General features: G+C 40.7%; 1 protein-coding gene across 2 annotated transcripts; it reads left to right on the top strand.

Annotated features, from left to right (window-relative positions):
• Positions 1–12,591: 12,591 nt before the first annotated feature.
• On the top strand, positions 12,592–39,808 carry adss2 (adenylosuccinate synthase 2). Of its 2 annotated transcripts, none has more exons than XR_004557723.1 (13): positions 12,592–12,866; positions 22,570–22,672; positions 25,577–25,645; positions 25,732–25,782; positions 25,911–25,977; positions 29,384–29,491; positions 30,534–30,615; positions 30,697–30,823; positions 34,048–34,202; positions 35,132–35,256; positions 35,559–35,656; positions 36,286–36,427; positions 38,681–39,808. XR_004557723.1 is itself a non-coding variant. In XM_034152355.1 (13 exons), exons 1-13 carry the CDS (start codon positions 12,684–12,686, stop codon positions 38,731–38,733), a joined length of 1,371 nt encoding a protein of 456 aa, XP_034008246.1. In that variant the 5' UTR covers positions 12,594–12,683; the 3' UTR covers positions 38,734–39,808. The 2 variants fall into 2 exon arrangements, 1 of the variants encoding a protein (XP_034008246.1); XM_034152355.1 differs by having other exon boundaries at positions 12,594–12,866; positions 36,278–36,427.
• The last annotated feature ends 25,856 nt before the right edge of the window (positions 39,809–65,664 follow it).

The following is a 65,664-nucleotide window of genomic DNA, read 5'->3' as shown; positions in this document are numbered from 1 at the left end:
ACTCTGAAATAGGTACACCCAGCGCCATATAGATAGAATTATCTATTATATGGCTCTGCTCTGGGTACACCGATACACTAAATCAAGAATATTGAACTGAATCATGACTTCAAGAATCAAATCTGAATCTGACTCATGACTACTATAAGCTTTTAAAGGTCCCCTATTATACTGTTTTCATCAATATATTATAGGTCTCAGATATATACAAAACATGTCTCTGAAGAGTTTGGCTCCAAACACCAAACAGATCATTGCAGCATCCCATAATCCCCTCTGTTTCAGCCCTGTTTCAAAAGTGCTGATTCTGTGTCTGTTAATTTAGATGAAAATAAGGAGCCACTCCCCACGCCCCTCTGATACCCCTTTCACACCAACGCGGTTCCAGGGCCGGTTCGGAGCTGGAGCTTGAAAAGCACCGGTTTTTCCTGTTCACACCGCAGCGGAGCCGCCTCTAAGCTCCGGAATCCGGTTCGTTTCGAGCACCAAAAAGTTGTCCGTCTAGAAGCAAGAACTGCATACGTCACGCTTACGTCGGAGGGGGGCGAGATTAACCTGAGCTAACAGTTAAGGCGAGTACGGCAAATAAAAGTTGTAACAAGTAGTAGTGCTGAGCAAAGTGACTAGAAAGCAACCACACACTTGTAAAAAAAAAACACGCTTTATAAAGTCAGGCAACACTAACCAGGTTTCTTGTGATTCTGTTTATTTGTACCTTACTTTGACCATCCGTTCGCTGTTATTGATCATTGTGGAGAGCAGGCAGACGTTTTGTTTGTATTATAGCATGCTATCGGATGGAATCAATACATGGGCTGCACAGGTTGTCATGTCCGACTATCACAAGTAGAATCATAATGAAAAATACGCCGGTAAAATGTGCCTGTAGAAAACGGCTTATGCCACAATAGGATAGCAACAAGTAGTCAAGTTATAGTCAGTTTAGCTTCGGTTACTATGCTAACATCACCCATTTTATATCAGAGACACTTTCATAACAGCGTTGTGATGCCAAACAGCGTCAATTCAGACTGACACACATTCACTTATGGGGAATTGGGGATATGTATCAGCTGCTTGTGTGACAGTCAGACAGTGAATACTTTAGAGCCGTGTGAGCTAACCCGGAGCTAACGGGAGAATAAACTCCCGTGGAAGAGCAGCCAGCACTGCAGCGGTCGGTACATCAGGGTTGCCAACTCTCACGCATCTGGCGTGTGACACCAAGCGGCAAACTCTGGGGAAGAGCCGGGACGCCAATACGGAAGTGCCACAAACTGCAGTTCATATATTGGCCGATAGGCGCTGACTGCAGAAAGGAGCAATTTCCATAGACCCCCATGTTAAAATGCCCAATTTTACAGCCTAAAAAAACATGTTTCTACCCATGGATCTAATAAATATTATTATAGATATAGTTAGATTCCACCTTCATGATTATGGATCTGTGAGTGAATTGTTTTCTAACATGACCCTTTTATTTATATTAGGTCTTAAAGTTTTTGCATAAATTAGGGCGTGGTCACATTGAGTGACAGCTCTGTCAAGTGACTGCTGCTGTTAGCTTCTTGTCTCTCTGCTAGCTGCTCCGTCTCCGTGAAGCTACAGGGACTCAGCCTGCTCAGTTCATCTAGGGAACACAACTTGACCCCGGCCGTGTTTGTTTGTTCTTCATGCTTATATATCGGACTATTGTGACTCGCTCTGCGGTTAAAACAGACGGTGCATGAATGCCGTTTTGCGGTACTGTAAGTGAAATTCGAGTACTTTATTTATGTGTTTATGATTTTAATCAGCTACGTAATGAATGTTAAGGCTTGGGTTAGCGTGTAAGCGAGTGGTAGCTACATCGGTGCTAACGATGCTAATCGTATCCTCCAAGTTAACTTAAAACCATAGACTGTATATATAAAGGTTAAAATGAAATAGACAAGTGTTAAGCGTTAAGTGAGATAGTACTGTAGAACAAAAGGCTTCTGTTTGAGGTTGATAAAATAAGGTCATCCTTGTAACTTAGAGAGATATTTTATTATGTAGGTAGGAACTGTATGCATCGCTAAGGTTAATTTAAATTGGCTATGCTCAAGTATGTAGACAAGCTAACGTCGAAGTAGTGTATGTGAAATCAACCTCACAATAAGATGTGTGTATATTACAATTATTAATGTCATATTTCAAGATGATTACTTAGATATTACAATATGGTTGGTTGAGCTGGAGTTCATTATTGAGCTTACACGTTAACGTCACAGTCATCTGAAGAACGAACCCAAACCTTGTTGTTTTTATTAATTGCATTACCAAATTGGTATCAAATAAACAGTAAGCATTGGTAACACAACTTCCAAAGTTACAGTAAAATAAAAAGGACCCTGACTCGGACAATACACAATCCAACATGTTCAACAGAAGAGAATAAGTTATATTGTTTGTACACATGGTTCTTTACATATATATCTGTTTGTTTAAAGTTTCCAGGTGATGCAGACAGGCTGGACCAGAGAGTGAGAGACAGAACTGGACTCCTCACAGCAGTGAACTTCAGCACAGGTACAAATACTCTTTTTTCATACTGTACAAAGAATCAAGAAAGATATTGGTTTAAATAAATGAAGTATTGACTTTAATACACTGATATACATTCCATTAAACAATACTAAATACTAGATCACCTACACATCAGTGAAGTTGAGGGTTTTTTCCATGCAAAGCGTTACATGTTAACAAGCAATATTACTTTGTCAGCTTTCTAATTTAAGGTATTGAAGGCAAAGCTATTAGTGAGAACTGCTACTATTTATCTCTCAATATTGTCTGTAAAAAACGTGGTAAAAGTTATGATTTCAGTGAGAGAACAGAGCAAGCTTCTACAGTTGCACTACGTTTTGATAACAGTTAAATATTATTTTGATAATAAAATATATTTCAATGTTGATGAATGTCATACTGTTCATTCATAATCTGATTGTCTTTGTAGCTCACTGTTGAAATGAAATAAAACATTACAATTACAAAATAATTATATCTACAGCCCCTAAACACAAGCACACCTCTTTCATAAATAACACACTTGTTCTGCAATAATATGTTTTATGTTTCCTGTAATTTTTGTTAGGAAAGGACATGCCTGAAAGACACGACTCAACATTTTCTCCTTCTCTGAGGGTCAAGAAGAACATCCAAGAGGAAAATTAAAAGCTGATGTTATGAGATTTTAAGACCAGTACAGGACATTCACTAAGAAACTACTTTTATTGTGAAGTCAGCTGATCGAATGCACCTGTTTCCACATCTACACTCCATCAGCTGATTAATTCTATTTGCCTCACTTTATGAGCTTCACAACACCTGTACCTTGTACCGCAGAGTTTGCAACGCAAATAAATGGGGCCAATCTTCAGTCGGATGTGAATGTGTAATCTAACATTTTCAGTAAGAATAATGGACAAAAGGAGTGCAAATACAAATTCAATTTATTGAAATGTGAACCAAAAGTTAATCAAACATGTTTTAAATAAAAAAGCACATATGGACAGAAGGTGTAAACCTATTAAATGTATAAGTAAACACATTTAGTCAAATAAAGTGACAGACAAGGCCTGTGCAGTTGGTATCAGCTATGCATGGGCTCCTCCATCAGGCCTGGTCCTCCTCGCAGAGGAAAGACCCTCAGTCCTCTCCAAACCAACAGACTGGACGTCCATCACACGGAGGTTTCTCCCTGAAGTCTCTGCAGCTCTCTGGACACCACGCTGTCTCAATCCGTCCACACTGAATATGAGGGGAAAAATGAAAATAATAAATGCTTTAGACAATAAGAAATATAAAGTTGACTGTTGAGTTGCTCAGTTTTTTTTAGATTGTCAATACTATTACTGTATAACTAATATCTCAGGTTAAGAGGCACCTTCAAATAAAGATTGGTCTTTAAATACATTTTGTCTTTTGAATTGTTTGTCTAAAGTCAAGGATCTAGAACTGGTACTTATAGTTTTAATGATACAGTCTGGTTATAATGCTGTTTGGTGAGGCCTCACAGGTAAGAGCACTAACTAGCTACCATCACATGTACTGTACCTTAGCTTGACTTAAATGTATTAAACGTATAATTAAGTGATAGCAAAATATAAATAACTAATGTCATGCAAACATATTAATTTGCTTGATTCCAGTGTTGCATTTAGCACATTGCATACAAACGTTAAGGGATTTTAAGATTCTGAAGTATTATGCTAAAAACTCAATAACTTAGATTATTATTTATAGTTTTGCTGAATAGTTTCATGTCCGCTTACCTTAGAAACGTAAAATGTGACGGCAGTGTGCAGATGAGCTCGGCAGAATCTGCACCTGGCTCGCCGATAATAAATTATCATTACACCTGGGTAAAACAGAGTCCATTCTCTTCGGCAGAATCTGCACCTGGCTCGCCGATAATAAATTATCATTACACCTGGGTAAAACAGAGTCCATTCTCTTCGGTTCGAAACATAATCTCAGCAAATCCGACGACTTCTCAGTTGCAGTGGGTGACATTATTGTCACAAGTAAGAAGGAAATTACATACCTAGGATCTATTCTTGAGGCAAACCTCTCCTGTGACAAAATGGCATCCAATGTAATAAAAAAAGTCAATCAAAGAACTAGATTCCTATACCGGATCTCCTCTCTGGTAAACAAAAACACCCTGAAAACTCTGGCAGGAGCACTCATTCAAGGGTACTATGACTATGCTTGCACGTCATGGTACCATAGCACCTCCAAGGCGCTAAAAATAAAACTTCAAACATCGCAAAATAAACTGGTCAGACTACTGCTTGACCTTTCATCTCGAACCCACCTCACCTCTGCCCACTTTGACAACCTAGGATGGCTTAGAGTAGACGACAGAGTACAGCTACTTGCAATGGGCCTGGTCTACAAGATCCACTACACCTCTATGGTACCCATGTACATGTCAAAATTCTTCCCAAAGGTCAAGGAATACCATGATCATAACACCAGAGGGAGCTCCACAAATCATGTAAAACCCAGATTTGGCACAAAAAAAGGGGAATACACGTTTCGCAATTATGCCACATCAAGGTGGAACGCTCTTCCCACAACTGTAAAGGAAAGTAAAACTATACTTACCTTCAAAACCTCTCTTAAAGAGCACCTTCGGGGGAAAGCATTGCAAAACTGGCCCCGGTAATGGTACAAATCTCAACCTGTCGTACAATGGACAGCTTCCCCCCCCCATCTATGTATATACTCGCATTTTAGACTCTGTTACTAACTGTATATCTGTAGACTTGGTATGTCTTAAATGTCCGGTTAGGATGTATTAGAACGAAATCTAAAATGAAAATTGTAAATAAGCCATCTGTATGTAAAAAACCACCTGTATGTAAATTGTAAATAAGCCATCTGTATGTCAAATATGTCTTATATGTCTTAAATGATATGATGAATTGGAAATGGGGGACCCTGATGTAAACAAGACGAAAGTCTTTCTCTGGTCTGCATCCCCTTAACAATTGTATGTTTTGAGCTGTACTGTACTGTACCCAATATACAAGCTGTTAATAAACTTTTCAATCAATCAATCAATCAATGGGGACCATGTTAGCTTAGCTTCTTAGCTTGAGCTAGCTCTGTTACTTCCCAGCTGGAGGCAGCAGGTCCCGCCTCGGCTCCGCCTCTTTGCCCTTATTTGGAGCAGGCGGGAGTTACGGGCCGTCTCCACGGCAGCGTTAAAAAATCTTGAAACGCTTCTGCCCATTCACTTTGAATGGGGTGACGTCACTTTTTTTCGCTTTCGCCGAAATGCATTGTGGGCAGGCGAGCGGAGATTCTCAGGATTTTCAAGATCCAAAGTTGAACAATGTTCAACTTTTGAGGCTGAGGTGGAAGCGTCAGCCAATCAAATCCCGTGTACGCAAATCTGACAGTTCAAGCTCTAGCCAATCAAACGGCGTGTATACTGGGAGAGAAATACCGCAGGTCATTTCCTCATATTCCAAAAAATGGAGGAGAAATTAGCGGTAGCGAATCAATCACCCGGTGCTTTATGACCAGACCTACCGGGATATAAACCGGAGGAGCCAGGCATGGAGGGAGGTGGCAGAGACAGTGGTAGGTTTTCGCCTGTTTTGGGGAGTTTATATCCAGTTTACTTCGGGCTTTTTTGCTTCGTATGTCGCGGGCGGGAGATTCATGTGATTGGTTGCTCGCAAAAAATCCTCAAGCTTCAGATACGCCCACCTCCAAGATTTTTTTAACGCTGCCGTGGAGACGGCCCGTTAGACTCTGACGTCACTGTCGAGCAGTGGCCGACTCCGCCTACTAAGGGCTTCTCGGCAACTCTGCAGAATCCTATGGGTGACGTCACGGACCCTACGTCCATTTATATATGTGACACACGCTTTCACTCTCAATCTCACGCTCTCACGCTGCCCAAACTATTCTCACGCCAAAAACAAGAATACCGAAGACTAGAAACGGTTTTGAAAACTTTTGTCACGTAGTGATCGTCTTCTCAATAGAACATCTTTGATAATGTCTTCTGGCCAATCAGAATCACGATAACGGCGTGGTGTTGTTGCAGGAAGTCCCGACGGAGAATACTTTTGCTGTAGTACATCTCTATATACATCGATACAACATTACGTGTTGATAGAAATCAACACGTAATGAAATAAGACCCCACGGTTTGATGATTGATAGGTGTGTGGGCTGTCTTTCATTTTGACACTGTTGGAGCAGAACACTTATTGTGGTGGCTGATAGCCACCCCCTCTGCTACGCGCCGTTCGTTGGATGAGGCTGAAATCTCTATTAAATAAGAAAGGAATTGAAAACACCGGAATCAAAAGTTATAACAATTTTCTGAGTTTACTTCTGGTAGGAAACCAAACACATATACAAGTTATACAGAGTACTCCGGACTTCAGGTCTGTGATGCGATGCGGACACAGATGTCGGGACCAGCCACTCACATACATAGTTATACAGAGTACTCCGGACTTCAGGTTTGTGATGCGATGCGGACACAGATGTCGGGACCTGCCACTCACCAAACCAAAAAGCATTTTTACATACACAACCAACAGTATTCATATCCTTATTTTGGGGCGGAGATGTGTTGACTTCTCCCCTCCCCTTTTATTCCAAGGCAAGGCAAGGCAAGGCAAGGCAAGTTTATTTATATAGCACCTTTCAACACAAGGTAATTCAAAGTGCTTTACAAAAATGGAAGACATTTTAAAAATGGCATTTAAAATCAGTCATTAAAAAGAAAAGATAATAAAATAAACATTAAAAGAAAAAATACATGGATAAAAGTTAAAAGTTACAGTGCAGTTTAAGATTTGAATAGTTCAATTAAAAGCAGCGGCAAAAAGAAAAGTCTTCAGCCTGGATTTAAAAGTAGTAAGAGTTGCAGCGGACCTGCAGGTTTCTGGGAGTTTGTTCCAGATATTTGGAGCATAATAACTGAATGCTGCTTTACCATGTTTAGTTCTGACTCTGGGGACAGAAAGCTGACCAGTCCCTGAAGACCTGAGAGTTCTGGATGGTTCATAATTTAGCAGTAGGTCAGACATGTATTTTGGGCCTAAACCATTCAAAGCTTTATAAACCAGCAACAATATTTTGAAATCTATTCTTTGACACACAGGAAGCCAGTGTAAGGACTTCAGAACAGGAGTGATGTGATCCACTTTCTTAGTGTTAGTGAGGACTCGAGCAGCGGCGTTCTGAATTAGCTGCAGCTTTCTAATAGATTTTTTAGTGAGACCTGTAAAGACACCATTACAGTAGTCCAGTCTACTGGAGATAAAAGCATGGACAAGTTTTTCCAAATCCTGCTGTGACATCCAAAGCGAATGAGAGAGTCTGTGAGGAGGAGCTGTGTGAGCTGGTCACATCCCCCAAGTGTTTTTACTGGTTGGATTCACTCCTGGTCGGGTTCAATACAGCGAATCAGAGTTCCGACCAGAACGTCAAATTCCTAAGTTTCACAAGGTCAAAAGTCAACCCTTATCTTCGTGGGGATCTTCACTCCCATACCTTCCCATGAGAGCTCTTCACATAAACCATCCCCCCTCAGACATCCAAACCCCTCTGCATACATTTAATGAGGTCTTTAACGACTTTAAAACCAACATCTGTGTGTGGAGGTGAAGGGGACAGTGTGTGTGTATGACACAGGATCTCTGGGTCAGTGAGTTTAAAAGTGAGAATAACATTCCTATTATAAAGTGATTACCCAAACCCGTTGTGATTACCTAAAACAGTTCAAACAATACATGTTCACTAAAATACAATTCAAAATAATACATGTTTACTTCAATACAGTGTAGAATCATATCTTTTTACTTCAACACACAGAACAATGGGGGCTATCCACCCTTATCCACAATGTAAAGTAATTCACACAGCCTCTTCCCTCTTCTCTCTGTGAGGAGCAGCAGGTTCAGCTTTCAGAACAAAGTAACAAAAAACTAAAATGGCATTCATTTTTTTTAAATATGTCGTGTAGTAATAGATTTATTTATTTTTCTTCTCAAGAGAGTACCAGAATGTGTATTTTATGTTAGTATTTAAAATCCCCCCAGACCCCCCTGCAGGGGTTGGGTTTTCAGCATGTCAACTCTTTCACCTGTGGGGAAATTGCAGAATTGGCTCCAGGTCGCCTTTTTTATTTACTACAAGACAAATGTGCCTTTTTATTTCATACAGTTCAATTTGGATTGAGACAGGGAAATAATCTAAACCTCACGCGTGGCGTTTCACTGTCGGGGGGAGCGTGTATGTAATTACATTGCAAATACTGACTTGAGCCCCACCACTGTATGGGTTAGCCCTACCATAGATTACCCAACAAAAATACTCTGGAGCGCATGCGCAGATCTAAGATCCAGTAGAAATTATAAAAAAGTAAAAGTCTGCTGCTTATTGTTCTACTAGGCCAAAATAGAGTCAAAGAGTATATGAGAGTGAGAGTGTGTTAATTAATAATTGTTTGTGTGCGTGTTTCATGTATAGGCCTCTCACGATAATTAATTTTGTTGGATACAGTTTCCCGGAAATGATTGCGATAAACGATAATATTGTCGGCACCGTTGTATGACCATTTTAGACCACTGACATAATGATAATATATAATAATAATTCAAGTACATCCTTTCAAACTGCTAGTCACATCCTCATGTAAATGGCAATTTATCGAGGTCAGAAAAGTTATCGAGTTCATTTTTATTTATCGTACGATAAGTCAATGAATTGCTTATCGCGACAGGCACACAATAAAACAGTGGAAACAAACATGTTTGACTTTCATTAGTGAATGAAACTTTGTGCCCTTTATAGTCTGTGTCCATTATTGTGTATTTGTATATATTGTATATATATATATCCTATATATATGCTAAGGTCCCGCTGCTGACACGATAGCAGTCATTTCGTGCGCATATGTGTAATTAAACCGAATTAAACCCATGATATCAAAATCTCACTCCAGCCAGGTACCCAAAGTTGGCAACCCTGCGGTACATGCTGCTGAAACACATTAATAAACAATGAACCACGGCACTCTGGAGAAAAGTATAAGGTTGGAGAAGTCGTTATTTAATTTAATCTGGCTTCGTATGATTAAAAGCAACACGATCATCGACCCGACGCAGTCCCCCCCCGTTGTTGTTGTGAGCTCCGTTGGGGAGAAAATCAGCGATGTAAACGGTGACGTCATGACGCAGCAGCGGCAGCTGGGCGGTGTGAACAGAGCGGGAGCTGAAAAGGGAAACCGGAGCTGAACCAGAAAAGCTCTAGCTAGGAGCTAGAAAGGGAAAAGCGCTGGTGTGAAAGCCGCATCAGAGGGGCGTGGGGAGGGGCTCCTTATTTTCATCTAAAGTAACAGACAGAGAATCAGCACTTTTGAAACAGGGCTGAAACAGAGGGGATTATGGGATGCTGCTATGATCTGTTTGGTGTTTGGAGCCAAACACTTCAGAGACATGTTTTGTATATATCTGAGACCTATATGTTTTATAATGCCTTATCACTGTAATGATAACACAACGAAGGTACACAGACTATGGTTTTATAACTAACTCCTGATGTAAATGGATTAGCCGGGTAACTAACCCCAAAGAAAGCACAAGTATGAACATTTAAACACGTTTTATAAATTGTGGATATTGACGTCACTACCAAATCTGCAACATTATAATCTTGAGGGTGCGTTTTGCTTTCTGTTGTAATGTGATGCATCTGCTAGGAAATACAGAATGACCTGCTAGACGGGTAGAGACTTACAATGACATCCATTTGTTGATAAAGAAGGCTTTTTAAAGAGGACCCTGAGTCGTGACCTGCTCCCACTGCTCTCTGTTGTTCCCGCTCTTCACCATCTGTCCCACGCTGAGCTCAAAGGAGATGAAAGGAAGTTGGTGATATGAGCTCAACCTGACACCTTACAGCTCCATCTGCAGTAAACAGGCACCAACAAAAACAAGAATGAAGTTTGACTGAAATTAATGCATTTTTAGCTTTTACTTTTAATCATTTTGACAAACAAACAAATTGTATTTTCACACTTTGTTTTCACATGTTTTACAAAATATATTGTATTATTTGTTGCATTTTTGTTTCATCTGAAACCTACTTCTCAATAAAAGCCACTACTCGTGAGAATAATTTGACAAAATGTGCGAAATTGGACACTTGTGTTAATTTCTGATCACCGCCAGAGGGAGCCAAATGATTCAATATATGCTGTGATGAATAAAATATGCTTTTTGAAATTACAATTTAGTCGGATTTAGAAAGTGTGTTTTAACCACGTTATTGCTGCTCATTGAGAAGAATTGAGAGCTTATGTTAGTGTTAGTAAATATTGTTACTAACCAGTACAACCTGTTATTTTTAAGACTTTACTGTAAACTTTGGTTCATGTTGTTGTTGCATGTAAGTGTTTGAAAATGTCAACTGTGATCATTTCAAATAAAATAAAGTTACTTATTCAGTTACTTATTTATAAATGGCTTGTTTTGGCATTTCACAAAGATTTTAGGATGTTTTTAATTGTTGTCTTTTGTGAACCAAGAACACTGGTGACCATATTAGGCAAGCATTTAAGGATAGGCCTATACTACGTTATACGATGTGTGTGTATATTCTTTTACAGTATTAAAGTGTTCAGGGTTACATGTGAAAAACGAGATATGCTTTTCCCTATGAAAGTTGACAATTAATAAATAAAAGAATAACAGGCAGTTCAGGTAAAGGAAGATATCATAACAACAGAGAGGTAATCATAACATTACATTACATGTCACTTGTTAAACGCTTTTATCCAAAGCGACTTACATACTCAATACAGTGGACAATCCTCAGAGGAGCAATTTGGGGTGAAGTGTCTCAGGGACACAACGACATGCTGACTGCAGTGGGGTTTGAACCCTGATCCCAACACCAAGGCTCTATCCACTGCGCCACACGCCTGGATAACATGGTGAAATTGTGGGCATGCAGGTATTCAATCCAGGCTATACTTAATTTGGAAAAGTGCACAGCAATAAATATAATTCAGAGAGTGAGAAAAAATAATAATAATGAGACAAATCACTATTGAGCACATGACAGAAGTCAAAAGGTAAATATCAGCGGACACATTAGCTGTGGTGAAGAGGAGGACACTACACTGGATAACAACTAATATACTATTCCTTGCACACTTAATGTAAATAATATCCTAAATTTACATTTAGTTTTATGTCTATATTTGTTTATTTTCTACTCCTTTTCCATTTTCACATAATGTGCAATACCTTTTTTTTTAACATGCTGCTGTGACGAGAAAATGCCCCAAATTTGGATCAGTAAAGTAAATCTTATCTTATCTTATCTTACAGGTAGGAGTAGGAATTTACTTTTTAATTTATTCAGTAAACTAAATTAGATTAAGAAATAAATATATACAATTAAATACATAATACAAAATTAAAAACACTTTCATTATTTGTACTATTATACTATATTTATATATTCAGTTTAATATTTAATATTCCATCCCTCACATACTTATGTATATATAATAACTTGCTTTATATTTTGTCTTTGTTATTGTTAATTTGTAAATTCAACATGTATATTTTCTACTTTTATGTTTATTTCTAGTCTTTTTAATTTGTATTGTACAATGCCATGTCTTTTATGCTGCTGCAACACAAACATTTCCCAAATTGTGATCAATAAAGTATTATCTTATCTTATCATTTTTCTTAACATTGCACACAATGTACACCAATATTTTGTATTACTGCCGATTTAATCCATATGTTATTCCTTCTTATTCCATTCCATTGCAATGTAAATACTGTTATATTTTACTATATTTTTTATTATTTTTTATATTTTTCTAGTTCTCTACCTGTGTTTTTAATTCTTGTTGTATGTATGCACCACGACACCAAGTCAAATTCCTCGTACGTGTAAACCTACCTGGTAATAAACCTGTTTCTGATTCTGATTCTGATTCTGATCTTATTTCCCTCCTCCGATACAGTAGGTGTCAGTATGCACCTTGGCAGTAGTACACAATCTTCCAATAGACCCGTAGAAGAAGGAGGAGGGGTATCTTTGGTGCAGCAAGACGGTGCGAAACGGCGCACAAGTGGAGTCAGGCAGCGAGCAGCAGTATGTCGGAGAGTCAGGAAACCTCCGGGGCCAAAAACGGTGGCGACAGCATGACAGACCGGGAACTGAGGCCGGCCGTGGGCAACAGGGTCAGCGTGGTGCTCGGAGCTCAGTGGGGCGACGAGGGGAAAGGGAAAGTTGTGGATCTTCTGGCACAAGACGCGGATATGGTGTGCAGATGTCAGGTTGGTCCCCATTCATACTACTACCTCCATGATGCATTCACTTGTCATGCATTAATCTGGTTACCCCTCTCTTAATTTTGAGATCATGCTCATAGTAAATAGCGAGCATCTCATTCACTGTCTTCTTCTCAATGTTTTGCTAATGTCACCTTGAATCCCTGCTAGCAGCTTTTAGCTCCTCTGACACATTTTAATGTCTGTGAGGATGACTCCTGTCGCGTGCACATGACTAAATCCTGCAGGCACCTTTGGCCAACTAAAGTGACCAGGTGCATCCCTTCAGACCGGGCTGTGGTGCTCTCCATTGGTGCGTCAGAGAGCTAGCAAAGGGTCTCCAATACTGTTGGCTGCAGGCTTTTATTCACTCTGCATGGGAGCTGATGTTTCATATTATACTGTGTCATCTGTGGTGTTAGTCAAAGCATTATCCTGGTTTTTACCTTGAGCTGAATGCTGCTTTATCTACATAAAAGTTGTGCGAATTAATCAGATATTATGGTTTTAGTCAGATGACAAATTCGGTTTTTGACTGGTCAGGGAAAAAGCTAAATCACAAAATGTTTTGTCAAAATGTTCAGTGTCAATTCTGCCGATTATTGCTCTCTCTCTCTCTCTGCTTTGTTTTGTGTAGTCTTGGTTCAGTGTCAGCATCATTTTAGAGGGTAAAGGGCAAAATTGCCCCGTAATTCAGGCTATTTGCACCATTAATCACAATCTAGGGGTGGACATGTTGTCATTGTTATAACAATGCCTTTAAATCTCAAACATCGGGGGTCAAAATAGCCCTAAATTGCCCTGTGAATTCCTCTGAAATGTTCCTCCCTGCAGGCGTCACTTCCTCGGTAAACACTACACACTGTGGTTTTTAGACCTGTCCATACATGCACCACCTTATCATTTTGGACATGCTGGGAGGGGACATGGTGCAAAACCAGACAACGTACATAATCTGTTGACAACATATTCTCAACTTTGTCAAGGTGAACGAACCAATTATTATCAGGATATAAGGGGTGTTTTAAAACGTGCGTAGTTGTGACCGAGAGGCTCCCTTTTTAACAGATGTAAGTGTAAAGAGATGTGATTGTGCAACAAGTTGTTATTCACCTTCACTTCTTCTTCTTACTTAATCTACACTTTACTCTTGCTGTTGTAATACCGTACATTTCCCAGTTGTGAGACAAGTAAAGGAATTCTGATTCTGGCTATTTCAGCACAATGACTGTGTTGTTGTTGTTGTTTTATCTTATCAAGCTGTGTGTTTTAATGACATCCATGTGACCCCTCCACTTGTCTTTATCTCTGGCACGTTGGCTCAGTGTGGTTTGACTCCTGGCACTTTGTGATGTTGAATTTGCATGCACTCTAGTTTTCTCATGCAAAACTGGTGGTTTAGAGAGGCTGAAATGATGTCATGGGCCGGGCTAACTCAACCCTTTGCCCACTGTTGACTGGGAAGATTAAGTCTCTGGTAGACAGTCAGGAAAAGCGGTTGATGAAGGACTGGTCCCTTGTTTTGTGATGGTCTTGAACAACATACTAAAAGGATAATTCAGGACATGGTTAAACCATACAGCCCAGCACGTGCACTCCGCTCTGCATCAGCCAAACGGCTCGCTGCACCCGCTGTCAGACAGCCCGCTCCAATGGGAAGCTTAAAGAGGACTTAATATGTTTTGGGGGGTTTTCCCTTTCCTGTAGAAGAATAGAATAGGGAGGGATGAAACCCTCTTTAATGGTCACACATGCAGAGCACACAGCACACACAGTGAAATTTGGCCTCTGCTTTTAACCCATCCTAGTACAAGGAGTCTAGTACTAGGAGCAGTGGGCAGCTATTGTACAGCGCCCGGGGAGCAATGGGAGTGGGGGGGGAAGGGGGGTGTCCGGTGCCTTGCTCAAGGGCACCACGGCAGGGCAGGAGGTGAACTGGGACCTCTCCAAGTAGAAGTCCACACTCCATATTTAGGTCTGGTCGGGGACTTGAACCAGCGACCCTACGGCTCCCAGTCCAAGCCCCTACTGACTGTGCATTTTGAAATGGTCTGCTGAGGCTAAAATCCCAAAGTTCCCTTCAGAGGGAGTTTCTCTATGCTCTCTTTAAAACTACCAGACTCCGTTGACAAAAACATGAATTCTACCTTGCAGAACCAGAGTTGCTAGTCTACTGTTGCCTCGAGCGCTTTATTTGTCTGTGTTGTAACTTAGGTGACAGTTTTTAAACCACCTCTCTTTTAAGAAAGCTGAAGTCCAGCCAGCCTGTAGAAGAGTGTGGAGGTCGTATTTGAGTCTACGATGTGCTGATGTGTGTCACTGCATTCAGTCAACCTGGCTCAACTTTAATGAATAACTCTTTTTGTGTTGGTAGTAACAAGCGTCTTGGCAACAAAACGTGTGAAACATGACTGCTGTGTTTTAGCACAACAATGCAGAGTACTTTTTGTTGAATAAACTTCAAACCCTCTCAGTTGTTTTTGTTGACACTTTGCCTGCTCTAAAGTCTGTGTTTATACTGAAATGAGAGACTTGGCAAACTGAGAATAAAATCTGAATATAAAAGCTTGCTCACTTTTGCCTTTTTATTGGCTAGTGAAGAGGCAATTTTTCATGTCGTCAGTGCTCTTTGACAGAGAAACTATGTAAAAGAGACCATTTTTGAAGTTATCTTTAGCATTTTTTACTACAATTTTATTTTAGCTATACTTGGAATACACTGATACCGAATTATCTACGAGAAAAGCTCATATCTTACCACAACTTATCACCATCTCCATATCTTTCTTATCTTGTGATTGCTCGTAAATCTGTGTTCTATTAGTATCTGTTGATAACGAGTTGACATAACAAAGATTCTCCGAAGCCTCACAGCTTCTTGTTCCAGCAGTCCTGTCGAGCAAGAGACGTGTAAAAATAAACCGCTTTCTGGCACTCCCCCATATGTTATGGTGCGTGCGTGTTTATGGCTGTTGGGCTGCTGGAGCAGTTGATCTTTTTTTTAAATAAGCTTTGCCAGCAGGGTTGCTCGGTGTTTCTTACAGTCGAGACCTCTGAGTTCCTAGAAGTTACAGTTGAGGTTACAAGAAAGGAAAGAGCGGGTTAAACTGAGGGGGTGTGCTACCAGAAAAACAAATCCCCGGAGACGCACGGCAGGAATATTGAATATACATATCATGCTTCAACAAGTACATGGTGCTAAATCTTGCTAATTAGCCTCCAAGCTCCAACATACTCAATTCAAAGTCAAATGTGGCTAAAATGGTCTCACAATCCCAAACATTAATGCAAGCTGTGGCTTCATTCACAGCTAATCATTTGAAATAAAACATTCAAAGCAGAAAACCCATTAGAAAAGTGTTGTTTTTCTAGCTACAGATTTCTATTGACAAATGAGAATTATAAATGTGTGGAAACTAGTGACCCTTTCATCCTTTCAATATCTATCATATGTGTAAAGACCTATTCATTGCATTGAAAAAGGAGCCTAATAAAGGACCACAATAATTCACCTTGTCTCATTTATTACCTCACAGTTAGTTTACTGTCCACACAGCACTGAGGCCTGTACAGTTAAATCAATACGATATTAATACAAATATTTTAGATCGAGTCGATTACATTAACCAGCAACGTTACATTTTCTGGCGGTAGTTTGTCAAATGTGAAGATTATTTCTGCTTTTCTTTGTCTCTTATCAAATCAAAATCAAATCAAGTTTTATTTATATAGCACATTTTTAAACGATTTTTGGTCGAGCCAAAGTGCTGTACATATAATAAAAATACCCTACAGTAAAGACACTTTACAGCAAATACAACAGCACAGTTTGTTCAGAATATCAGTATGAGAAAAACGACACCCTCTGTCCTTAGACCCTCACATCGTACAAGGAAAAACTTCCAGAGAAAAACCCACAGTTTAAGGGGAAAAATGGGAGAAACCTCAGGGAGAGCAACAGAGGAGGGATCCCTCTCCCAGGACGGACAGACGTGCAATAGATGCCGTGTGTAAGAGATAATACATTTTACAGCGTAGGTAGACCGAATGTTTGGAAATACATGGGTCTTATGTTTGTACATTGATTTTGTTTGTAGCTGGGAAAAACAAAGTAAATTGAAAATGTCGCCTTGGGCTCTGGGAAAGATTTATGACCACTTTTCACCATCAACCTGACTTTGGAGTCAAAAACATTGAATTGATTGGTAGAGAAAAGAATCGGCATCTTGAGACTGAAGCCAAGTTGGTTCATTTGTCAGGCCTGGTCTGTAAAATCAACCCAATTCATTTTAGAAGGGTAGGGGTGACGGACAGAAGATGGCGGTAGATAAAAGGTCAACATTATTTGCCACATAGAAATGATCAGCTAAATCTGATCCTGAAGTTTAATTTTAAACTCTGCTACCAAGTTACAGTCTGTCATAAATAACAATTAATGAATACATTAACATAAAAGCAGAAGTGTTTCATGGCTAAGAAATGATGATAGTACAATATTATGGCTATATTATATGCTATATTATCTATTAGGTCTGATTGAAGACACTTGTCAGGCAGACGTATTTCTTGCTACATTTAACCACTTTTTACCACTTAAGAATGTATATAAATGGTGAAAAATCCCAATACAATACAACATTTAGACACCAAGACGTTGAGGAACACCCTTTTGTTTTGCCAGGACAGGACACACTGACTTGTATCAAAAATGATTTGACACAAATTCGATGCACTCCCTGCGGTTGCTACAGAGCTGTGTACTGAAACCAAGGTGTGGCTGTCAAACAGAGATGATTGTCTGTTCACCCTTTCACTGAATAGTGTTGTGTACACGAGATCTTCCAACAGTTAACATGGTTAATGGAAGGATTCACATGCACAGAAGTCAAACCTGTCTAACAGAAATCCTGCATACCTCCAGGAGAACAGCGAGTCCTCGGACGGGAACAGTCTGCTCTGCTCCGCTCCGAAAGTAGTTTCTCGTCATGTTAAAACTAGGGCTGTCAGTCGATTAAAATATTTAATCGCGATTAATCGCATGATTGTCCATAGCTAATCGCGATTAATCGCAAATTAATCGCACATTTTTTATCTGTTCTAAATGTACCTTAGAGGGATATTTTTCAAGTTTTTAATACTCTTATCAACATATGAGTGCACAAATATGCTTTATATGTTTGTTTATTATCATTTGAACAATGACAAATATTCTCATGAATATTAAACACAACAACCTCTGAACATTACAAATATTCGATTCAACCTGGAACCTCGGTGTGTGTGTGTGGTGTGTGTGTGTGTGTGTGTGTGTGTGTGTGTGTGTGTGTGTGTGTGTGTGTGTGTGTGTGTGTGTGTGTGTGTGTGTGTGTGTGTGTGTGTGTGTGTGTGTGTGTGTGTGTGTGTGTGTGTGTGTGTGTGTGGTGTGTGTGTGTGTGTGTGTGTTGTGTGTGTGTGTGTGTGTGTGTGTGTGTGTGTGTGTGTGTGTGTGTGTGTGTGTGTGTGTGTGTGTGTGGACACTGTGATGGATCGTTAGAGCTATGTGCAGCTCAAGGCATATCTGCTCGAACGGGAGCTGCCTGGACGCTGCAATCATGTTGCGCGCACTATCCGTGCTGAGTGTGCTGACTTTTCGTACAATGTCCCACTGTCTGGCTACCTGCATAAAGTCAAGTGCTCGGCGCAGTTGTCGGCGAAATGTCATTGAAACAGCTCCTTATATCCGTTAGCGCAGCTAGCTAGCACCAGATGCTAACAACAACAACACGTAAGGTGTGCCTCGCTCGCGCGAGTCGCGCCACACACATACACACCCTCCCGGTCCTCCCGATGGCCAGTCCGGGCCTGCCGGTGAGCGTGGAAGTGTGGTCTGCCACAAGCGGGCGGCAGGAGCGGGGCTGTAAGCATCAGCTTGTAGATGGTATTTTAAACTCGATGCGCTCTGAAACTACGGGGCGGCCGAGGACAAAAAATACACATGCGTTAATCGCGTTAAAATAATTAGTGGCGTTAATTTTTTTTTGCGTTAACGCGTTAACTTGACAGCCCTAGTTAAAACCAACATTTAAATAGTGCAGGCGGTTGCAAACAATCAGGGTTTGACATTGAGACCTTAAACGTATCCAGGAGGTGTTTTCTGTTCTCTCCATGGCTCCCTGCTGCTCAGAACTTTATACACAACATGTGTTTACTAATAAACAAACATTCAACCAATGTCTGATTGTGATCTTTGACACAAGTAAGGTCTGTAGAGAAATGAAGCTGCATCAGACTGCATCTTACTCTTACTCTTACTCAATAGACAGACATTTTATCAGCAACTATATGAATTATCAAACGATTCTTTGTTTTTTTTATACAAAATTGTAAACACATTTCTGGTTCTAGCAGTGTAAATTACTTGATTGTAAATTAAAATATTTAATTAAAGTTTTAAATAAAGTGTTGTGCTGTTAGTCGGACTAAACAACACATTGTGCTGTGGGAAATGGACATGTTTCAATATGTTCTTACATTTCATCGACAAAACCAAATGTGCAGATTTCACAATTATGAGGGAAATAAAGTCACACAGTTTTGTTAACATTTAAGGTCTGTTTATTTAAACTGTTCCTGAATGTGAGAGCTTAAACCTTTATAATAAAACTATATTTACTAAAATAATGAGCAGAGTTTCTGGCTGAATCTTAAAAATACTCGTCAATATAAAAAGCCAATAAACATTTTATTTAGTTGTAACCCATGTCTGCCCTTTCATACCGAAGCAGGAGGGTGTGAGATCCGTTTCCCCGGGGTCAAAGGTCCAGATCAGATAACATGAACCTTTAACACCAACCCGGAAACTCAGCCTGTCATTCAGATGTCATGCTAAGCCCCTCCTTTATTTGTCCATACTTTTTCGTCCACTCATAGCCATTCTACTTGTATTATGGGGGTCACAATTCCCCACATCCAAGCACGATTGAAAGTAAAATCTTTGGTTTTATGCTCAAACTTCTTTTATTTACATTTAAACAGATAGGTTACATGGTTTTAGTCTGAAGGTCTCTGCCAGTTATCTGTAACACACATTTAGGAAGAGTAACAGAGGAGGAATCAAAGAAACCATAATAGTAAAGTTATAATATGGACAATGAGCATGTTATTATGTCTCCTTAAAGTATATTGTGCTTGGAAATGACTGAGGTCAGGAGGAATCTTCCCTGACTCCACTCAAGTCTTTATGACCTCTTGTTGTAATCTCAGAGTGTATACTCAGTGATAATACGGCAGCACACAGACCTCAGCACAGTAGCAGGAGTGTAATAAAAGTAGAGTTTCTCATGATGGAAATAAGAGGCCGATCACGGGACACAAGGAGAACCAGGGTTAGGTTCTGTGGGGGGATGGGATGGATCATAAAAGTATCTAAAAAGGAGATGCATCTGTTCCCCCTCTCCACCTTCAGGGTGCTGCGGTGGCCAGGAATAACTCTGTGTGCTCGGAGCACATGCTGGGCTTGATTTACATCCACAGGTCACAGGACGCACTGAGATCAATTGGCACCCAGGGGAGCGAGCGCATGAATGCATCTGCACAGCGGAAAATATTACAATACTTTCCTTCATGCATAAGTCCTTTTTGCTTCAGCTTGGCTTGTGTTCTTGTCATCTTCTCTTTCTTTTTCATCTGTAAGTCCATGAGCTGCGGAGTATCTCACTGTGAAACACAAAGCAGAGCGGAGCAGAGCAGACTGTTCCCGTCCGAGGACTCGCTGTTCTCCTTCTTGGCTCCACATTGCTCTTTATCTACTTTGTCAGCTGTGCTAAATCATCTACTGGCAAATATGTAGCAATCAGATTAACACCCACCGAGCCCATATCGTCTCTGTTACATACCAGTTCAGTTCCCTCCGTCAGCCATCGTGACCCACCATGTCGTTTTTATGATTTTAGATTTTGGTAAAAATGTTAAATAAACAACATTGCTTTAGGTATTAAGTGCATTATATTAAAGAGACCCTACGCTTCTCTTTTCTGTAGTGTGTTTTTGTGCATGTAAATGTCTGCAAAGGCATCAATCCCAAAGTTTCCTCCAAAGGGAGTTTCTCTCCCACACACTCCCCCCTCCTGCTGGAAACGCCTCAATTGGACTCCTTTGTATACGACCTTATCATAATAGGCGCTTTCACACCGGAGTACTTTTCCCCGTACTTTTCCCGTTTAGTTCCGATAGTTCCTGGGATTTTGCGTTCACACCAAAAAGAGAACTTAGTTCAGAGAACTTTTACCCCATTTTTAGTCCCTGCTAGAGAGGTGCTACTTTCCTGGGGAGAAAAAAGTTCCAATTTCTGATTGGCTGGGTGAATTGTAAACCACGCCCCGTAAAACTCGGAAAAGTTTTTTGAAGCCGCCATTGTATTTGCTGGCATTAGCATTATTATCATTAGCATTAGCCCCGCGCACCAACAGAGAGAGAGTAACTTATGGCAACACAAAAAAAAACATGGGAGCGGTGGAGATGAGGAGGTGTCGGCGTTCTGGCGATTTACTTGGAAGGCTTCAGTAGAAGCTGCTGGGAGTCCCAGCAGCTTCTACTGAAGCCAGTCCCCAACTCCGGGGACTTCCGGCCGGGGACTTCGGGCGGCAGTATACGCCGTGAAGTTGTTTGCGGCCTGCCAGTAAACCCAAAGCAGAAGAAGTGACGTCAGCGGCTTCATTTGCGTAATCTTCCCTCAGGGAACTTATTCCGGTGTGAACGCGATCGGCTCTTAGTTCCATGGGTGTGCTGGGAACTAAGTACGGCAAAGTACTTGGTGTGAAAGCGGCTAGTGACGTCACTATGTAACACTCTTGGTTCTATTGGCTAGCGCTCCAACACATTTTATGTGATAGGCTAAGGGCCGGCCAGCTAACCAATCAGAGCAGACAGAAGGTGAAAAGAGGTGCGGCATCACAGGCATTATGAGAAAAATAATGTCACAAAATACAATTATGAACCTGAAAAAGAACATAATATGTTCTCTTAATAACTTTAAGAGGAAACTAGCCAAGAAATGTGGAACTCATGACCAGCTATTTGGCGGAAAAAGGCTAATTACAATATGTTTACATCGTTAAAAGCGTATAATTTAACATGCAGTACTACTAGAAAAAGGATTAGGTTAAGAATAGAGAAATTATCTTGCATGTGGCCTATTAACTGTCAGGGCCGTGGTTTATGTTTGGCCTTGGTTTTATGATTGGACTTGATTTGTGCCAAAAAAAGGCTGGATAGTTTGTCAGAGGGTTGCCAAACAGCACATGATCATGTTCGTTCGACTTTGATAGCGACTGGTGGCTTTAAAGGGTTTAAAGGGTGAAGTTTAAGAGTGAACTGCAGTTTGTTTCTGATGTAAGAGCAGCAAGTCTTTACAGGATCTTGATGTTGGTCTCAAAACATTATTACATAACACTTCATCCACAATAACAACAGTCCATTTTACTGACATGCAAGTTTACACTTTAGTGAGAATGTCACTCGAGATCTGAATGCATCGTGAGCAGAAGTCTCCAAGCAACCGCACAGAGCATCACACACACTAACAAACAGAGGCGAGTGTGTGTATGTGATGCTTGTTGCTACTCGCCAAACTATTCGGCCTGCCTTTCAGCCCAGCTAAACAAAGTTTCAGAGCGTCCATTAGGTGTCTCTGAGTTTCTGTTTGTCTCATCGCTCTCTGTCTCGTCTGCAGGGCGGCAACAACGCAGGACACACAGTGGTGGTGGACTCGGTGGAGTACGACTTCCACCTCCTGCCCAGCGGCATCATCAACCCCAAGGTCACCGCCTTCATTGGTGTGTAACTTCAATTCACTCTCAGCGTTGGTTCGATCTACACACACTTACTGACGTGCACACACCCTTCAATCAGAATCAGAATACCTTTATTCGTCCCACAGAGGGGAAATGTACATTTGTTACAGCAGAAAAGAGCCAAAGACAGCTTAATGTTACCTAAGAAGCATGCATAAAGAAAATATTAAAGAAGCATCTGTAACAGTTCTGAAGATTTAGCAGCCAGGTATATATTGCACAGTAATTAACAGCATTTATATATATATATATATATATATATATATATATATATATATATATTGCACATATTGCACATAGTTGGTATTTAACAACAAGGGGTGTTATAGTCTGTGTTGTTGTGTGTGTGGGGGTCTACTAGGGGCTGTGGTGGTTATATAGTCTGACCGCTACAGAAAGGAAGGACTTGCGGTTTCAAAGATTCAAAGGCTTTATTGTCATGTGCACAGTTTAGTTATGGCAATACAAATCTTCCCATGCTCCTCCAACAATGCAACATCAATATAAAGAAGACGTAAACAATAAAAAAAACACTGCAAGAAGAAGATAACATACATTATATAAAATAGCAGAGGATGTTGCAAGTGACAAATATGCAAATAATGGAAAGGAGAAGTGAACTATATATTAGGGCTGTGCGATTATGGCAAAAATCATAATCACGATTATTTTGGTCAATAATTGATACCACGATTATTAAATACGATTATTCATTGACTTTGAAAACATCCATTTATTGAACTTTAAAACAAATACAAATAATAATTTGAACAGTATCTTTTTAACTGTTGATTACCCTGAACGTATAATTCAACTGAAAAACCAATACAAAAATAAATAAAATAAATGATACATTTATATTTAAAATAATAAATACCAATAAAAGAGACCAGCAAATATTTTGGAGTGCACTTCAACAAGCTACTAAACATATGTAAATATGATAAATACAAATAAATTAGACTAAAATAAATTTGATCAAATATGTTGCACTGTCACAACCAAGCAAAGCAAAATAATCGTTTTTTTCGATTATGTTGTTTTCGTAATTGTGGCAGGCCAAAATCGTAATTGCGATTAAAATACGATTAATTGCACAGCCCTACTATATATATATATACATGTCAAATAAATACAATAAGAGAAGGATGCAAGTGACCGAGTAAAAGCTTTGCTCGTACACAATTACCCACGGACTCTCGTTCCAAGGGCATTTTTCCTGGCTGTTTTCTCAAGTATTGATCGACTGCTTTTAGCCGCGCAGCAGGAGCTCCATGTTGATGCTGCTTCAGTGAGAGTGGTGTTGGATCAGAGCCAGACTGCATCACATCCACTCATCTGCAGTAACTTCATTAGCTAATGGTGTCTTGCTCTTACTTCTTGGCCTCCAGCCCCCCCCCCCCCCCCCCCCCCCAAACGCATCTGATCTGCACTCTTACATGTGGAGCTGTATGATCCGTCAATATCCAATCACATTAATGCTCTTTCTTCTATCTACATTAATGCTTTATGCTGGCACACACACTCAGAAAGTCTTTCAGCTCAGTGTGTCTGGTGTGTTCTTGAGCACTTGCCCCACAAACAGATATGGGACCAATAGTACAAAAAAGTAATTCAATAAAAGCCATATTTACTTTTTGCCAGCTGTTCATGTTAAAAATGCGTCCACATGATCAGATCATTCATGGTATGCACATTGATCTATCCAGGAGGCAAAAGCTGATTTTTGTGTCCCTCTGTAGAGTTTTATGGTTAAATGGAGAGCATTTCTGGCATTTTATTCTCACTGCTGTCCATTTAAAGTTGCGAAAGGATTTAGTTTTTATAAAGCAATTGATAACTCTGGCCACTTAGCTTTCTTTTAAAACAGAGTACTGCAGCAACAACAAATTATTTAGTATTATTGGTGTTACTTGATAGTGCTTACAGACAAACTTATTTATTTCTCGGTTACACAGAAGAACAAAGGAGCATTGATCATTTCTCAAATCAAATCAAGTTTTATTTATAAAGCACATTTAAAAGTGATTTTTGGTCGAGCCAAAGTGCTGGACATGTAATAAAAACACTTTACTTCAATATAAAAAACAAAAACACAGGGAATAGTCAGGGGTCGTGCTCCGCTCTGACTAGAAGGCCAGAGAGAAGAAGTGTGTCTTGAGTGAGGATTTAAAAACCCCTAGGGTCTGGGCCGACCTCACATGGAGGGGCAGACTATTCCAGAGCCTGGGGCCAGCTGCTGCGAAGGCTCGGTCCCCTCTGGTTTTAAGCCTGGTCTTGGGCACTATCAGCAACAGCTGGTCAGCAGACCTTAAAGCTCTGGCTGGGGTGTAGCGATGGAGGAGTTCAGCTATATAGGCCGGAGCCAGCCCATTTAGGGCTTTGAAAACAAATAAAAGGATTTTAAAATCAATTCGGAACCGAACTGGAAGCCAGTGTAGTGAGGCCAGAATAGGGGTGATGTGGTCACGCTTTTTGTGGCCAGTCAGAAGACGTGCAGCTGCGTTCTGCACTAGCTGCAGGCGTTTAATTGAGGCCTGGTCCATACACACATACAGAGCGTTGCAATAATCCAGTCTCGAGGTAACAAAGGCATTAATAACCCTTTCTAGGTCTTTAAAAGATAAAAACGACTTGGTCTTGGCCAATAGTCTTATTTAAAAAAAGCAGGATTTGACTACGGTGCTGACCTGCTTATTGAATTTAAAAGCGCTATCGAAAGTCACTCCAAGGTTCATGACAGAGGGGAGGATGTTTTTATTGAGAGAGCCCAGAATATCAACCGGATATTTCTAAGTGTTGCACTGTCCCAACAAGGAGAGTCAGTTTCATCTAGCTCTCTTCAAACAGAGACTGAACTTAACAGTTTATTTATTTTAACCTCAGGCAACGGTGTCGTGATCCACCTGCCAGGCCTGTTTGAAGAGGCAGAAAAAAACGAACGCAAAGGAAAAGGTGAGTTGTTTTTAAATGAAAAAGTTACAAAACAAAAGTGTGCCTTTTAGCGTTTGGAGACTCAACGTGTGAGTGTGTTTCTGCAGGTCTAAAAGACTGGGAGAAGAGGCTGATCATCTCCGACAGAGCACACATTGGTGAGTCCTCTGTGTGAATGTTGTTTGTATGTTTGCATGCAAAAAGGTGTGTGTGTTTTTTGAAGTGTGAGCCCTGCCACCTCTGAGGAGTGTGTGAAGTGTGTGTGCCCTCTCTTCCTCCTCTGCAGTGTTTGACTTCCACCAAGCTGTTGACAGTGTTCAGGAACAGCAAAGACAAGAGCAAGCAGGCAAGAAGTAAGAAACCTGTTGCTTTCAAAATGGCCACACACACACACACACACACACACACACACACACACCATTACATGTTACTTGTTAGATGCTTTTATCCAAAGCGACTTACATACTCAATACTGTGGGCAATCCACACACACACACACACACATACACACACACACACACACACACACACACACACACACACACACACACACACACACACACACACACACACACACACACACACACACACTCAAACATGGAGGTTAGAACATTTTTTCTGTAGCAATAGGTGTGTCTTTTATTCCTAATCTCATGAGTCACTGCCCACACTGTGAGCCTCCTTGTATTTTGACTGAAGAAAAAAAAAAAACTCATGGATTGTCAAAAAATGCTTTTTGTTGTTGTTTGAATCGTTAAGGCATTTATTTTAGCTGTATTGTGAATGTGACTCACACTCTGATGTGAATTTAAGTAAGATCCATTTCTTTTGTCTGGATGATTTTAGATTTGTACCTTTTATTGTTGACAGAGCAACAGTGTTCCACACATTATACACTAAGGCTTCACAATTCACATAGAATTGTCCAAATTAATTTGTTAAATGTGATGTATGCTATGTTCTAAGTTAATAGCATCAGCCGTAGTTTGCGTTTTGTTTGCATTCTCAATTAAAACAACACTGTGGTTCTTAGATACCAACCTTACAGAGTATGAGCAAATCCAGAATGATATTTAAGCTCCATTTAGCACTATTCTGCTGCAGTAATTCTGTACTAAAAAGGTAACAGCTAAAGTAGAAACACTCAATATAGATACCTGTCCATGTTAACATATTATTATCCTCTATAATACATGAAATTCTTAAGTGAGATTGAACAGAAACGACATGTCCTCCTTCAGTCATTTTCACGTCCATGTGTACAGAAATGTCTTTCCACAGTGTCACACATGAACATTATCTCAGCTCTGCTCTGCCTGCAGGAATCCCAGGAAAGGTCAGAGGTCAGAGGTCAGAGGTCAGGCAGAGCAGCCCTGCAGCAGGTGGTGTTTCTAAACAGCAGCGTGTCATCCAGACACTAAAAAAAACACAATTTCCTGTTAGCAAGCATACCACGAGACTCTTAACGAAGATACCAGGATTTCATATAGTTATGGTTTTGATTTAAAGAAAAAAACAGGTATTCAACAAACACGATTATATGTGTAAAACGATTATATTATAATAATAAATTAGCCTGCGCAGTGAACCTTACTGAATGGTATGTTGTGGAGTCTTCACAGCATTAAGCTCAACTGTGTGTGTGTGTGTGTGTGTGTGTGTGTGTGTGTGTGTGTGTGTGTGTGTGTGTGTGTGTGTGTGTGTGTGTGTGTGTGTGTGTGTGTGTGTGTGTGTGTGTGTGTGTGGTGTGTGTGTGTGTGTGTGTGTGTGTGTGTGTGTGTGTGTGTGTGTGTGTGTGTGTGTGTGTGTGTGTGTGTGTGTGTGTGTGTGTGTGTGTGTGTGTGTGTGTGTGTGTGTGTGTGTGTGTGTGTGTGTGTGTGTGTGTGTGTGTGTGTGTGTGTGTGTGTGTGTGTGTGTGTGTGTGTGTGTGTGTGTGTGTGTGTGTGTGTGTGTGTGTGTGATGTAAGTCGCTTTGGATAAAAGCGTCTAACATGTAATGGTGTGTGTATTGAGTATGTAAGTCGCTTTGGATAAAAGCGTCTAACATGTAATGGTGTGTGTATTGAGTATGTAAGTCGCTTTGGATAAAAGCGTCTAACATGTAATGGTGTGTGTATTGAGTATGTAAGTCGCTTTGGATAAAAGCGTCTTACATGTAATGGTGTGTGTGTGTGTGTGTGTCAGGGTGCCTTAATAGCAGGGTCATTATAGGCTTTCAGCAGATTGCTCTGACCGGCTGGTGGATTTCAAACATCTCCACGCGTCAGAATGAAGTCACAGTCTGATCACACGTTGTTGAGCCAGAGTTTATCTCAACACTGGGAACACAAAGGGGAAATGTTCAGTATTGATGCTACAAACTCATAATAAGAATAAATCTAGTCATAGTGAAAGAACATTTTGGAACATTAACTCAAACAAAAGCAGATATATATACAGAATTAAAGTCTGTGTACATTATGATAAGAAAATGAAATCCTCAATCAATTCAAATCTGTGTAACTAACTACATAACTAATTAATATAAAATAAAGTGATATATAGCTGCACCTGGAGCAGCTCCAACAGTGAAATGCTATGTATGCATTGAGCATTACTATTAACACTCTGATAATGTTTTTAATGTAATAGTCACAGCTGCTGAGTACTTAAATGTCGCTTTGGTTATTGGATACTGCATGTTAAACATCGGCTAATGATGAAACGCGATAACCACAGAGGATCTATTTCAGTTCTGTAGTTTGCTTGTAGGATAAGCAAATGGAGCCTTCCTGTTATTAGGCCGAGTTACAAGAGCTGCATGTAGAGTTTGGCATATTTAAATGTTTCTATTTTAAAATCTTATTCGAGTTGTGTCTCTCTGATGTCTGCTCACGTATGTAGAGATGCAGAAAAAAGCCTAATGACGGTGGAAACTCTTTTTGTAGTGTCATCATTGGACTATTCAGATACAAATCAACAGTTGTCTCTTTTGTTATCTATGATTTACTGCAAGTAAAACGATTTTCACAAACATGGCTGGTCCACCATAGATTCTGTATCGTCTCCAAGCTCCAAAATACACTCGGTGGATTTCACAATAATGACTTTGTCTGAAAGTATTAAGAGTTTCACAACAGTTGTGCTGACTAACATGATTACATGTTGTTTTGAAGGTCCCAGATTATACTGTTTTACATCAATATATTATAGGTCTCAGATATATACAGAACATGTCTCTGAAGTGTTTGGCTCCAAACACCAAACAGATCATTGCAGCATTACCCATAATCCCCTCTGTTTCAGCCCTGTTTCAAAAGTGTTGATTCTCTGTCTGTTACTTTAGATGAAAAATAAGGAGCCCCTCCCCACGCCCCTCTGAGAGATATTTGGTTAAAAAGAACACAATGGTGCTCTAGGAGGAGATTCAGGTGATAAGGTGGGGGGGGGGGGGGGTTACCTTGGTTGGTGATTGGCTAATGGTTACACAAGCCAAAAAAACATGACATCATAAAGTGGCCAAAATCTGATCAGCTCATTTTCAGACAGGTTTTTATATAAATGGATCAGGACAAAAAGAGAGAGAATATTTTTTCCTTAAACTTTCAGAATCTCTTTACACAGAGGGGGGGACACATGTTGATGTATAACAGACATGGAAAAGTGTACTTTGCATAATAGGTGACCTTTAAGCTCACATGCCAATGCTTCTACTATTCCCCCCCCCTCCTCCCCCCCTCCCTCCTCCCTCCCCCCCTCCTCTCTTTCGTCCCCGTCCAGCCTCGGGACAACGAAGAAGGGGATTGGTCCGGTGTACTCGGCCAAGGCGGCTCGCAGCGGCCTGAGGATCTGTGACCTGCTGGCCGACTTCACCACGTTCTCTGAAAGGTCTGAGCCAATAGGACAGGGTTTTGATGAAATCTGTATCATAGTTTAACTGCACTGTGTCAACGACAAAGACTTTGGGCAATGATTCAAGTTTCAAGGCTTTTATTGTCATTTGTGCATACCGGGAGCTACAGTGTAGTTATGATCTCTCTTAGGTCAAATGAGGGTGTGAGTACTGTAACTGCAGTCCATTTCCTTAGCTGAGTTTCTTATTAACCGAGGAACTGCAGAAACTTTACCTGTATTTCAAAGTACAATCAAGCTCCAGTTGTATAGTTTGTTTGAATTCAAGGCATATTTCTAGGAACGTTTTTTTAGAAACTCAAACTCTGATAATTTCTTTCAAAGAACCCGAGTCAAAGCGGGTGTTCAGACCGAAAAAAAACTTGTGTTACACGAAGGGGGTTTCATTGTTCTAAATCAAAAGTTTGAAGACACACTCAAACACTGCACAACTTATGATAATTCTTGAAGACCAGATTTTAAAACTTTGCAAAATTGTCATGCAACCTACCTTATTTTCTTTACAATGATTGCAAAGTAAATAGTGGAAATACTGCTCTCAAATTACAAAGTTGTCTAATACTTTCATGTTTCCTGGCCTGATGTTGTAATTTTGAGATCAAAAGTTAAGCCCATTTCTTTCTGGAGCCTTCTGCTTTTTTAAAAAATTTTAGGCAGGATTGAACATGGCCAAAATGTGGTCTGTTGTTACTCTTCCTTTCCTCCACCAAAATATCATTCTCTTTGATGGCCGACTCACTTTTGGGTTGGAACTTCACTGACTAGTTCAAATAAACACCTTATTGTATAGCAATAAAAGAGATAACATTTTACATTACTGGTTAATGTGCCTTATCTGTTCTTCAGACACACAAAAATAATAAGTGTTTAGTTTCTGGGGCTTGGGGTTGAGAGGAATGTATTGCACAAAAAATGGCAAGATGTGTTCTTTGTGAGCTTCCTGTGTTTCTCATCCTATGGCAACATTATGTAGAGTGCTGTAACAGTTCAAATGAATCACAAACTTTGCTTGTTACAGGTATAAAGTGTTGGCTCACCAGTACAAGGCTATGTACCCCACACTAGTGATTGACATAGAGGGAGAGCTTCTCAGGTTAAAGGTAATAAAGATAAATCATTCACATTTATTTCACAATACCTACATTTGTCCGTCTTGCATTAACATGACGTGTGATTTTTAGGAGTATGTGTCGCGGGTGAAGCCCATGGTGAGGGACGGGGTGCACTACATGTACGAGGCTCTGCACGGCCCTCCCAAGACGATCCTGGTGGAAGGAGCCAACGCAGCGCTGCTGGACATCGACTTTGGTCAGTACAGCACTGTGTGTGTGCATGCACGTGCAACAATTAACAACTTAGTGTTAAAGGTCCCCTATTATACTGTTTTTCATCAATATATTATAGGTCTCAGATATATACAAAACATGTCTCTGAAGTGTTTGGTTCCAAACACCAAACAGATCATTGCAGCATCCCATAATCCCCTCTGTTTCAGCCCTGTTTCAAAAGTGCTGATTCTCTGTCTGTTACTTTAGATGAGAATAAGGAGCAGGTCTCACTTGAAAAAGAGATCAATGATCTCAATGGGATACACCTGGATAAATAAAGGTTTGAAATGAAATGAACTCCTCAAGCCCCTCTGAGAGATATTTGGTTAAATAGAACACAATGGTGCTCTAGGAGGAGATTCTGGTGATAAGGTGGGGGGGGGGGGGGTTACCTTGGTTGGTGATTGGCTAATGGTTACACAAGCCAAAAAAATCGTTATGACATCATAAAGTGGCCAAAATCTGATCAGCTCATTTTCAGACAGGTTTTTATATATATATTTATATAAATGGATCAGGACAAAAAGAGAGAGAATCTTTTTTCCTGAAACTTTCAGAATCTCTTTACACAGAGGGGACACATGTTGATGTATAACAGACATGAAAAAGTGGATTTTGCATAATAGGTGACCTTTAACTTGTGTATACTTCGTGCTAACTTTTTTCTCTGAAGAGTAAATGTTGTTTTCTAACTGCTAAGCGCTGTTCAGTGCATCTAAAGTGACCCCTTGATACTGAAACTCTTAAGCTTTATGTTCTTTACAAAAGCCTGCTGGGAGCTCACACTAGTTATTATGGTAAGTTTACTAACTGTCACCGACGTGCTTCACGTGCACGCTCACAGTTCAGCCACTTAATGCCACCTGACTGTGCATGAGCACCACGGCGTCTGAATCAGCACTCTGTCTTTCGGTCACTCAGAACCACAGAGTCATCATTTAAACCAGAAATGTGTTTTATTTGATGTGTTTATTTAACAAGCACAGTGCACATTACTGCAAATACACTAGTAACCCAAGAGGCTATTTTTCATCTTGAGTTTTTGGGTATGTTTCAGAGTCAACCTCAAATAATCGAATAATACAAATAAAAAAGTTATTAAAATCATAGAAAAATGCAACATAGAAACTAGGGCTGCTCAATTAATCGTATTTTAATCGCAATTACGATTTTGGCTTGCAACGATTATGAAAACAACATAATTGAAATAAAACGATTATTTTATTCTTTTAAGTTTTTAATTTTAATTTTTTTAATTTAATTTGTATTGGTTTTTCAGTTGAATTATACTTAAAGTTCAGGGTAATCAACTGTTAAAAACATGCTGTTCAAATTCTTTTTTTCAATAAATGGATCTTTTCAAAGTAAATGGATAATCGTTTTTAATAATCGTGATATCAATTATTGACCCAAATAATCGAGATTATGATTTTTGCCATAATCAAGCAGCCCTACTAGAAAAAAAAAAACTTCCTTTTACTGAAAATAAAGACTACACTGTATTTCATGATTAGATACTATCACATGCACAGCAGAAACACAAACATGAAAAAGGTGAAAAACATGAAAAGATAATAATAACACTTAACATACTAATCTTCCAGATGTATGTCACTGTAACATGTGATTACTAAGAGCAGTGATGCCACAAAGCAGATTACATTTCAGTGGAGATCAACTCTGGTTATTATCAAAACACCACGCTTGTAATAACTCTGGTATCAGGGTGTCCTGCACACTGAGAGACAAACAACCTCTCTCTGACTCGCTGGATTTATACAGGATTAGAAAATGTGGCAAGTCACACTAGCATCAAGCCTTAACTTTATTTCCCCCATCTCACATGAAGCTAATGTCTTTGCAAACATCTTATCTTGACTTGGAGCATGTAGGACATCAGTGTGTTTTATTAGTTTAGCTTAAAGGGCGTTTTGACTGCTGATCGACGCACAAGACGAAACGACATCTCTGTTTGTGCACACAAGCCGAGACACAATTCCTGACCCACACCTTTTTTGTTGAATATCTGGGTGTTTCTCAATGTAGAGTACGCTTGCTTGGTAGCACATGTCTTCCGAGTCACTTGCTTCAGAAGCGAGGCAAGAATACTTCCTGGCATTCGGAAAACGAAGAGTGGAACAGGCTAGCAAGTGTGCAGGTGTGCGTCATATGAAAGGCCCCGCCTTACATTTTCCGCCACAGATTTGGGGAAATTGGTCCGTCCGCAAAGCATTGTGGGGATTTTAAGACCGCGGAGTCTACACATGTGCAGCCTCGAAATTTCTCCAAACGAAGTACGCCGGGCTCGGTAGAATTCCAAGTATGCTGGAGGCACTCGATGACGTAGTATGCTTGAAATAGTGGCTCTGGAGCAGCTTTACTCGAGATTGAGAAACACCCCGTGTGTCAGTCTGTGAGTGGTTATCACCTCAGGCACATCCTGGGGTCTGGGGTCACAGCTGGGAATTTGGGGAATCTTCATGAGATTGAGTGAACTCTCTGCTTTTGTCACGAATCAGCAAGTCTGTCTACAGGTATTTGTCCAATGAGGTGTGATGTGTAGCTCTGGTGTGAATGCTTATTTAATCGGTTTGATTTATGCAAACCGGCTGAACCCTGCATTTGTCAAAATATACATTTCTGGTATGTCAAACACAAGCCTTCCTCAGGGCTGGGCAATATTTTTGACCAAATACTCGATATTGATACTGTGACAATATTGCAGGGTAGACTGTTGATGCTTTTACAAAATATTACCCAATGACAATTTGCAAACATTACCCAAAAGCATTATGGGAAACGTAGTCAAGCATTGAGAGAAGGATTATCTACCTAATAGAAGAAAGACAAAGAATAATTATTAATACATATTTTGTATTTCTTGTTGAACGGTTTGAAAAAAAAAAAAAGTATATATTATTAAGGCTGTAAATAATGATTCTTAGATTAGATCCAACTTTATTGTCTTTGCACAGAGTACAAGTACTAAGACAACGACATGCAGTTAGCCTCTAACCAGAAGTGCAACACAGAGTGCAGAGCGATGTCTAGTGTAATATAAATATACTGTGTCTCACTTTTGTTTGTCCACACTGTCAGACTTTGAAATCCTCTCGTCTTCACAAATCTTCCCACTTCTTTCCGCTGCATGTTTGTTCAGCCTGTATCTCAGTTTGACCAGCCTTCCCTCCTCGTGTCTTGCAGGGACGTACCCGTTCGTGACGTCGTCAAACTGCACGGTGGGGGGCGTGTGCACGGGTCTCGGGATGCCGCCCCAGAACGTGGGGGAGGTTTACGGGGTCGTCAAGGCGTACACCACCCGAGTGGGCATCGGAGCGTTCCCCTCAGAGCAGATCAATGTGAGAGGATACACAAATACTATACGATACGATAATACTTTATTGGTCAGATCAAGTCTGAAATTTCACTTGCATCACAGCAGCTCCATGTGTAACATCAACATAGACAAATATCAAGACACAATACATGAAAAACAAACATTTAACATAACAGCACAATCACTGAGAGAAAACATTTTCAACATAGTACCTTATACCACCCATACAGATGCAAACTAGATATTTAAAGTGGACCTATCATGCTATATTTGAATAATATAGTATAGGACCATACCTATATAAGGCATATTTATACTTTTTTTTTTTCAAAATACCAAACGGATCATGCATTTTAGCCATGCCTCATTTTGCTCAATTTGACAATTTCTAGCTCTGTTTTTGCAAGGGCTGATTCAGTGAGAACAGCACCATCTACAGGCCTGGCATATGTACTACAGCGTCTCCAGCGCTTTCGAATGGCAATGGCCGTGGCTGTCTCCTCCTGATTGGTGGAGTTGGCCCAATAGCCGTAGCGCCACTGTCCTGACGTCAGGACAGTGTTCAAATCTGGATCAGTTTTTATCAGATCCGTTGCAGCCCCTTTTTTAGAGATTTGGGTATGGAGGAAAATAGAGAGGGTTGTGTTTTCTGACACTTGGTGAGTTCCCTGGAACACCGGGGACACATATTCATGTATACAGTAAAAGACGTACACAAGTGCATTTTGCATGATAGGTCCCCTTTAAATGTCTTTTTCCTACAAAGATGGACAGTATATCCGCAGTCGGTTTACAACTAAGTTTAACTCAGATGCACAGTATGTAGTTTGGCAAAATGGACTCATGCAATATCCAAATCGCAGTAAGCAATTAAAGTAAAGTAAAATATATGAGAATATCAGATTTAAGTATTGTAACATTAACAAAAACAGCTCGTTTTTTTGTTTTCAGGAGATCGGAGAGCTGCTGCAGACTCGTGGGAAGGAGGTGGGCGTGACCACGGGCAGGAAGAGGCGATGTGGTTGGCTGGATCTGGTGCTCATCAAATATGCACACATGATTAACGGCTTCACCGCGTGAGTTCACCGTGCATTTTTGTATTTTTATGATTGTTACTATGAATATGGAAATGTTTCTGACAAAGCATTTCATAGACAATCATAGGAGTAAATGTGAAATAATCAAACAAATGTATTTTTGCAATAGATATTTCTATATTTCTTTTAAATACAGTTTCACTAGTTTTGTTTAATTTGTTAAAACTGAGAACAAATTGGTCTTGTTCACTTATTTTAAGGCAAGATGCCAATAAGTTTGTTAGCAAGTAAACGGCTCCTTTGTCTTATAACCTTCCTGTTTCCTTATGTCCCTTCGACAGTATAGCCCTCACCAAACTGGACATACTTGACATGTTTGAAGAGATCAAAGTGGGCGTATCGTACAAAGTCGACAACCAAACTATACCTACTTTTCCAGGTGAGCCGGTTTGTGAATGATTACTGCTTCTGTAAATGTTCAAATACAGTTAAAATTCAGAGAGGAAGAAGGGGCCTTACTCATTAACATTTCACATCTTACATTTGCTCTTAAATTTGTTTTTGTGAAAGGTCCTAAAAGAAGTCTAGTATCTTTGTTCTTATAACAACGAAACCCATTGTCTTAGTCAATTGAAGCTGCACCATTTGATCCTGATTAGCAGATAAGACGCTCCACCAATTGAAGTAAAAGAGCATGAGACTGCAGGGCCGTGTGCACATGCAGAAATTGAAAAAAAAGTTGACAGAATTAAGATAAGACTGAAAAACACAAGACTAAAAAGAGTTGAACATTGGACTCCAAACATAACAAATCCCTTCTGACACTGTTTATGAAATTTGACATCAGATCTGACTAATGTTATCATGAACAAGTTAATGCATCTCTTTGTTCAGTGGAATCTGTCTTCCCGTCAGAACTGTTATTTATAGAGAGCTCCATTTCAAGGCAGCAACATATTGATCTGTTATCATAGCTGCTTGATTGCGGTCTCCTGTAAAGCTAATGGTGTGATATTACTCCTCCTCCCCTCCTCCCTTCCTCTCATTGATTCTGTGCCAGCCAATCAGGAGGTGCTGGAGCATGTGGACGTCCAGTATGAGACGCTGCCCGGCTGGAAGAGCGACATCTCGCAAGTGAGGAGCTTCAAGGATCTGCCTGAGAACGCCCGGAAATACGTCGGCTTCATCGAGGAGCATGTCGGAGTGCCTGGTACGGTTTCACATTTATTAGAAGTAAATAATGTATTAATGCTTTTTGGGGTTTAAAGGTGGGGTAGGTAATTTTGGAGAAACCAGCTCGAGTGTGCTAGAATTTGAAAATACACAGCCGGAAAAAATCTGCCACTTCCTTACAGAGACCCTCCTCCAACACACACGAACGCGCACATGACCAATGAGGGCACGAGATAAGTCTGTGCACAGATGGAAGGCTGACAGGCAGGTAGGCCATCCAGTTACTTTAGCCGGGCCGGCTCAGATGTTTGGTCGTGCTTTTTACAGTACTACGGCTTCCACAGATGACATTTTTGTATGGATTTTTTGTCAAAGCACTTAAGATATTCATTGCTATCGGGATGTTAAGAGCATTCCATGGAATATAACAAAAAGTGTATCTCGAGCCGGTTTCTCAAACTTACCTACCCCACCTTTAATAGATAAGATTAGATGGACCTTTACTAATCCCCGTGGGGAAATTCAGTAGTTTAACAGCAACAGGGTAAGAATGAAAAACAGGACAGCACAGATTCACACAGATTAATACAATTAAAGATACAATTTAACATTTGAATTAAAATAACTATAAAATAAGAAATGAATTAAAATGAACATATATACATATTGGGTCATATATACATATTAGATATATTTACATGTGTGTGTGAAAACGGTGTGTGTTTTATGTCCCTTTCCTATAGTGTGTTATATAGGTTTTTGTGCATGTGCATCTGGTTTCAGACAGAGGGGGAAAAGAGGTGCTGAACTATGAGAAAAATAAAGACCTTTTTGAACATTAAAGCATGGAGACATGTCACAGTAGAGACACAAAATACAATATGTAAACCTGAAAATGAGCAGTAATTACGGCGTGCAACAGGTCAAGCTGATGGTGAGTTTCAGGATCGCCCTCTGCTGGATCAGAAGGCAAACTACATTAAAAGGGTTTGCTTATTGAATTAGTACTTATTGATATAGGCATGTGCATGACAAAATATTTCAGACAGGTAAAGCATTGCTGTGACAGCAAAGAGAGGGAGATGAGAGAAGACATGATTACAAAGTGATGTTTTAAGTGATAAGTATAAGTCCATCAAATACTTAAATAAACTCAAAGTGGCCTCTAGAAGTCGAAATAAGTGTCCACAACTGAAAATCTGACTCCTGTAATTCTTCTGTTAACGATTTACAGAAGTCAGTAAGAAGATAAATGGTTGCTTTTACTTAAAGGAAGCTGTAGAATGTTCCAGATCTGTTGTTTTAATGTTATCTCTGACTTGTGTGTGTTCTCAAAGTCTCGAAAGGTGCAGCTGAGTAGGCAGAGAAAACACTGGTTGCATCTTCATTACATTACATTACATTGCATTTAGCTGACGCTTTTATCCAAAGCGACTTACAATAAGTGCATTCGACCAACAAGATACAAACTAGAAGAAAACAGAATCATATAAGTACATCAGGTTTCATAGAGCCAAAACATTTCAAGTGCTACTCAACTGGCTTTAGATAAACCAGTCCTTTATTAGTATACAAGTGCTTTGTTAGCAATTCTTTGTTAATAATTTTATTGCTCGAAGTGGAGTCGAAAGAGATGAGTTTTCAGTCTGCGCCGGAAGATGTGTAGGCTTTCTGCTGTCCTGATTTCAATGGGGAGCTCATTCCACCATTTTGGAGCCAGGATAGCAAACCGACGTGTTTTTGCTGATGGGAACTTGGGTCCCTCTCGCAGTGCTGGTGCAGCGAGCCGTTTGGCCGATGCAGAGCGGAGTGCACGTGCTGGGGTGTACAGTTTAACCATGTCCTGGATGTAGGAAGGGCCAGAACCATTCACAGCATGGTACGCAAGTACCAGTGTCTTGAAGTGGATTCTCAGTGAAGTGAGCGGAGGAGCGGCGTGGTGTGGGAAAATGTTGGAAGGTTGAAGACCAGACGAGCCGCTGCATTCTGGATGAGCTGCAGAGGTCGGATGGCACATGCAGGTAGACCAGCCAGGAGGGAGTTGCAGTCGTCTAGGCGTGAGATGACGAGAGCCTGGGCCAGAATCTTCAACCCTGCTCTTGATTTTGAAAGCTAAAAGCTATTTTAGTTGATTTTTGAATTAAGAATCCTGGCTCCCCTTTTATACGCAGATAACCTGTGTAACCTGGTTTCTTGATCCTGTAAATCTACACACACACACACACCTGTGACCTGTGGCAAAACAACACAACCCAAATCAACACCTTGCTCTGCTTCTCTGTTTCCTCAGTAAAGTGGATCGGAGTGGGCAAGTCTCGGGAGTCCATGATCCAGCTGTTCTAGAAGAAGGGAGGAGACAAAAAGAACGCAGGATGCAGAGCAGCTGATCAACTGCACACACACACACACGCACGCACGCACACACACACACACACACACACACACACAGCCTACTACCTGTCTCAACTCTCTGACAGAGACACCATCATGTCTGTTCTAAATGCTTTATCACCAGATGTTCCCATGTTACAGACAAGACTCCCATCGGACTGACCTCCATCTAACATCTGGATTTGTATCGCTTTTTAACTTTTCGGACAGAACCACGATCAAGTCCCTCTTTTTAATTTGTAGCTGTTTATTTCAGACGTTCAAACTCACTTGGCCTCACCAGATGCCGGTCTGAAAGAGGACATGAGGGCAAGGACTCAACACACACACACACACACATACACACACACACACACACACACACACATACACATACACACACATACACACACACACACACACACACACACACACACACACACACACACACACACACACACACACACACACACACACACTCACACGGAGGAACTGTCCACAGATGTTTTGTTCAAGTATATTTTTGTTCATCTATGCTGTATTTTAAACGCGCTGTGCCAGTCTGGTGTAAATCAGTTTTTAACCTCTGCACTTTAAATGCTTTGGACTACTTCTTCTTTACGTTTTACTCCGTCAGGTGTTCACCACATCCTGACATCATAAAGGGATCTCTTTTTGTGTTATTTTATGTTTGACGTCGGAGACAAAGACTTCTCATATTGCCTTGTCATTCAACCAAAAAAATGTGCTTTTAAATTTCTTGTAGCTAGCGATGTTAATGAATTGTGCGCTCACTTCATGTTTATCAGTGTAGTGTAAGCAGGTGTGTTTTTCATTAACCCATATAGAGATATATCTTGTATAACTATGTAAAAAAATCATTTTCATAGACTGGCAACGTCCCACACACATTCATGTGATTGTTTATCTTATTATCATCGCCTTCTTTGCACTTTGATAAATATGTTGTGTAGAGGGAGGCAATGGTAACCTTTACACTAAGAAAAGTCTAAATATGGATTGATAAAAATGGTATGTTACAGATTGCCATCTTTTTTTGTCCATTCTTGTGCCATTTTCATAATACACAAATGACTCTTTATTTTGCATTTGGAAATGAAATGACTCCATCCAAACTAGCCAATTAAACTACCTGCTGCTGGTATAACAAAAAAAAATATGTCTAATTCTGCATTCAACCAATGTCAGCATAATGGTAAGAACAGGAAATCCACCTACTAAAAAAAAAAGGCTTTATTAGCTGCTTTTGAGTTGTTACCCCACCTGGAGCAGTTTGTTAACCCTTTAATTGTGTGGAAACAACTCTTAAAGGTAGGGTAGGTAATTCACTTCAGAAACACTTTTTGTTATATTCCATGGAATGCTCTTAACATCCCGATAGCAATGAATATCTTAAATGCTTTGACAATAAAAACATTAAAAAATGTCATCTGTGGAAGCCGTGGCGCTGTAAAAACACGACCAATCATTTTAGTCGGCCCGGCTAAAATAACTGGATGGCCTACCTGCCTGTCAGCCTTCCATCTCGTGCACAAACTTATCTCGTGCCCTCATTGGTCATGTGCGCGTTCGTGTGTGTTGGAGGAGGGGCTCTGTAAGGAAGTCTGAAGGAACGGGCAGTTTTTCTTTCGTCCGCGTACTTTCAAATTCTAGCGCGCTCGAGCTGGTTTCTCCATTCTTACCTACCCTACCTTTTAAGTATGAGTATGGTATTTGTTTCTGATATAATTGACAGCAATTGTGGTTTCTAGCGGTTTTGCCACAGGTTTGTTGGTCAAATTCAACCTGAAATAACAACTAAGACCACCAAAGTGTTTTTTCTGAACTCAGTTACTGATAATTATGGTCTGATGAAATGAACACCATCCTCATTCTTACAGTTATGTCTGCAAGATAAAGATTTTGATTATGTTTAAGGAGTACTTCAATGATTTAGTATTGCTTTTCCATAAAGTTGTAACACCAACAAAACACAGATTTTCCTCTTTTTTTTAACTGTCAAATCGAAGCAAATGAGGTTTGGGGTCAAGCTCCTTAAAACTAGTATCCTACATTTCCATAATGCTGTCACCATGCTGCTGTCACACCATACAGTATGAGATTGACATCAAATACACCCAGATAACTTGTGAGCGTTCATAATATTGATCACAAAAGAGTTATTTGCAGATTTTAGAAACCTGTTGCAAAATAGTTATACATTTTTATTTTGGGCTCACAACAACATTAAGTATAAACATGATGAAATGGATTAAGTATTATAAAAGCAGCAGTAAGTACATTTAGCTGGGATGCATTTACTGAAAAGTATTGATATTTAACATAAAAAAAAACCTCTTCTGTTGTCCGGTGACATAAACATGACACTCAAACATTTCTCTCAGGATATTTGATTAAAACTCGTTGTTAGTTGTGTTGTTGTTGTTGAAACCCCATTAATTCATCGCATAATTCTTATTTATTCTTATTATTGTTATCTTAAAGCTGACTATTGATAAAGAAATGCAGTCATTCTTACTGAGTCATTGTTGCTCCTGTGTGCCCCCTAGTGGAGGTTAACGGGAATGCAACAGTAAACCAGGATCATTCACACTCTACTGACCTGTGTATGTTTGCTATCTGTGACCCTGTAATTGATCGAATTGTTTCAGCAGTGCTATGTTTTCTTTCTGTGTTATAATGAACATTTATCTCTTGACATGCTCACACTGCCAACTTTTTACAGCCTGAAAATCTGCAGTGTCCATTTCTGTCTTTCCTTTTTATTCTGAACGTTTCCTTACCCTTTACTGCTCAGCCCTTAAACCTTTTTAAGGGTCCTATCTTGACATTTGGTTAAGACTAAATGAATGTTTTAAGCTACTTACACACATTGACATCCTTTAAATAATGTGTGACATGCAGTATTCTAGTCTATTATTTACAGCAAAGTCATTTTCAGGTTTAAAGAAAAAATCACATTTCCCCAAAAATGTGTCCTTGGTGTCTTTGGAAACTTTGGAATCTCCACTCGAATTGAAATAAAGTTCTGTGGGTTTGAACATGTTTGGCTGCATAGCATGAGTTTGTAATGGTGGTGGGGTTTAAGAGGTTAAAACACACACTGACTGACTGGTTGATTAAACTCTAAAACTCTATATGCATTACTGAGTGTTATAGCTGTTATGCAACATTAGATTTGATATCCACCTTTAAATACGTCTGGTGTGTAATGCATTTGAAAATACCAACCTAAAAGTGTCTGGACTTCCAGGAACCACATTTCTCTCTATCTGTATATCAACTTTTTTGTTGTCTTCAAACCGTGCAAATCTCTTTGTCGACCATAACGATAAGATAATATATTAACAATTATATTTTGATGTGTTGCATCATTCAAATACTTTCTACTTTATTAATACGTTTGCACAAAAAAAAACCTTTAACACATTTTCTACTGTTAGAAAGTTAAGATTATTAGATTAAGTTTGGTTCAGACATCTTAAAGTTTGTTGGTTGTTCTTGATTTATAAATATAGTAACTTTGCAATAGTGCTGCTACATTTGACCCACATAACAGGCTGTTCCTTTAAGTAATTGGTCTCTTTAAAGGTCTCCTATTATACTGTTTTTCATCAATATATTATAATAATAATAATAATAATTCATTTATTTTATGTAGGCGCCTTTCAAGGCTCTCAAGGTCGCCGTACAAACACATAAAAACAAGATACACAATACATAACACCAGCATAAGAAACATAAACAAGACAATGCAGTATATAAATCAATCAAATAAATGAAACAGGATGTGTGATGGATAATGATCAGGGTGGATATGCGAGTGTGAAGAGATGTGTTTTGAGACGTGATTTGAAAATGGGGAGAGAGTCAGTGTATATAGAATTATTATAGGTCTCAGATATATACAAAACATGTCTCTGAAGTGTTTGGCTCGAAACACCAAACAATTGTAGCATCCCATAATCCCCTCTGTTTCAGCCTGTAACAGGTGACCTTTAAGCTGATGTTTTGACATATGATAGAAGGAAAGGAGTTACTGATAACATTAACAATCTTTTACCTATCATTCATTTTATATTTACGTGTATTGTGTTGCAGAGCTCTGTGCATTCACCCCAGGCAGATAGTATTTTTGAATGAATTAAATTAATTGAATCATATCATTAGACAGTAAGTAAAGGATGATAAAGTTTCACATATACTCACACAAACCCGGGGAAAATGCCTCCATCATGTATCTACTTCTGCTCGTTTGTAGCAGGAAGAACCCGACAGATTTGGAAGTGTGAAGTCTTTGAACACAGCCAACAATACATTTGGTGTTTTAATATATTTTCTTCATTTGTTTGTCAAATTTGAGGGAAGATTATTTCCATGGCCCTCAAACAAAATATGTGGTCACCAGTGTGTATAAAGCTGAATACATTATATTTGGCCTCATGTCTCAAATAAATTAGGTCTGCATTTTTTTATAAAGGGAAACTGACCTTTCTACAGTATGTGGGATTTTTAAATAAATATAATATCCCGTTCTAATTACATTTAAGCTGAAGTAAATGTGCTTTGAAAAGCTCTTGTGTAAATGAGAACAATGGGATGCGAGGTGTGTATTATTGTGTTGGAAAGCAGGTAAGTATATTCACTCAAATAATAATTATATATTAATACTACTTTATCCTTCTATTCCACAACAAAGAATTGGAAATGTACTTGAAAATCCACAAAACGATCTGACAGATATATAGTTATAAATATTTTATCACAAATTATTTATTTGTTATTTTCTCCTTTCCTTTACCGATCAACTAAACTACCTGACCAAATCAGAAGTAGATAAACTAGCTCATAGTATACATTAAAATGCTGCTTACACAATGTCATGTCAGTAATAACAGAGATGGTAAAAGTACACACATCCTTTACTCAAGTAGAAGTACAGATACTCGTGTTTAAAAGTACTCTGGTCAAAGTAGAAGTACTGACTAAACTTCTTTCCTCAAGTAAAAGTAAAGACTTTGAAATGTACTTAAGTAAAAAGTACCCATAACTAGCAGCTGTTTTAAAGAGTACCTGACCTCCCTTTATATTAATAGAACAATAATGTCATTGTTAGCTAATGAATGTTTCCATGGTGAACAATGGCAACATGACAACGTTTTCATTGGTCCCTCTTCTTTAGAGAAGACCAGGAAATGATGGATACACGGATCGTGTTCAAATCAATAGGCACGCAATGACTCTAAATGATAATGATCACGCCACCAAACACACATTCAAACTAAAGGAACCAGCCTGTTTGGAAAATGTAAGAAGTAGAAAGTAAAAAGTCATCAGGAAAATAAGTAGTGGAGTAAAGTACTGATACCAGAAAGATGTACTTAAGACAGTAACGAAGTATTTGTACTCCACTACTTCCCACCTCTGGTATTAAAATATAATAATGAAAGAATCTATCAGCCAGTCTTTACTGCACTTTACTGGAGTAGGATTTTTAACTAGAATGTGTGCTTGCTTTTTAACTTATTTTCTACAAATCCATTATCAAGCATTTCATTGTCCATGTATATATATATATATATTACATGTACAGCACTTTGGCTCGACCAAAAATCGCTTTTAAATGTGCTTTATAAATAAAACCTGATTTGATTTGATTTGATTTGATGTATCTAGAATTGCTATAGAAACATTGTTGAATGTTTGTAGGAACAAGAGTATTTTGGGGTCAGTAAATGACTGTTTTGAGGGATGTGATTGCAGCATCTAGCCATAATTACTCGTAGATATAGAGCCTAGTTTCCTTCCTGAGCACTAGAGGGAGTCCTTTGACTGTAAATGAATGCTAAACACTAGTTAATGAACCAACCACCTGACTTGTTCTCCACTCAGGAGTCTATTAAGGAAGATATCATGAAGACGATACACATTATTTTTTATTTTAACCCCCTTAAAGCCAAACCTTTCACAAGATGTTTCTTCTCTGTCTATTAGTGCTTAGTATAATTGTGTGACCACAGGTTGGCTTTGACCACAGCCACACCTGCAGCTCATTTCCCTGCCTTCACCGAGCTTCCTGTCTTTATTTGACTACATCTGAATGAACCAACAACCTCTAAAAAACCCTCAACCATGAAAGAATTCACCCAGATGCGTCCAGAACATGTTTTCGCTGATTTGTTGGACATTTCTTGCCTGGTGTACCAAATTCCACAGCTGTCCAAAGTGAGGACATCCTATTGAATGAACTGTGTCACCTTGAAGCACACAGAAAAACACACACAGTGGCATCTGGCATGACGCCTGTCCTTCCTCAGCATTGTGATGACGATGATGAGGAGCTGGACGGAGTCACAGCGGGCCGAAGGGCAACGCGGCCCCTCCGTTTGGGTTGGGAAGCGCTAATTTTGTGACCAACCGCTGCCCCTCCTTCCTCTTTACCCCTCATCATCTATCACCTCCTCCCCACCCTTCTTGTACCACTCATTCAACCCCTCTCAACCTCCATACCCCCCCCCCGCCCCCCCACCTTCATTTGAATCCCACAGTGAGGCCTCTTTGTCCAATGGCTACCGCTGCATTGTGCTGCAAAGGGAAGCAGAGTAAAAGGACAAGCAAATGAGTTTTCTCCTTCAACCAACTGTAGGGTTAGTAAACACACACACACACACACACACACGCACACACGCACGCGCACACACACACACACACACACACACACACACACACACACACACACACACACACACACACACACACACACACACACACACACACACACACACACACACACACCACACACACACACACACACACACACACACACACACACACACACACACACACACACACACACACACACACACACACACACACACACACACACACACACACGGTCTGAACTCACCTGCATGCACTCACTCACAAATAACCACACATCCAGTCAGAAATATTTTTATTTTCCTTCATTTCTTCTTGGACTGAACATCTTTCCGTTGTGTGTCCATGACCTTTTGACCTGGAGACAAAGGCCTCTATAAGAAAGGGAAATGCAGCAGACATACAGCAGAGTGTTCACATATCCTCACGTCCATCATGTCCTCCATCAATCCCTGAGGCTTTTTGATAAAATCCTCCAAACAACTCTTAAAGGTCTTGAACAGTTATCGAACCCTGCATTATTTTAGGTTTGGGCGCTGGGATGCAACAAAGTTCCAGTGATGGTAAATGTGTTAGAAACTCATTACCCCCTTTATAGACTCAGCAGCCATTAGCATGTATTCATTCAGAGGCATGTTGAGGCCACCTGATGATTGTTAGTCCAATACTTCTTCTACTGAAATGCTTAAATGCTCAAATTGGTCACCAGCTAACTCCATCTGTCTGACGTTTGGTGCTGGGCTGGTGGCATACAATCAAGTTGATGTGTTACTGAAAACAGCTGTCTGCTGCAGCTGGAAACGTGATGAGAGCGGTGAGACTGAACCAGAACAGGAACGTTTTGAGCTGTGTCAACATGTGTGGAGAAAACCAAAATAAGGACATTCTCTGCCGGTACTACGAGTAACAACTTTCATATTAGTCATTTGAGCCTTTTTTTATATACAAATAGTTGAATGGGTTTTAAAATGTTCACAAAACCTGAGATTTAAAATATTTGTTTCTGTCAAAATCCTCAACAAGATATACAAATTATGTAAATATCACAAAAGTCGCACCTTGTAAAAAAAAGACCATCCAGGGAACACAACACTTACCGATTTGCTGCTTCCCTCGACATCTTCAAGTCTTCATTAAAAACTCACCTGTTCACCATGACCTTTGACCCCTAACCCATCACAGCTTCCACTCCTACTGTTATTAATTCAAGTTTTACTTTATTATTTGCCCTACTTGTTTGTGTCTTTGTTTGTTCACAGTGGCCTTGGGTCTCTTGAAAGGCGATATAAAAATGTAATCTATTATCTTTTTTATTTGATTGTATTTACTTAAGTTTAAAATGAAATGTGTCTTTAAATTGACCAAAATCTGTACAGGGACTACAGGTTACAAATAGCCTCTTGGCACATTTACAGAAATGTTGATTAATGTGCACTGTTAAAGAAATGAATAAATAAATAGTGTGAACATGCCATTCCCCCCGACTGGACGTCCCGTGCTTCAGCTGTTTAACTCGTCTGACCTCTGACTCTCTGATATCTGTGTAGAGTGTTGGGATGTTCTCAGGGTGAGGGAACATCGTGATATCAGTCCTGAAGTGATCTTTACTAATGTTCTGCTGGCTTTAATGGCACCACTTAAGAGCCTGAAATAAAAGAGTTTGGAGACACTTTGCTGTCAGTCTCTCTGCTCTGAAGTGGCTAAAACTCAAGTTATTACATTACATGTTACTTGTTAGACGCTTTTATCCAAAGCGATTTACATACTCAATACTGTGGGCAATCCCCACAGGAGGAATTTGGGGTGATGTGTCTCAGGGACACAACGACATGCTGACTGCAGTGGGGTTTGAACCTGTGACCCCCTGATCCCAACACCAAGGCTCTATCCACTGCGCCACACGCCTCCAGTTATCAGTCTCCACCTGATCACACCTACAGTCTCTCACTCCAATCAGAAGTCTTCAATTATCGTCACATTTCTGTTCTCATGACCAGGGGCGTCGCCTGGACCTGAAAACATTCGGGGCTTAGCCCACAGTGGCGGCGGCACTACAGTGGCATTTTTTACTGCAACACTCCCCACACACACACACACACAATACACCCGCGACTGTTACAATGAAGGCTCGATAATCAGCTCACGGCATATAGGCAGGGGTAAAGTGGTATTTTTTATGAGTGGGGGGCGGACCTCACCTCCTCTAGGGGGGTCCGGGGGGATGCTCCCCCGGGAAGATTTTTTTTTAAATATTGAAGTTAAATGCATCAATCTGGTGCACTTTGAGAGCAAAATGAAGAGATCTATGGATACCTCTCTCAACACCCATATGAAGCAGAACTGTAAACAGATGTACTTTTTCTTTATGGATATTTTACTAATCACTCCCCTTTTAAATTCTATTCTTGTTTTACTGCCATATAGTATTTCATAACTGTTTTTAATTTATTCTCTTATTTTTTGTATAACTATAATGATCATATGAAGGTGTGCCGCGGAAATAATCTTTTGAATAATTTGTGACCAAACCGTTTGAGACCCACTGAGATAACTTAGACTAAAGTTAAGTATCTAAACACTCAGAGAGTCCTTTAGCTCACCTGAGTCTCTCAGTCTGTCAGGAGAGGACTCTCCTCCAGCTTGTTGTGGAACAAACAGCTCCTTATGTCCGTTAGTGCAGCTAGCTAACCAGATGCTAACAACACGGTCCCTGCTGGCGCTGGCACCGGTCCGTCCCTCCCTCTCCCCCTCTCCCCCTCTCTCCCCCCCTCTCTCCCTCTCTCCCCCCTCTCTCCCTCTCTCCCTCTCTCTCTATCACACTAAATGCGCTATTGCCACACACACACAGAGCCGAGCTTGAATGACACAAGCACACGTTTATTTCTATGCAACTCTCTGATTGGTCTGGTGTCATGCCTCTGTTGCATTCACTGAACACGGGAAATTACAGTGCTGCCGTCCTCTCGTGTCATGATGAGGTTCACGTAAAGCACGGTTAATGTATTATATTATTAATGGAGAATTGTCCGGGGCTACAGAAAAAACATTCGGGGCTAAAGCCCCGGATGCCCAGGCCAGGCGACGCCACTGCTCATGACCCTGATACTGTTTCAAAACACTCAAGACTTACGGCAGCAGTTCAGCAAAAATAAAATATAGTTCCTATCCCTTTTTAATGTCCTATACATTTAGCCAGCGTCAGAGATGGCAAAGTACACACATTCTTTACTCAAGTAGAAGTACAGGTACTCGTGTTTAAAAATACTCTGGTAAAAGTAGAAGTAGGCCTACTGACTAAACTTCTTTACTCAAGTAAAAGTAAAGAGGCTTTCTGTCCTGACGTCAGGACGGTGGCGCTACGGCTATTGGGCCAACTCCACCAATCAGGAGGAGACAGACATGGCCATTGCCGTTCAAAAGCGCTGGAGACGCTGTAGTACATATGCCAGGCCAGTAGATGGTGCTGTTCTCACTGAATCTGCCCTTGCAGAGCAGAGCTAAAAAAAAGTGCAAATTGAGCGAAATGAGGCATGGCTAAAATGCATGATCTGTTTGGTATTTTGAAAACAGAAACGTATAAATATACCTTATATAGGTATGGCCCTACAATATATCATTTAAATATACCATGATAGGTCCACTTTAAGTAAAAAGTACCCATAACTAGCAGCTGTTTTAAAGAGTACCTGACCTCCCTTTATATTAATAGAACAATAATGTCATTGTTAGCTAATGAATGTTTCGATGATGAACAACGGCAACATGACAACGTTTTCATTGGTCCCTCTTCTTTAGAGAAGACCAGGAAATGATGGATACACGGATCGTGTTCAAATCAATAGGCACGCAATGACTCTAAATAATAATGATCACGCCACCAAACACACATTCAAACTAAAGGAACCAGCCTGTTTGGAAAATGTAAGAAGTAGAAAGTACAGGTATTTGTGTTTAAAATGTAAGAAGTAAAAGTAAAAAGTCGTCAGGAAAATAAGTAGTGGAGTAAAGTACTGATACCAGGAAAATGTACTTAAGACAGTAACGCAGTATTTGTACTCCACTACTTCCCACCTCTGGTATTAAAATATAATAATGAAAGAATCTATCAGCCAGTCTTTACTGCACTTTACTGGTTAGGATATTTAACTAGAATGTGTGCTTGCTTTTTCACTTATTTTCTACAAATGCATTATCAAGCATTTCATTGTCCATGTATCTAAGATTGCTATAGAAACATTGTTGAATGTTTGTAGGAACAAGAGTATTTTGGGGTCAGTAAATTACTTGTTCAACATTTTTCGAAATAAGCTTATTCACTTTCTTTAAAGAGTTTGATGAGCACATTGATCCCACAGTCAGTCTGTTTGGTAAATATGAAGCTACCGCCAGGAGAGTAGTTTTAGTATAAAGACAGAAACAGAGAGCCTGGCCTTCACTGCTGTCAGCCAAGAAAAAGTCTGGCACGTAACCCTGTGTAAAACTTGACATTTCGACACTTTGAGGTTTGAACAAACAAGATACAGCATATTAATCAGTAAGATTAGGAGGTGCTGGTTGGCAGATTTTACCCGTTTGATTAGAGCCAGGCTAGCTGTTCAACCTTGTTTCAACACTTTATGCAGAGCTTACAGTCTCCTTCCTCTAGATTCATACTTATTTGATATATGAGAGTGTATCTAACTAAAATGATGGTATCAAATGAAGTCATTTAATAGGCAGAGATCACTTATTTCATGCTGTCTGGGGTAAAGGCACTTTTGTGTCATGATGAGTTTTCCTGCAGCTCTGTTTTTCTTCTCTCTGTTAAGGTGGTCTGACATGTTAGCAGAGGTTACACACCAATAGCATTGAGGTCAAAACAGTGTTTTTCATAAGGAGGCAATGAGTACACCACTTTTCCCCAAAGTCTCCCATTTAAAAACAGAACTTCAATAAAAGACCGGCATCTAAAATATTACCTTTATATACTGGGAACATTTTGCTCCTTTGCTCGAGGTCATGATTCAAAACGACAATGTGAAGCAAAGATTAAAGGTCAGGTCAATGTCATGCTTTTTCTTACTCTCAAGATTCAAGGATTCAAATGCTTTATTGTCATATGTACAGTAGCTACAGTGTATATGTGATATAGAAATGACAATCTTTAGTCCCAGGTTTCCCTAAAAATGCTACATAAATATGTATAAGACATAAAACAATAATATATAAAAAAATAGTGCATGAAGAAACAGAGTAGAACAAAATGGTGCAGATTATGTTGCAAGACCAATGTGCAAGTGTTGCAGATGAAGTAAACTATATACATGTAAAAAAAAAAGATACAATGAGCTAAAAGTTGCAGATAATGTCGTTAGTGACCAAGTACATGTAGGAGTCTATATACATGTAAATAAAATATGAATAAAACAAAAACAGAATGTAAAATGTAATACTGTACAGTGAAGAAAAATCCAACGGTGTAAATGAAAATGATCCCACAGTCTTCATCACCCACATGCATGAGAGTGATTTAAGGGTTTTTCACAGCTAGCACCACTTGCCAGTGCTCTTGAGCAAACCAGAACCCCTGCTCTGCTCTGACCCGTGACTTTAACCCCTCTGAGGAATGCATGGCTGTAAAAAGCCTGTAAAGTTGTTTTTACCCTCCATCTCTCTTGACCCTCCTTCACCTGCTTCAAGTCTTCTCTCCTGCTCTCTGCAGCCCCCCCCCCCCCCCCCCCCCCCTCACCGCTGCCTCTGAACTGTGGCCACTCTGTAAAAGACCCCAAACGCAGCAGATGTGTGACGGCCGACACCGTTAACAGCTGTCAGCTCTTATATCAGCTCCTGTTGAACTCCACACTGCAACACACAGGCTATATGGTCCTCACAGCCATCAGGAACAGTTGTGCTGCACACGTCACCGTGAAATCCAACCTGACTGTAGGGAGAGCAAATGTTTTCTGTGCAGAGAAAAAAAATCTGAATACACCTTGATTTCGAAAACAACAAACTTAATTGTCCTTAATGCAATAATTCAACATTCAAGATCCCCTTAACATCTGCGACTGACTTTCCAACCCTTTTTCTGTTCTCTCATTAATCTCTTTTTTAAATTAGCTAGATGTGGGCTCTGGGAATTGAAGTACTGTTATTACTGTTTTCTGATATATTATACTTCTAGTTCTCAAGTTTTCATGTTCATTGCTTCCAAGGTTGAATATATTTGGACCTTGGCAGCACTGGAAAGTTACTAAATATACATATCATATCATTCTGAAATGGGCCATTCTTCATAATGAGTACTTTCTTTTTTTGTTATGCTTTAGATATGTGCTAAAGCTTAAGTTGTTTACTTTTGAATGCAGAAGTTTTAGTTGTGACTGAGTAGTAAATATATGAAGTACGTTTTCCACCTGTGGATCTAGAGATTGTAAACTGCATTTTCCATGTTCACTTGTGTGAAATAAATGTGCTTTATTTGGTGAAATGTAAAGCTCCACAAAAATCTACATAAGTAAATAACCCTTTTTGCTATAAGTTCAGGAGGATAAATTATCTAAAAGTGAGCGCTTGAGCCTGCATTAACTTTTTTTCTTTACACACCTTATCCAGATGCTACAAGTGAAGTGTGTGTACATTAATCGATGTCCTAAAATGTTTCATCTTACACCTTTTGAGGTCAGTATTGGGGACTTGGATAACAAAAAAGTTTATTTATTCTTCACACTATGACTTGATGATTTTTCATGGGAATACGTTTGATGAGGGACTTCTAGAAAGTGTGCTCTCCATTTATGTGATTCACTGGCTCTCTCTATTATGGCACTGCAATAATAAGGGGGAAAATATATAAACACTTTCTTGCATTCAATTGAGTCTGGATGACACTAACTTGTTTGTCCCTAACATACCCTAAATCCACTTTATCTAACCTCATTGTTTATTTCCTGGCAGCCATCCCCTGCTCAGCATCTGGCTGCAGTCCAGGGCTTCGCTGCTCCTCTCTGGCAGCTCCGGCCCTCGCCTGTTGCCCTCACTGCTTCCCTTCCCCTCAGCTGAAAACTCACTCATATCTGGGTTTTAACGCGGCACACGCCACAGCTCTAACCCTGTAAGCTCCGACCCTCGGCCCCGACCTCGACTCCAGCCCGGACCCCGGCCCCTAAACTTCTCCCCGTCCAGCTGCTGTCGCCTTCCCAGCCGTCCAGCAGCATGAGAAGCCCAGCAGCTGCTGATCAATGGGCAGCCGGGGCCAACGCCTGCCTGTCCCCTCCCCTGACCTCCTACCCTCACACACACACACACACACACACACACACACACACACACACACACACACACACACACACACACACACACACACACACACACACACACACCACACACACACCACAGATGCACGCACACACTCCCCAGGGAGGCAACAGATGGGGGTCAGCCAGAGGAAAGGGGTGTGGTGCGCTACAATAGGGCTGGGTTAGGTGTGTGTGGGTCTGTATCTTTTTTCAAATGTATTATTCCACAATTACACAGAGAGATCCAGTCATTCTGTTAAGAGTATTATGTCAACACATTTCACACAACTGTATTAGGTCAGTTGAAAGCAATAATATGAAGTTGATCCTAATATTTAATATGATGTAATTAAAGTCAATGTTCCAGTTTTGTGTGTGTGTGTGTGTGTGTGTGTGTGTGTGTGTGTGTGTGTGTGTGTGTGTGTGTGTGTGTGTGTGTGTGTGTTTGCGAGGCTGTGGCTGGACATTTGCTCGCCGCGTGTCTCCAGTATGGACAGGTGTTGGCGTCAGCGGTGTCCAGACTCGTTCAGGCAGCTGCTGACACCCCTCTTCTCCCCCAGTTCTCTCCTCTCATCTCCCCCCCCCCTCCTCCCCCCTGACAGATGTAGCCACACCACCACCTCTCAGCTTTTTATGGGCCCGGCCTGTTTTGACTTTAAATATTTGCCCAGGAGGCGCTTGTGCTGTTTGGAGAGTGGGGAGGAGGGGTCGAGGAGGAGACTTACAACCTGACACACAAACGTCTGCATGAATATGTTCGTATATGAGCACCTGTAGTCATGGAGGCACACAACTGTACAGGCAGAGGTGGAGGACTGGTTTGTCCTGTTTCTCGCTGGGATAAAAGCAACTTTAGGCCAGCTAACGGCTAACAGGGGGAACTGATCTGTGGCCCCTGATGGTGAAGATCAGCTGGCAACTGGGAAACATGCCAGGAGCCGACAGCTGACAGCAAATGGATCTTAAGGGAATTGGCACCTCTAAGAATCGTCACCCATAGAAAACACAAATCTCTGATGTGAACAATCATCATTCAACGTCTCCGTGTATTGTCGTCAACGAGCCTCAGTGTGTTGATAAAGTCAGGCATTCAAGAGACCCAATATACATATTTTCCTCCCACCTGTAGTGCTATGTATTAAGCTAGATTTGGGGGTTTTAGTAGCATAAAATTGGAGATATCGGTCGTAGAGATATTGGCTTTCTCAAGAATATAATGGAAATTGGTTAACTTTGGAAAATGGTGATGAAAGCACCAACTAATACATTGAAAAGCTTAAAAGCAAAATCCCTCGCGAAATGACAACACTGTAACTCAAGATAATCCACAGATTTTCTTTTCATTTAACTTTTTCCAAGTTGGCTCAGTTGTAATTGATTCAACTTTGGATGTCAGAAGGTTACTCATTCTGTATATTCATATATTTCTTAGTGTATGTATGTAAGTATATTACAGTGTGTACAGTAGAGGACATCATCTTTTGCACTTTTTCGCACATTTCTACAGTAGATGCAGATGATCAAAGTGAATTTTTGTTCCCCTCTGATTCTGCCCTGTAGTTATTCTGCAATTATTTAAAAAAAAAATCCTCCTGGGTTTACAGTAACTGCAGAGCAAGGGTGGGGCAAATATCTGAGCAATTAAAAATAATCAATTAATGGCTACACCTGTATTCAACATGTTCATATTTTACACCAGAACAACAAGCAAAAGGCTTAAACTATGCATCAACAAACGCTACTCTCAAGGTGACACATGCGTGTGTGTGAAGTGTCTGTTTTTCCCCCCAAAAAAATCTCCAAGGAGCGACTGAAGCTCCCGCTTGTGATCCATCAGAGAGAGAGAGAGAGAGAGAGAAATGCAAAGAGAGGGAGAGGAATGTGGATATGAAAGAATGATATGCAGTCGAAGGTTTGTAGTTGAAAGATAATTAGAACAGCAGTGAAGGATTCTGCTGCTGATCCCAGAAAAAACACCTCCACCAGCTGGGTTCAAAGTCCAGGAGGGAGAAAAGACAGAGAGGGAGAGGGAGAGGGCCCCAGGAAGGGAGAGATTTGGGGATCTAGCAGAAGAGTGGTGGAGCGCACCTTGTTGTGCCATCTGGGCTGACTCCCCCACCACAAACACACAAATATCCCCTTCCCCTTATCCTCCCAGCCCATTAGGACGGAGGATTAAGGTGGTGGCAATTACAAGAGGCAGCCGACAGGAGCGTACCTGGCAATACATTCAACTGTCCAGAGGAAGGGAAGGAGAGGGGGGGGGGGGGAGGTAGAGAGAGGGAGGGAGAGATGGAGGCGGCAAAGAAGGAGTAACAAATGAGATGGGTGGGAAAAGGGAGATCATTAGAATAAAAGACACATCAGGATTGTCGTGATAGCAGCAGAAAATCAACTTTCCTCATCTTCAAAAATGGCCGAGTGTGCATGTGAGTGCCAAACAGATGCTGGCAATTGCTGCTACGCCCCCCCCCCCCCTCCCCTTCCCCCCACAACGCCACCAACTATACTCCTCACCCCCTCCACCCACCCACCCACCCACCCACCCAGCCAGGGAGGGGGGGCACTGCTATGGATGGCGCCCATATGGCCGCAGCTGATGGGGGTGATTGTCGGTATTGTTCACTTTGTCAGCGATCCTGTGGATGCTGGAGAGAGCTAATGATAATGCAGAGTGCAGATGTGCTCAGAGCAGCCCAGTCGTTAAACAACAACAGCTTGTGTTGTGTTACGTGTGTGTGTGTGTGTGTGTGTGTGTGTGTGTGTGTGTGTGTGTGTGTGTGTGTGTGTGTGTGTGTGTGTGTGTGTGTGTGTGTGTGTGTGTGTGTGTGTGTGTGTGTGTGTGTGTTTGAGTGTTTGAGAGAGAGAGAGAGAGAGTTACAGCCGCAGCTGCTTGCCAGCCTGTCTGCCTTCTTGAGAAGACCTTCTGTAGGAACTACTACAGTATATGCACGCACACAGAATCACAACTGTATATCACACACACACACACACACACACACACACACACACACACACACACACACACACACACACACACACACACACACGCACACGCACATTGATCTGCATCTTCATTCATCCAAGGTGCTTCCTATCTGTGACAAATGGAAGCTCAAACTTTTAAGTAACTTTGTTTGTCATATATGGATAACAACGTTTTAATTATTAGATCTACAGTAGCTTTATAAAATGCTGTTTTTAATCGCTGTCAATATGCATTGATCCGATATCTGTATTGCTGCTGGTACTGACCTCATTAAGCTAATGTGTTTTCTCCCCATTATGTGACTAATCTACAGTTTAAACAGTTTAATTGTCAGTGTCAAGTCATGTACATTTTATATACAGTACGTAGCCCCATATCACAAATTAGGCTCGAGGGGATTTACAATCAGAGCAGCTTGTGAAACCTTTATCCTAAGAACAATTAGTTTGGATAAGGAACATCCCCCCAACAAAACCCTTTTAATGGGGAAACAATGGGATAAATGGAGGAGGGATCCCTCTTTCAGGACAGACATGTAATGGGTGGTGTTTACACAGAATACATTGTGAACATCAGGATAATTAGATATTGTAAAGGGTTGTTAAAAGTATAATTGAAACTTTTTCTAAATAAACATGTTATTAAAGTGACTAGACCTATGTTATATTTGTTGTTTAAAATTGTGTTAAAGGTCCCATGTCATGGCCATTTCTACTGATCATATTTCCATTGTTGAGGTATACTAGAATAGATTTAAATTGTGCAATTTTCCAAAATCACATTGGTTTCTCATACAGCATCTCTGTATAGTATGTGTATTCACTCTCTGTCCTAAACGGCTTGTTGGAGCTCCTGCCCCCCCTCCCTGTGAGCCCAGTGTGCTCTGATTGGTCGGGACGTTGCGAGGCTCGAGCTGCTGCAAACTGCTGCGAGGAGCGGACAGGTTTCCGGGTCTGCGATACAGCGAGAACAAGCGAAACTCATCCTGAGCACACAAACACTCACAGCCGAAGTAAAAACAATAAGTGTGGCTTGATATTGAGTAAGAAAAAGGTTTATAACGCTGTGAGAATGGGTCTGCGGAGAGCATTTCTCCGCGATCCCAACTCGCCTATTACCAGCGTTCAGGGAGCTCTATGCAAGTCAATGGGGACTCCCTGTTAGTTAGCCAAGGGATCCTGGTGTGTGAGGTGCTCCGCGGATTGGTCCATTTGGGCCAATCCGGTCATCAATCAATCAATCAATGTTTATTTATATAGCCCAATATCACAAAAGTTACATTTGTCTCAGTGGACTTCACAGTTTGTACAGAATATCAGTATGACAATACGACACTCTCTGTCCTTAGACCCTCACATCGTACAAGGAAAAACTTCCAGAGAAACCCACAGTTTAAAGGGAAAAATGGGAGAAACCTCAGGGAGAGCAACAGAGGAGGGATCCCTCTCCCAGGACGGACAGACGTGCAATAGATGCCGTGTGTAAATTGAAAAGATAATACATTTACAACATAGGTAGTCCAAATGTTTGGAAATGCATGTGTCTATAATCAGAAGATGAATCCACGAGGATATCCATCCAGGACTTATGATCCAGGACCACAGCAGCAGGTACAGCCACGACTCAAGATCCAGGGCTCGCGATCCAGGACTCAGGACCACAGCAACAGGATCAGCCACGACTCAGGATCCCGCCGTAGATAGACACCAAAAAGACATTTGGGGAAGCTGGGTTATTCAGAACATGAGAGTACACAGGTACAGACAGAGAGAAGGAAGAAGTAAGGTGTCCCCCGACAAACTAAGCCTATAGCAGCAAAACTAGGGGCTGAATCTAATCAGCCCTAACTATAAGCTTTATCAAAAAGGAAGGTCTTAAGCGCACTCTTAAAAACGGATAGGCTGTCTGCCGCCCGAACACAAACTGGAAGCTGATTCCACAAATGTGGAGCTTGATAAGAAAAGGCTCTGGCTCCCATTGTACTTTTAGAGACTCTAGGAACAACCAACAACCCTGCATTCTTGGAACGCAATGCCATAGTAGGACAGTAGGGTATAATTAGTTCTTTAAGGTAAGATGGCGCCTGCCCATTAAGGGCTTTGTAGGCGAGAAGAAGAATTTTAAATTCTATCCTGTGTTCTATAGGGAGCCGGTGTAAGGCAGCCAGAACAGGATTAATGTGGTCCCTTTTCCTAACTCTGGTTAGTACACGTGCTGCAGCGTTTTGAATCAGCTGAAGCGATTTAACTGACTTTTTGGTACACCCTGATAATAAAGAGTTACAATAATCCAGCCTTGAAGTAACAAATGCATGGACTAGTGGACATGGACTGCATCGTTTTGAGGCAAGATATGCCTGATTTTTGCAATGTTACGTAGATGGAAGTAGGCGGTCCTTGAAATTGATTTTATGTGGGCGTTAAAGGATCAATCCTGATCAAATATAACACCAAGATTCCTTACAGTCTCACTGGAGGCCAAATTAACGCCATCCATAGTTAGTATATCTTTAGATAATTTGTTTCGTAGATTCTTTGGGCCGAGTACAATAACTTCAGTTTTGGCCGTGTTTAACATCAAAAAGTTTAAAGTCATCCATGTTTTTAAGTCCTTAAGGCAGTCTTACATTTTATTTAGATGATTAATTTCATCAGGCTTGATTGATAAATATAGTTGAGTATCATCCGCATAACAATGAAAATGTACAGAATGATTCCTTATAATATTGCCTAACGGAAGCATATATAATGTGAACATTTGTTGTTGATTTGGGTGTTCACACGTCACAGAACCCAGGAAGCAAACAATGGAAAATGAGAAATCTCCAACGAGGCGTTCTGGGGCAGCATAGACAGGTCTGAACTGTGTTAGAGTTTTACTCGCTACAGGGTGTACTTTGAGGGTTTGTGACTCTGCAGACCGTTTACATGCATAAAAACCTTCATAACACACAAGGGGACGGGTAATAACCGGAAAAGCATGACATGGGCCCTTTAAACTATGAATATATGCTTCAGCATAGTGGTTGTCTGCCATAAGAGTTTTCATCCAGTTTAATTTCTACAATAAACTTTGGTGAGATCTTGTCGATTTTAGCTATTTATCTTCATATGATTAAGGTTTTAAGTCATCAAATGTAGTAAGCAATAATGAATGGAAGAAAAGAGACTACTGGTATTTGATTTACAGCTATTAACCCTGAGTGAATGTATTGGAAAGGTATCAGGAGAGAAAGTTTGATCATTGCATCATTCATCTAGTTTGCATGATCTTCTTGTGCTGTGGTTTCTGCTACAGCCCAAAGACATGCAGCTTATGAATTTAAATGAATGTGAATGGACTGGTAACCTGTCATGGTTGTACCCACCTCTCACTTAATGTATGCTAGGGAAATGGCCAAAAGCACAGGGTGAGTATTGACTGTGAGTAAGTGGAGTGAAAGCTTTACGGCGCAGGTTTCTTTCTCCAGCCCTGATGTCCTGATTCACTATAATTGCTTCCATGTCAGAGGAAAGAAAATGGGTCATCAAGATGATTTCTCGTGTTACTGCAGAGACTCTTCATTCAAGGGAAAGCCCACATACATATCATTGTGACAGTTAGCAACACAATATACTATTGAACTGATCTGTATCGGCTAGCTACGGCTGTTGAACAGACACTGTTTCTTAGTCACTCTAGTTAGGAAATTGTAAGAACACTTCAATAATTCTGAATTGTTTTCAAGGGTCAGAATCAGGAGGGAAAAATGACAGATCAGTGCATCCCTAGAGACAAAGAAAAACGCTGAATTTTCACAAGCTGTTCAGTAGCCGACCATGACCTCTGACCTTCCAGTGTGAGAATTTCCCCCAGAGACTCACACGTATCACATCTAATCATGTTTACTGATCACTGATTAGCATGCTGTAGCCCATAGTTGTGTTTGACACGTTGAGACTTTTTTGTGTATGTGCATGAGTGGAGCTCAGATACTTCCACTCACTGGAGGTAGATCCTGCACTGGTTCACAACCAGTTTGCCTAATGACCCCTAACAATGATGCAATGGCTACTTGTAATCCCTCCTCGTGTGATGCATATGTCAATGATTAATGGGCGGTTTCAGCAATTAGTGATTTCCCCCTTCTCAGATTGCTGTTGTAATTTATAAGGAACGAGATTAAGAGTCACTGTGAGGCTTCTGCTAACATGCTAATGTTTAGCAGGTATGTTTAAGTGCAGCTGAGGCAGATGGGAATGACATAGTTATCAGACAAATTGAAATAACTGAAATTATCTGTGTTTTGTCTTACAACAGGTTGTTTTCAGTTGATAAAATGTAATTGTAAAGTTGTAAACATGTCTTCCCTCTCACCCAAATATGCTCTTCTCTGGTTGCCCAAAACCGAGATGGTGGGAGGACAACAATTAAAAGCTATATTTGACCAACTAATGGGTGATTTTTTAAGGTGACTCTTAAATAGTAGAGAAGCAGAAATGTGTTTATAATTCAGCTTCATATCGCTCCTTACTCAAAGGAAGTGTTAGCCTCAGCTAAGGGAGGAGCAGACCTGACAACATACATGGTGATGAAACTGAGTCTGGTTATTACAGTTCTGTTGGATTAGTTTTGCACAGCAGAACAGTAAGGAAAGAAAATCAAAGATGCAAAAAGAAAGACAGCATCTCCTCCGACAACTCTTCTTCTTTCTCATCTCCTCTCCTCCTTCTCCACTTCTTCCCCACCAACATACAGATGGTCCCAAGCTGCCTTCAATAATCCAATGCACAGCCATGCCAGTACACCCCAGGCTATACCCCTGATGCTACTCACACACACACACACACACACACACACACACACACACACACACACACACACACACACACACACACACACACACACACACACACACACACACACACACACACACACACACACACACACACACACACACACACACACACACACACACACACACACACACATTGACAGTGCCAGTTCCCTAGGCAGGACCCCTGTCTCTCTAGCCCAGATTGGATCAGTTTGTTTCAGCATGGAGCAGTAACACTGGGCCTCAGGGCCCTACACGGGCCTGCAGGGTCCCACGTTGGCCCCAAGAAGCAGGGGCTACAATGGAAAGAAGCTTGTGGGCTTAATTGTGTTATCTTTTGATGATGACAATTGTTATTATTACACAAGCTGGAGTGGCCACATGTTGTCATCGCTTTAACAAGATCTGACACAGACAATAAAAAACAGAGTGGGAATTTCTGTGTTCGGTGAATATGTGAGGCTCACTGGCAGTGAATGTAGGCGGATTAGTTTAGTCGTTGTTATTGCTTTTTATTCTTTTAAGTCCTTCCTCTTTAACATATAATCAGTGCATACTACATTCTCATTTGTATATGCTTACTTTGCTTTACATTGCTGGATGATAGCATATTGTGAATGTACTTCGTTAAGTTGTAATGTAAAACCCTTGGTTAAGCACTGTATCCCATCTGTTAAACACCTGAACTGCTGTAACAACATTCATAACATTCTGCTACTTAGAAATCATTTATCTATTTACCTAATATATCATTCAAATAGCTTGCATATAGACTCTTATTTCACTATTTCACTTTTTATTTTAAACTATTCCTTACTTTTTGCAGTTACTTTTAATATTTAGTTGCACTATATTTTTCTGTCTTTCTGTAATATTGTGTTGCACTGTTGGAGAAGCCTGTGACTTAAGAATTTCATCGACATAACTACTCTGTAGCTATGGTTGTATGACTAATAAAGAACCTTGAACCTTGTAGAAACTTAATAAAAAGACATTTGATCATAAAAACAGAAAGGGAGAGAGGTGGAAGGAAAGCAGTGAAAGTAGTAAGGCTGGGAACTTCTTAGGAGGACAAAAGGAAAGAGATGGAGATCAGAGACGAGGAGTTTGGCTTTTGCAGGAAGAAGCGAGGAAAGAAGAAGAATGAACAGAGTGAGGGTGAGGGAGGGCGGGTGGAGGGTGAGGGAGGCAGAGAGAGATGGAGGGATGGAGACAGATAGAGAAACAGGAGGGATGGAAAAGAAAGATGGGTACGCAGAGGGAGGGATGGATGCGGCGGATGGGGGAGGGATGGAAGAAGGGATGGAAGGAGGAATGTGACAGATGGGTCGTGCCTGGCCAGAGCTGGGAGGGAGCGGAGAGGTTGGCAACACAGGGTGAGAGAACACACACAAACACACACAATACACACACACAATACACACCATAACTGTACGCATGCATGCGTGTGCGCCAGAGAAGTCCCTCTCATGCACACTCTCTGCTGAAAGGAGTGTTTTCGATGTCTTTCCTCGTGTCAAGAAAACGTCGACCATATGATAAATAGACAAATAGATGGCGCAGCAGACATGTTTCCACATATTGTTTGCACAAATCTGTTTTCTGCTTTTGCTTTCAATTTCTGCGTTGGCGGGCTAAGATATTAGTTAAACATGCTGAATCTAATACATGCTGTCAGAATCTAGAATACAACCAAGATATCCGACGCTAGAAATCGAGATCATCTTTGCTGAATTGCAACTCAATGGACGATGTCAACATCACCTGAGGACTGTCTTCATACATGCACAGCACTTTAAAGTTAAAGGTGGGGTAGGTAAGTTCTCGAGATACACTTTTTGTTATATTCCATGGAATGCTCTTAACATCCCGATAGCAATGAATATCTTAAGTGCTTTGACAAAAAATCCATAACAAAATGTCATCTGTGGAAGCCGTAGTACTGTAAAAAGCACGACCAATCATTTTAGCCGGCCCGGCTAAAATAACTGGATGGCCTACCTGCCTGTCAGCCTTCCATCTGTGCACAAACTTATCTCGTGCCCTCATTGGTCATGTGCGCGTTCGTGTGTGTTGGAGGAGGGGCTCTGTAAGGAAGTGGCAGATTTTTCCCGGCTGTGTATTTTCAAATTTTAGCGATCTCGAGCTGGTTTCTCCAAAATGACCTACCCCACCTTTAAGCTGCAATAGTCATGTATGTAAATGTCAGGAAACAATTTGATAACATATGAAACCTTGCATCCACATATGGCAAAGCCTTAAAACAGAGATTTTTGAACTTTTTTTTTAACACATTTGCAGTAAACACGTGTCTTCACTGATTCACCAACGTGAGCCTTTCATGAGGAGAACAACCCATATTAGCCTTGACTCCCAATAAATGTTTTCTGTTGCATTGAACACCATATACTCGTTTCACTTACAGTAATAGTTCATCCCTCAACAGAATCTCTGGTCTTAATTTACGTCATTGAGGTTTTTCATCCGTAGTATTTTCTGCAACTAAGCTACCAACATTATTCTGGACACTTGACAAACGTGCAAGCCCTAGTGCATGATTGGTCATGTGATATGCTTTTTCAGACTTGTTGGTATAGAGTGAGATATCTTCTAAAAACACTTCCCAGAGTGTTCACTTCACTAAGATTGTATTGTATTAGTGTGGATGTTAGTGTCCCTCCTTTGTGTGAAGTCAAAAATTATCGTTTTGCACCACCTCTTTTAGTTCTGTGAATATTTGAGCATGTTATGTGTTGTTATGACTGAATCACTTTTTCAGAATTATTTTTGTTTTGAGGTTGAGATAAGATGATACCAGTTTCTTTTTGTTTTCTTTTACCACATCTTTTCGTTTTCAGCTACATGATTTTCAAAAACTTCTCTACATGTAAATGGGTCAGGAAAACTCCACACCAAAGTTTATAAATGGAAAAATTCCAGCAAGTTAAAAGTTATTATAAACTGACATATGGATGTGAGACACATACTGCTCCCTAGTTTTGCTGATTTGAACATCTTTTGCGTCTTAGCAGCGTTGTTTTACTGTGAATTTTGTGATTTATTCCACTAAAAATGGTTAGATACGGCCCATAGTTTACCATGCTGACAGTGGTATGAGCTATTACCCAGAATCCACTGTGTGTGTGTGTCTCTTTCATCAGGTTTCCACTGTGTTTCAGCAGGAGGATAGACACAACGGGGAGAATGAACTTGACTCTTCCACAGCACCACAGCTGGCTGACTGCTCGCTTCTCGTGTGTATGTGTGTGTGTCTGTGTGCGTGCGTGCGTGCGTGCGTGCGTGCGTGCATGCGTGCGTGTTCGTGCGTGTTCGTGCGTGTTCGTGCGTGCATGCGTGTTCATACATGTGTACAGCTCAGCAGGCAGGTGCAGCAGATGTCGGGCACTCGCATCACACACACACACACAAACAAACACACGTACAGTATCGCCTCTAACAGCAGACAGCTGAGTTGGTGACATTAAAGGACCCCTCTCTGCGTGACCCCGTCAGGTCACCATGGCGATGATAAAGTGCTGAGTCGTGCACATGTGTCCCGATGCCAGCAGTTTTCAACAACACCCCGAACACGCCCTGGTAATGCCCCTTATCTGCCAGACACACACACAGCTGGGAGAGCATGGCATGACAAGAGGATTCTTTTTTCTTTTTCTGCAGGGCTTTATTGTTGCTTTAACTTTAAATCCAATTAATTTGTCTGTTTATAGCATCCTCTTCAGATGAGTCCTACAGGTTGAAAGATGTATGTCTCTTCATCCCATTCTCTGTGCTTTTTCTCTACGTCTCTCTCACTGTTATGTGGAGAGTTCATGGCTGCTCTCCTTCCATACAAGAATCACACAAAGGACAAGTACTGTTTAATCCCATCGTAGCCCAGCCCTAAAGACAGACCAGCTGGAGGCCTTTGTGTTTGTATTTTTGTGTGTGTGTGTGTGTGTGTGTGTGTGTGTGTGTGTGTGTGTGGGTGTGTGTGTGTGTGTGTGTGTGTGTCAAACCAGGTTGTTTTGTGTGTGAGCGCTCTTCCAAGTGTGTAAATTGCTGAATGACAGTCTTATCTGAGTTTTTCTTATGAGTTGATATATGTATGTGTGTGTGTGTGTGTGTGTGTGTGTGTGTGTGTGTGTGTGTGTGTGTGTATTTGAAGGGGTTTGTAGGGGGGTTGGGGGGGGGTTATGGTTAAGTAGTATTTGGGGGCCCCCTTTCACAGAGACACACAGATATTCAAGTTCGAGTTGCGTCGCCTTTTGTTTTCAGGAGGGGGAGGAGGGTGCAGTGGCTGGCTGGCTGGCTGGCTGGATGGCTGGACGGATGGATGGCTTGCTGGGACACTGTGCCCCCCGATTTTCCCAAAAATAATTTCCCCCTCTCTGCCTCCCCCGCCCCCCCCCCAGCCCTCCCTCCCCAGCCAGTGTAGTGCCACTGTATTGTCTGCTTGCAGGCGGGCCGCTTGTTGCTTGCCTTCTGTCCTGCTGTGCTGAGTGCCTGACAAAGGGGCTCTTTTAAATATGCAGACAATCCTCGATCACTTGCACAGACACACACACACACACACACACACACACACACATACACACCCGCACACACACGTTTGTCTCTGCTTTCCTCTCCCTCCGTCAATTCTTCCATGGCTAGACCTGGCCTGGGAGTGTTTCCTTTTTTCACGGAGAATCAACAAGTCCCCGACATGAAAAGGATACAGAAAGCTTTTCTCCCCGTGTGCCGTACAGGCTTTGAATGGAGGCTGTTAGCATTGCTTTGAAAAGGCGGTCGGCGTGTTAAGGCTAAAAGCTGGAATACTGTTTGTTGTGGGCTTTCACCGAGCTTTGTTATTACTGTACATTTGTTCGTCTACAATTTTGTATGCACAAAAAAACCCATGGGCTACTGTACTAGGCAATCCTTGACTGTGTTCTTATTATTCACAATAACTATGTTTAGATACATAAACATACTGTATGTGTCCTGCATTCTCAAAAGTAAAATCTAGATCTTTAGATGATCTGTCTTGAGAGTTGTTGAGAAATTCTGGAGATTGTTTTCCCATCCAAACTCTGCAGATGTCAGTTTAAAGACATGAGCTGGAAACTGGTTTGAAAATGTGGAGCAACAGCCAAACATCA

This window comes from Trematomus bernacchii, unplaced genomic scaffold, assembly GCF_902827165.1.
Source record: "Trematomus bernacchii unplaced genomic scaffold, fTreBer1.1, whole genome shotgun sequence".
Classification (NCBI taxonomy): domain Eukaryota; kingdom Metazoa; phylum Chordata; class Actinopteri; order Perciformes; family Nototheniidae; genus Trematomus; species Trematomus bernacchii.
The sequence above is the reverse complement of the archived record's forward strand: the minus strand, read 5'-3'. Positions and strand labels throughout refer to the sequence as shown.

Bases quoted from the DNA above. Each gene is read 5' to 3' on its own strand.
- adss2 (XM_034152355.1), top strand. From the start codon at position 12,684: ATGTCGGAGAGTCAGGAAACCTCCGGGGCCAAAAACGGTGGCGACAGC. The intron at 25,646-25,731 runs GTGAGTTGTTTT...GTGTTTCTGCAG, and splicing joins AAACGAACGCAAAGGAAAAG to GTCTAAAAGACTGGGAGAAG. The intron at 25,783-25,910 runs GTGAGTCCTCTG...CCTCCTCTGCAG, and splicing joins CTCCGACAGAGCACACATTG to TGTTTGACTTCCACCAAGCT.